This window comes from Zosterops lateralis (genome assembly GCF_965231275.1).
Source record: "Zosterops lateralis genome assembly, chromosome: 1".
NCBI classification, from domain to species: Eukaryota; Metazoa; Chordata; class Aves; order Passeriformes; family Zosteropidae; genus Zosterops; species Zosterops lateralis.
The window spans coordinates 131,734,419-131,806,066 of NC_139762.1; the positions used below are offsets into that span (position 1 = coordinate 131,734,419).

A 71,648-nucleotide genomic window follows, 5' to 3' on the forward strand; every position below is an offset into this window, starting at 1 on the left:
TTACAAACCATTGACACTGAATGACTGCTGGCAAGGAGTATATACCAATGAGCAAAACTTTTAAAAGTATCTGTGTAATTAATTCCCATGTATTTCAGCAACTAAGGCACTTCAATAAATAGTTGCATCACATCAGAATTCTGCTGATCACCACTTTACCATTTCACACACAATGAAGTTGTCCATCTCCAAAACAGATGGCTAACTTCATAACAATTTCAGGTTTTCATATAATATACATAGATACAAGTAGAAAATACTCATGTACTATGCCTCGAGAAAGCAATTCAGAGAAAAAGGCAGTTTTGTTTACATTAATTGCCCTCTAAAAGATTATGCGGTTCACAAGTTCATTCTTCCTACATCATAAAAAAAGTCAACTTCATGAATCATAGAAAGATTTCCAGAAAGGGAAGTACAGGGTTGGGCAGCTTTGTCCTGCATGGGTGATGTCTTAGCTCTGCATGTTGCACAAAAATTGCGCAAACTGTTCAAATTACAGATGAAGAGTCCCTGATTAAAATACTTCACAGCCAGAATAACAATTTAGGATGTTAGTAAAGAATTAAATATTACCTAAAGATACTTCTGCAAAGAATTTTCTCATGGTACGAGTGCATACTGCAAGACTGACTTGCAGTTATTCCATTCACTCATTTGTATTTTTTATTACTGGCACCTCGATGAGGCAGGAATGTATCCATTCTTGCCTGGACTATTTTGCCTCTTTGTTGAACACACTGACACATTCCTTGGGATTAAGAGTGCTCATCACTGTCCTGTTAGACCTCCCCTAAATGCCTCAAGCTGCTTTTCATAGGTGATCACTATTTCTGGTTTTTGACAACAGAAACTGTTCTCTTTTACATTAGAATTTTTGGATAATGGTAACAGAAACAACTTCAGAGAAGGCTTAACTAAGGAAACTTGCCATGTTTTATATCAGCATCACAAAATGCAGCACTTAATTTGTCACTCCTTATTCTATGGGTGGTACTTCAAAAGGAAGAAGAGTATTTCAAGCCATGTAATTACAGACAGTCTCTGATTTGTCCTTTGTACTGGAAATACTGTGCCTCCAAACCACTAAACATGTGATGTTATAAAACCCTGTTATCAGGAAATGCTGTCATCACACCATGCACCTGTACCATGTTTGCAGGCAGGATCAGGATATAATGCCCAGGGGCATTACAGAGGCAGGGGCAGCAGGGGCAGACACACAGACGCAAAACACCAGTCAGGTAACAGCTATAAACCAAGGACCCACTCTTCTGTTAACCTTATTATTTAACTGATGTCCTGACACCCCTTCCCAGGTCTCCTATGCTTCAGTGTATCTGTACATACTTTGAGATACTGCTCTTTGTCGACCTTGAAAAAATAATTGTTTTGGTCTATCAATCATTTCAGATTAACCTAAAGTAGTCATAAACTCTAATCTGGCTTTAAATTAAAGACAAATCAGCTACAGGGCAAACTAGACTATTTTGTAATGCCTTAATTATGACTTCTACCCTTACAAGCTTTATGACACTTTTTATATGTTCACTAAGGGGGGAAAATGTACCATCTGAAAAACTAATGGTATCTTGTTAGCAATTACTCTTAAACCTTTTCTGAAAACAGGTAATTTTTTTCTAAAAGATAATCTCATACTTTACTGGCAAAACAACCTACTGAACTCTTACCTTTCCAGCCTCCAAGTTTGAAATCTTATTGTAGAAGTGCTTTAAAATCAACAAATCATCTAAAACTGATTAACCAGAGAAGTTAGTTGTATTCACACTCTCAGCACAGCTTAGTAGTAAAGATACTTGCTTACAAAAATAGTCACAATAAAGTTTTCAACACGATGGTCAGGGAAGTTTATTTTGAAGATTCTCATGTCTTTATTTCCCCTGCAACATCTTCTGGCTCCTTGATCTCTTGTAGCGATTAAATAAAGCACAAAATTGTTGGGTTTTAATTCCTTTTAAGTTCAGAGGAGGATTCAAAACTGTATGATTCTGAAGCTAATTCCTACCAGAAAGCAAAAAACAATATGCTAAGTGTTCAGAATTGAAAAACTTGGCCATTATGTTTCTTTGTTCACAGGAATCTACATATACAGACCTTGCATTATCATTCAAAAAGCTTTTTTTCTTGGCACTTAAAACAGAACAAATAATATGCAGAAGAAATAAAGCTACACTAATCTTGTAAATATTACAGAACAAAAAAAAAAAAAAAAAAAATCCAAACAGTTGGCATGGAAGTTCTGCAATCATAATGATGACTTCATATAAAGTAATTAAGGTTTGACCACCAGTGAGGGGGATCATTCACTGAAAAGGCTGCCCAAACAGCTCCGTCCTTAAAGCTATTAAAGATGCAGTGGACAAATATTTAAATATGCTGGTAACAAGCCAATGCAAACAACATGTTCTAAATGCTGATGTAAGCATTTATTTTATTATGTAAGAAAATAACATAGTTGGTTGTCAGCGTGGTGGTTGCCAGTGACAGATGTCAGTTAAAACTAATCAGAGATTGACCTGGAATGCATCCAGACATCATTAGCCAATTAGTATTCATATTATGCAGCATATGAAGATAAAACCACTGAAATCAGAATTCTTGATCTAACTCCAGCATTCATTTTCCTCCTCAAGGTGAGTGAGAAAAAAAGCCTAACTGATGAACACAGCCTCTGCAATCTCTGTAAACTACCCATTCTTTGCTGTGCTGACAAACTACCAGTTCACTCTCCAGATAAAGCAGCATCAATTCTCATCAAGACCCAGAGTTGCTGAGCATAATAGTTGAGACCATTAACTACACAAGTTTTAAATATAAGACACAAATTTAAATGGCAATTTCCTTTTTATTTTAAAAAAGTTGCAAAGCCAGCTAATGAGAACAGGAAGCTCTTAAACAGGAATGCCTGCAAACACATGAAACCGAATAAAACCTGAAAAGTTTGCACAAAAAGAAACAAAAATATCAGTAATTTTTAAAATTTTACTAAGCTAACCTCAGTAAGAATTCTCATTTACTAATGCAGGTAGCACTGAAAATCTTGTATTTGAACCGTTTGTGTGGTCAGTCAACCAGCACTTACGTTTTCATTTGATGCAAAGACATAAGGCTGGAATTGATCTTAAAAAAAAAAATAAAAATAAAAATAAAAAACCCCACAAACAACCCAAAGCATTACAACTCCATCCCTTAATACCTTGATGTATGATACTCAATATCCTACATTTCAACCTTGGTATTTCAACCAAGAGCTAAACAACTGAACTGGGTATTATTTACAACCATTGATGGAAACACTTTTGCATCTTCCAGTAATTAAAAGTTAAAGTAACTGTCAATATTGTCAAACCTAGAACGTGTTATTAGAGCATCTTTTCCTCCTCTACAGCAAACTCAACTTAACTTTCCGAGGACCAATGGGCCTATCGTTGAGTTCATTAATAGCAGCCATGGCTTCCTCATAGTTTGTCACAGCCACGATGGCATCACCAGAAGGTAATCCTTGCTCATTGTACTGCACAGAAACTGACTCCGGAATCACTCTGTAGCCATAGAAAAAATCCAGAATCTCATTAGGAGTAGCTTTAAAAGGTAAATTTTTCAACAGAATAGGAACAGCACGTCCGGAACCACCACTGAAATTTGGATCTGGCATTAATCTTCCTTCAGGAAAATTTCCCATTTTATTATTCCCAAACTCCATTCTGCCAAAAGGTTCACTGTCACCACCAAAATCCATGAGGGGCGGTGGACCCCTAAAATCCTTAGGAGGGCACATGAAGTCCTCAGAGGGATGTCTAAATTCAGAATGATGCCTGAAGTTCCCAGGGGGACCAAATGAATGCATGGGTGGCCCTTGTGGTGGCCCAGAGGATGAACCAACTGGACGGGAGAGGTCACTTCTGTCATACAGATGTGAATGACCGTGCATTTGATTTGGTGCAGATAATGGTGCAGCTACACCAAACTTCTCCATCTGATCTTGAGATATAAGTCTTATTAAAACTTCTGTTCCCAAAAATGTTTGACGATTTAAATTTTCTGCTTTCATAGCTTGTTCTTCAGATTTAAACTTCACTAGTGCTTCTCCCAGTCCAACTCCTTTTTCATCATAGAGCAAGTAAATATCATCTTCGTCAATATCAAATCTCGAAAAGAACTTTTGCACTTCCATTTTTGACACATCAAATGGAAAATTCCTTATATAAACACAATTTTTAGGGCTGGAATGACCTTCCCGGTAACTTTTTTCTGGTATGGCCTGTCCAAGGTGATCTCTGTCCAGCGATCTTTTCCTCTCACAGGAGTCAATTATTTTCAACATTGACTTTCTTGAAATTGGAAAAATGTACACAGGACGACTGTGAAGAACCTTTCTATGACATTCCAAAGCGGCCTGATATTCCCTCTCATTCCTTAGCACCAAAAATGCATCTCTAGTCCTTTTCTGATGCATATCTGTCAGAATCTTGATCTGTTTGCTGTGTAAATCCAGATCAGGAAAAAAATCCCTCAAATCTCTCTTCTCCACATTAAAAGATAGATTTCTTAAGTGTATGTAATATTCCTGACTGGGAGATGAACGAGAATGCGTTCTTTGTCTCCTTGGTGATCTTGAACGAGAATGCTTCCTTAAATGCGTGTAGTCTGAACTTCTTGGAGAATGGTCTTCACAGAAAAAGTGATCCCTTTCATCTGGCACGTCTAAACTCCCACCGCATTCAAGCCACCGTTCCTCTGTAGTTGGACTAATTTCTATAAACCTCTGACCCAGGTACTGTCGATGGCGTTTAAGTCCTTTTAAGGCATCACCAGGTGTGGCACATTTCACCAAGCAATCGCCATTGTTTAAACCATTGTGGTGCTTTATCAGAATCACTTTATCCACACGTATCCCCGATAGGAACGCACGTACTTCAACTTCTGTGGCAGCGTAAGGTATACCACGCAGAAATAAGTAATGATCATCTGGGTGAAACGGGTGAGAATCCTTTCTTAACTGGTAGTTTGACTTAGGTATACCCATATCACCATATCGGGTGCCGTTGGTATGGAAACCAGCCTCCAGGCGATTTGGTGGCCCATAACTAGGTTTTCTTATTCCTTTTGGAGAAGCTGTAACTAAATGTGGTATATCTCCAACACTTGATGTACTAGAACCATTAGTACCTGTTCTTCTAGAGCCAGACATACTTTCTCGTCCCCCACGGTCAAATCGTTTTCGGCTCATTTCTATGGTACTCTGCATCTCTGCCTTGCTGCTGAGAAAGAGCTCTATGCGCGAGTCCTTGATAAACCCTCCCGAGCAGCTCATGGCACGCCGGGCATCTTCATCTGTTGCAAATATAATAAAAGCCTCCCCAATCTCTCCTCCAATAATATGCACACCTCCATCAGGAATATTCAATCCCAAGAAGAAACGACGAATATCTGGAGGACCCGCAACAACAGGAAGCCCCTGTAAACGGATGACTACAGCCATGCTGAGCTCAACCCACAGCAAAAATCACCTGCAGACAAAAAGGTACACATGATAGCACGTCTTTTAGTACTCAGCTAGTACAGTATCTTATCACTTAAGAAGCTAGAGCCTTTTTAATGGATGCCCTTGTCTCATCAAGAGAGAAGGTATCAAAAAACGGGCAAGTTCACGAGAACAAGATTAAAACACAATTCACTGAATGCTGATTAGTCAGAACAATTAGTTACTCCACCAGCACATGTGCACAAATCTATCAATATTCCCTACCCAAAGGGCAACAAAATCCACCTAAGTCACTCCTCACCATCCACAATACCTAAAGAACACCTCAAGTCTTTCAGGGCATAGTTACTATATGCCAGAGATCTCTGCCCACTCCTATGGAACAAAAAAATCCACTTTACTTTTGAACAGGACACTAGCTGATAAAAGGAGAAAAGAAAAAGAATAACTATGTCACTGGAAAATGAAGTAATTCACAGTGATGACTTTACTGCTTTGACAAGTTGCTCTACCCAGTGATCAGTTCTGTTCAATAATGTATGTTTTCTCAGCATTCAAAACTGTTGTTTCTTTGGCGTAGTCAGAGTATTAACTGCAGCGGCCACAAGCAAATCCTAGTTGTCAGCCACCAGTCTGTGAGGAAAAAACGCTGTGTATGATCTTGTCACAATACTCAGTGAGAAGTGTTAAGCTTTTGGCAGCTTACCTGTTTCTGCTTTGGAGACCTGATAAATTCTGTAAAATCAACTTAACTGTGGAAAGAAAACGAAACATAATTAATGGCTGATACCTGTACTTTGCTTTACACACTGTGCTACACTGCTGCAGCCCATCCATAGCAGTGGCTAATACTAAAGCCAAGCATGTTATGAACCCATGTGAAGAACTCCTTCCATGTTCCAAGATGCCAGGCACTGCATCTGTTTCCATTTTAGAAGCAAAAGAAATTCAAAATTTAAGTTGACTTCTGGAAACAATGAAAATACGATGAGATAACTTGGTCATCAATTGTCCCACACTGAACTGTTGCAATAAAACAGACTGACAGTGTATCAAGGAACAGTTCTCAACTGAGTTCTTGAAAGGTGTTTAGGTCCATCCATACACGACATATCCATTCTTCTGAAATCCACCTGGTTTCAAACTCCATCTGTACGCTACCAACCAGTGCAGCACTGCACTTAACATGCACAGTGAAAACCATCAAATGAAAGAGCAAAAATATCCAACAAGGAGAAACTTCAAGTACCTAAATTTACAAAGCCAACTTCAGTATTTTCCCTATATCCTTAGTCTACTGCCTTTCAAACATAAGAACAAGAAAAGCTTGAATACACTGACTTAACATGCCTTGATTTTCAACGTTTTCTAACATCACACAATAAATAGCACAACAGTCTCAGAACAAACACCAGCCTTTGAGCAAATTACTGCAAACACAACAACCCAACACTCTGTGCATTTGAGAATACTCCTCCTACAAACCTTGCTCTATAAAGCACTAGATCCCGATGACAAGTTATCAATAACCATAACTGTCACACCACCTGAACTTAGCAAAACAAGAGCAAAGCCCAAATTCTGTCACTAATGGACTCCACATCACTTCTCCACCAGTACCCTGCAAGCACAACAAACCAATAACAACTGCCCATTTAGAAACTTCACTAAAGACCATCTGTTCCCTGTACTTTAGTGGTGAGTTGACCCCAGCCAGCAGCTGAGCACCCACACAGCCGATTGTTCACTCCTCTTCCCCATCAGCAGGATGGCAAACAACAAAGTCAAGAATCTTGTGGGTCAAGACAGTTTCATCAGTGGAAAGCAAAACACAAAACAAAGGAAACCACTCACCACCTCCCACAGGCTGACTGATGTCCAGCCTTCCTCTAAACAACAACACCCCTTGTGAGCCAAGGAAAAAATCCCCCAAAGAAACCAAAACCATCAAAATACTTCATCCTCTACCTCAGTTTTTGTTGCCCAGCATGACGTTATGTGTCACAGAAAATCCCCTTGGTGAGTTTGGGTCACCTGTCCCAGCCATGTCCCTCCCAGCTTCTCACCTACTCTGAGCACACTCACTGGAGGAACAGAGTAGGGAAAACAGATAAAGCCTCGATAGTGTGCAAGTGCTGGTCAGCCACAGCCAAAACACCGATGTGTTGTCAACATCCTTTTAGCCACAAATCCAAACTGAACTGTATGGGCTGCTGTGAAGAACGTTAACTCCATCCCAGACAGACCCAGAACACTTTACAACAGGTTCTTCTCAACAGATGCAAGGGCAGGGCCAAAAAGCATGGAGAATTCAAGGGCAGAATTTTCACACAGCACCTTCGTGTCTTGAAAAAGCAAATCCGCTGCCCTGCTACTTCATGATGTATTTAATCTGTGGTACTTCTGGATCCACAACTCCACTTTCTTATCCCAACTTTTAAACATCATTCACAACAGCTCTCCTCCACAATTCTTCGGTGATAAACAGCAAGTTCTCCACGGCGCACCAGGGATACAATACACAACCTTCAGCAGTGAAAACCAGACACAGTGATTCCAGATCATAACGGGATCTCTAAGAAGTCCATGAACAAATGCAAGTTCAAATAACAGCTCTTACTGACTGTATAGTAAACAATCACACATGGGTAGGAAGCATAGACAAGCCATCCAACAACTTAAAAGTGCATCACCAAAAAGAGTTGACTTGTCATGAAAAGTAAGAGCAATTTATTAACTGAAAAAGGACTTCAGAGAGCAAAGATTTGGAGAATAAATAAACGACTTCATGCCACAACTCAAAAGCACAGAAGTATACACAGTTTTATAAAATGTTATATATGAGCAAAATTGGCTAAAAAACAGTACAATACCTATTCTTCCACAGCCTCGGGATATTCCAAACATTAAAGCCATTAAAATAATCCACAACTTGTAAACACAGTAGGAAATTAAGCCTGCACTAGACTAGCATTTTTATCATAACACTGAAAGATTACAGCTTGTACAGACTACAAGCTAGAAAGAGCACCCACAGAAACACCCCGACTACGAAACCGGACCAGCATAGAACACTCAGAGGAACAAGGCAAAGTTTCTTATTCCGTTCCTCAAAATAAGCCTGAACAGAGAGGAAGCAGGCTGCTGCCAATAGCCGTTTTCACAGTGCTGAAGGAAAGGGTGAGCGAGCGGTGCGGCCGGGCCCGCCACACGGTCCGAGCGGGTCGCCCCGCCGGTAACAGGCGCTGCTGGGGCGGAGGGGCCGCGGGCAGCGGGGCCGGGAACGGGCAGGGGAGCCCGCCCGCCCCACACCGGCCACAGCCGCCGCTGCTCCGCCCCCACGCAGCACCGCCTGCTTCCCGACACCGCGACGGGGCTGGCAAAGGCACCGGGAGCAGGGAAGAGGGGTTGGAAGCCCAGGGATCTGGAGGAGGCCGGGGCACACGGAACCGCTACGCAGCGGTTCCGCGAAGGTCGGGCAACCGAGAACCGGCAAACTCCGCGCCGCCCTCTCGGCCGCATGCCACACCCCGGGGGAGGCGTGCTCTGTCCCTCACGCCATCCATCTATCCATCTATCCATCCATCCATCCGCGCACCCACCGGACGCGCCGCTCGGACGAGCCCCGCACCTCCCGGCTCCGCCAAGATGGCGCCGCCTCCGCTGCCCCCCCGCCCCCAACGCCGAGGGGAAGCTGCGCCGCGCGAGCGCTTCCGGCCCGCGAGCGCGGCCTGCGCGCGCACCCACCGGGCGGGGCGGAGCGGGGCGGGAACGCCGCGGCGCCGGGACCCCGCCCCCTTCGCTGCCGCTGCGCCTGCGCGGGCCGCGCGCGCCCCCGTCGGCGCGCGGGTGGGACTCACGCCGCGGGCAGTGCGCAGGCGCTTTCTGCCCTGCACGCGGGTGCGCGCTTCCCGTCTAAGTCAATCTGAGGGAGCTGTGTAGTAATAGATCTGTATGGTTATAGATCTGCACGGTGACAGAGCTGTAAACAGAGATCGGTGACACAGGGAACGCGCCGCTGCCGCGCTGCGCGTTCGCCTCAGGCGCATTCCCCTCAGCGCCGGCGCGTGCCGAGCCTGAGGCGCCGCTCTCCGCTGCGCTGCCAGTTCCCAGAGACGATTTGTCACCAGCTCGGGGCCGGCTCCGGCCTGGGCTGGGACAGGAAAGGAGGAATGGAAGAGAAGAAGGAAACGTTCAAGATTAAGTGGAAGGCAGAGGCAGAGTACTTTGCTTGTGCAAGCGAGGCATTTTATCCTAATGTTTATCGTACCTGCCTTCCCTGTCTTTACGTGTTCTCCCCTGTCTTTCTGTGCATATCCAGTACTTGTCTGCTCCATTTTCCTTAGGGAAAAAAAAATAAAATAACAAAATAAAAAAAACCAACCCACAACCAACCAAACTATTTATGGTAGATTAACCTTGCCGACTTTAGGAGCTCTCTCAAAAAATACAATCTTGTTTAGAAAAACAAGACTGTTTATCCTGTGCAGGGTACAAGGTGTAGGTTTCCACAAATCTAGCACACCGGTAGAAAAATGTCAATTCTACATGAGCTAGAGCCTGGGGACAATTCGACTTGAAAACATCAACTCAACCTTTTATAGGTTGTTGAGCCAACAAAATTCATCCGGTGAGAAATAAAACATGCTAATGCCGAAAATCATAATAGTTAGGCAATTAGCACGCAGGAGAGGGACAATGAGAAATAACTAAAATGCAGGACACAGTGTCTTGCAAAGTTTTGGTGACACCTGAGGGAATGAGAGAAAAGGCAACAGGCAGAAACAGGCACAGAAAGTTCCACCTGAGCATGAAGAACTTTACTGTGCCCAGAGAGGTTATGAGTCTCCCTCACTGGAGATATTCATTCTGTCATTCTGTGGAATGTGAACAAGAGTGTGACAAAGGTGTAAAGGTAAAGGGGAGTAACTTTGGCTGAGCATCCATTGTTCTAGGCATTTTGTGTTTTCACCTTGTTACCACTTCCCTTTCTGGGGAGAAATTACAAACAGGTGTTACATTTTTATGATGCACTACTTCTAGAGACGAGGTACCGGAAAGTGCAAACCGGGCCCAGCGTCCGTCCGTTTCTCGCTCCTGATCTCGCACAAGACGAACAAAACTCTCTGTGGATCAAATGTATAAACTCGGGCTTGTGGCCCCTCCCCCGGCCCGCACAGCGAACGCTTCGCGTGCTGCGGCGGCGGGCCCCCGGCGCTCGCCGTACCGCGCGGCTCTGGCCAATGGGCGCGGGCGGGCGAGGCGCGCGGTGGCCATGGCGACGCGGGGCCGTGGGGCCGCCGCTGCCGCGCTGCTCGTGGCGCTGACGGCGGCGCTGCCCCCCGCCCGCGGCTTCTCCGTCCCGCTCCAGCGCCCCGCCGACTGCGGCGCCCACCGCTACTTCGACGGCTCCCGCCTGGCCTGCGCGCCCTGCGGGGCATACCAGCGGCACAGCGCCGGCGGTGAGCCACGGGGGAGGCGGGGCTCGGGCGGCTCCGCGCTGGGCCCGCCCCCGGCAGCGGGAGATGTACACTTGGGGCTTGGGCTGGGGAGGGGAAACAGCCTCGCTGGAGCACGTCTGGTAAAGGCCCGAAGGCGCCAGCATCCCGCAAAGACCTGAGAGGCCTCAGCACAGCTCTGATGTATCTGAGATGCAGCTCAGAGAAATTACTTTCAGCGCTTTTGTAATACCCTTTATTTCCTCAAGCATTATATTTTATTTACATTTTCATATGTAAAATTCCACAGGACCCTGAAATTGTGTTCTAGAACACTTCTGTAACTTCGAACACCTTGTAAAACTTAAGTGTCTGAGATACAAAGTGTCTGAGATCCCTCGGGCTGTGCCTCTGCCAGTCCAAGTCCCGCACGGGAACTTGGAGCGGATAAAACCCAGCGTGGCAGTCCTAAATGGAAAGTACAGATAGTTGGCTGCTTTCTTTAGGGCATAAGGACATGTTAGAGTCCATATTTTATAAATACACAGTCCAGCAAGAGCGGGAGTTCCCTGTTGCGTGTACAAATTAGAGACTGAGACCCAACAACATCTTTCTTCAGAGCTGGTACTTGAGTCAGAAGCAGTGATGTGGAGGGCTGTGTTCACAGCTGTGTGAAAACTGCTCACCTTTTCCACCACATGGTGCCCTAAAGACTAATCCCTTAGTTCACTTACTGGAAAAAATACACTACTTGTTTTCAGATCTCCTGATAAAGTGGGTGTCTAGATCCATAACTCCCTTTTAGGCTGAATCTTCCTCTAAATAAAGGGCATCAAGGAGAGGAAAATTCCGAGGGGAGGTCGAGGGTTTATTTTTTCCTGCAGATCTGACTGGAGCAGTGTAGGTAGGTGCCACTCAGTGCTCTTTGCATCTTGACTGAATTCCACTTGTGGTTGCCCATACACTCCCTGGCCAGCTCATCAGTCTGGATTCTGCTTTCAGGTGACATGCCTAAAAATCTAGGTATTGTCACTGTGAATGTCACAACTCAAACTTTTCATTGATCTAATCCAATTGAGCTTTTTCTTCGTTAGAATTAAGTAGAAATATTCGACCACTTTGACAGATGTTTCTGTACAACTGGTTGCGTTAGAATTTACTTTAAGGTTATTAAACTTTCCACAGAATTTGACATTATTTTTGCCTACACAGTTCAATAAGCTTAAACATTAAAAACAGTTGATTAGTACATGCAATCAGTTTTGGTTTGTGGTATTTGTTTAGAAGTACACAGAGAAGTTCTTGACACTGAGTCAGGAAAAATTTCTTGAAGGTTGTTGAGCACTAGCAGATGGGCATTATACTGTGCCATGAAAATAGTGTTAAATTTCATATCAAATGTTAAGTATCTTCTGTGCACTCACTGAAAACCAATCAATATAAACTTTGATCCCCATGTACAATTTGAAAAGCCTTTAGTTTAAAACAGCTTTTCATACTGCAGTTATATTTTGAAAAAAACTTTTCATAGGAGCACATTTTGGTGTCAGTTTTAGACTTCAAATTGAAAATATAAAACCTGTATATAGACATATAATGCTGGTGTTGTAGGGAGGAAAGGCTGTGGCAAGATTAGATGGAGAGATCATATCTGTTACAGACCAACTGGTAAATTTGGTTTCATTAAAAAACCCACAAAACACAAGCTTTGGGTCCCTGTTCCACCCTGGTAGATCAGTCAGGATTGTAACATTCTCCTAAAACATCTGTGTGCAAACTGTAAAACAGGCATTTTTTAAAAAACAAGATGATTTTCATTCACATCTCATTCAAGTGTTTTATGTGTCTATCTAATGATCCATCCTGATCTCTTGAGAACAATAGTAGTTGTTCTTAGTATTCTGTTTCAACCAGTCAGTTTTATAGAGATTAAAAGTGCATTTGTTTTGTTTGCTTCAGGTAGTTCCTGTGTATGTGAGCCAGGATACAGGATGGTTGCTAGTAATGGTGGGTTCTCTGTTACTTGTGAAAAATGCCCAGAAAATATGGTAAGTATTGAATGTTTCATGTTTGCCATAATGATAAAATACTAATCATAACCATTATGGGGTTTTTAATTTTAAATTTTATCCTGACTGTAAGTTAACCATTAAAAATATTTTTGCATAATACTCTTTGATTGGGAATTTTTCAGACCATGCTTATATGTAGTATTTTTTTTTTTTCAATTCAGAATTGTCTATTTCTATTATTTTGCAGGTTTTTTTCATTACAAATTTGACCCCATAGACAAAAAAAGATGTTTTTAAAGTGTTTAAGCTCCTTCCACTGCATTTCTTCTCTGCTTTGTCCTTGCCCAGAGAGCACAACTCTGTACAATGTTAAAGATGCTTTTCAGCTCATAGGTGTCTTAACTGTTATTTATGTAAATACTATTATTATAATATTTAGGCTGTATCTTCACGATCTGTGATATTTCATCTTCTTACTTCAAAATGAGCTGTTCCTACTATCTTACTTTAATCATAATTATAGCTTGATCAGTTCTTCTGACCTTCCTTGACAACTTAAGCTATAATTTTGTATCATAATCTCAGCATTGATCCAGAGACACCAGGCTTAACCAGATTTTTCCCACTATAGTAAGCAAAGAAATGTATTTTTCCAGCAAATCAACCTTTGAGGGTGAAGCCTTCCTGAATACTCCTTTCCCTTCAATAACTGTAAAGAACTCTCAGGAGAGCAGCTTACTTGCCTCAGTTAGGTGTTCAATGGCTAATGGGCTGTGTAGGTAATTTCCCTTTTCTTTCCATCTTCTTACTGCATTAGACAAAGACTTTGGCACATATCCTTTCATGTTGTGATCTTTTGCTGTTTCTTCCTCTTTCCTACAATGGTGGCATTTGCCCTTGATGTACTGCCAAGGCTTTTGCAAGGATAAAATGATGGTAGTGGAGAGGGGAGTAACATCAGTAGCACTTGAGGAAAAGCAGTTACCTACATTTTCCTCAGTGGTTTTTATCTGTAGTACAGTTACTTCATATTATAAAATAAGTGTGGATGTGAACTGTCTGGAATAGGTGCAAAATTCCAAACAATTATATAAACTGCTTCACTTAGAGCGCTTCCATTTCTGTTACTTCTGTATATTTATGTGCAATTGCAATATGCAATTTATATGCAAAATGTCTACATATGCAATATTATGTTTATTCAATCTTTTTGTAGGCATTATAATTTTAATTTTCCCTGAAGGATGTAAGCTAACGGTTTGGAAGTGCTTAACTTTTTTGTGTGTGTCTGCTGGAAATTACTTTTGCTAGATCATTTAGCCTTTTTTTATCTTTAAAAGCTTCATTAATGTTATCAATGTTTTATCTGAACACATTTTCTAGTTACTAATGGCTGGATAAGGCATCCTTCACAGATACTGGGTGATCTCTATATTTTTGAAAATTCTAATAGTTTTATGTTTTATTTTAGAGTGGAGTTACTCAAGATGGATGGAATTGTATTACTTGCCCCAATGGCCTGACTTCAAAAGGAAATTGTAAATGCCCTGATCATGAAATACTAGGTAAAAATATATGCCAATTATGAGATGATAGCACTTGTTTTAGATATTTGAGTTTACTAAGATATGCTCTTCTGTTAAATAAGAAATAATATTTTGCATTTGTTTTCATGTCTAATGTAAAAATTCAACATTGCTCTTGGTCTTAATCATCATTTCTGAAAGACAGGGGATAAATCTGTACTATTGCAATACAAAACTATTATGCAAACATTCCATAAATAAATACTGGTCTATCACTTCCTTCAAGCTCTTTGGCAATGGGATTAAAGTTCCATTGTCATTAAAGTTGGAATAAAAACAATGTCAATGTAGACTATAAAAACATTACAATGTTTTGAAGTATAAAGGGCAGTAAAGGAATTGTACCTGTATGAGTAGGTGGAAGAGAACAGGCTGAGCACACCAAGCAAAAGGCTGTGCATTCGTGTCAGTGGATTTCATGCCTCCCTGAGACACCTGTACCTGTGACTTTATGAGATGTGCTTCCCTATACCTGTGCTTCTCTATATCTGTGCATACTTGATGCCCTCTAGTAGTTGCAGATGTTTCTCAGGAGACACAAAAATAATCTTAAATTTAGTGTTTGTGTTAAATGGATTTTTGCTTCTTCTGCATAGCAGAAACATAAGACCAAAGTACAGTTTTCATCAGTTTTACAGTGGTGTAAAACATAAAAGCTCTTGTGACCTCTAGTTTTCCTTATTTTCAAAGACATGGAATGCCTATAATTGTCTGAATAAGTATTACAAATGTCCACTTTGGTTACATTTCCAACAAAGTATATTGGAGAATCACTATTTTCCAGAGCAATAATTTTAAATTTTCCTAGGAATCTGGAAAACACTGGATACCAGTTTTCTACCTTAAACTTTATGAGAGTTACAAAATACATTCCAGGCCATTATGATAAAATATTGAGAACAAAGCTGATTCTGTAATTTGACATGCAGGTACATCAGTACTGTATTTTTTTTGATTCTCTTTGGTTTGGGTTTTTTTTTCTAATAATTAGATTTGAGATCTCTTGCCAGATGATATAGTTGATGGAAGATGCAGTTTTGAAACTTGGAAGTTGTGACATTTCTGTGAATCATTTCAAATGAAATGTAATTTTTTCCCTCAGTAATTTGCAAACTTGTTGTTTTGAACTTTTGCTTTGCAATGAGGCCTTTTTTTGAAATCTTATTCAGAATAAATAAGAGGAACAGGCAAACCAGACATGAAATGCTGCATTTCTCATTTAAAACTAAACTGTATGTGCATATGCATACGTACATTAATGGGCATTTATAGTGGATATTTTTTGCATGTTATGCTCTTGATTTTTTCAAAGTAAACTCTTTGGACTTATTTTAGATCTGCACAGATGCTGAATTTTTTCACACTTGCCTTAACCTGTGTGACACTTTGCATCAGGGAGTTTTATCACAGTTGCTTTTCTTATCTGCTTAGTGGAAAGAAGCATCGATGGCGTTTTGCTTGCTGAAGCATTGTGCTTACGTTGTAATGGAAGTGAGCATTCCTTCTCTGCCTCAGATGCATCAGGAAGCAGGTGGGTGCTCTTTGCCTTTTGTGATGATAAATTTGAACGTGTCATGGTAGTTTAAATGGAATATTCCTGAGGAACAGACTGTATCTTTGGAATGCAGGCAGGGAATTGGAAATCCTGTGTCAAACCCACTGTGTTTTGTGCTCACTGAAGTCCTTATATGGCCAGCAGCTTGGGTTTTTTGTCTGGCAGACTTTGGATTGGAAGCAAATTAATTAATTAATTATTTGATTTGTTTTCTACTTCACTGATAGTAGAAGCAGATCAGTAATAACTTTTGAATTTCAGTTCAAACTAGTGAAGTTGCTGATGTTGTTCCTGGGCATGCTATGTAATCAGCTTTCACTGAGGACTAAATATCATACTTAGCTACATTTTAAGTGCATTCTTCATGTTCGTGATCCATAGGTGTGTAAGATGTGAAAAGACATTCATCCAAGTAAGCAAGTCTTGTGACTGCAACAGCCCAAACATTCTAGTAAGTAGAATGGTTATTGTATAGAAGTTCAGTAAAAGAAAAGTTATTTTGACAAGTGTATAAATATCAATATTTTTTCTGTTTCTTTCAGACTGGGGGGTTGTGTTTCTTGCCTCGTGAAGGCTTACCCCCAAAGGGAGTTGCAACTGTTCGTTTTGCTCAGCTAGTAAGTGTATTTATTCTAAAACACTTTAAGCTTTCTCATTACTTACTTTCAGTAAATATTTCAAATTCCACATCTTGAAAAACAAAGGTGGTACTTTTTTGTCTGATCACAGTGATTGTAAGATCATTTCCATCACGATAGAATGTAGGTATGGACACCATTGTTCCAATGAAGTAAGCTTTTAAAAATTCATGCCCTCTTGGAAACTGAAAAAGGGAAGTAATTTACATTACTTCAGTCATGTAAAAACAAGTCAAAACAAGTAGCATGTAGCCTTTTGTATTAATTGTGTGCATTTAAAGCATACTCTTGTATCACAAAAATATGCTGAAGAGTCCATGAGTGCCTCTGGACTTTTTTATCATATGAAATTTGTATTTGTGTAAAACATTTGAAAAAAGATATAAGGCTTGAGTTTACTGCTTGGTCTTAGAGCTTATAAACGAAGATAGCCACATATAAAGTTTCAGATTGTGTATGAAATTGCTGAAGTCCTTGAATTGGCTAATGAATGAAAATACGTTCTATTGAGAAGATTGAAGGGGTTTTCATTGTTTTAACTAATGAACTTTCATAATTGTGAAATCTGTTCAAAGTTAGGACCATTTTCCAAGTAGTTCTGAATTCAGGAAATGCTCTCTGGCTAAGAGATGTATTTTGCTCCTAAATTAATTGATGTTAAAAGCTACCGCTGGAAGGAAAGTAAAAAGCAGTTTTCAGTTTTTCTGATAGCAAACATTGATTTGCTCCCTTATTAATATTACTATCATTAGAAATTATTAACACTAATATTATTAGAAATGCCATCTTCTAAGTAATATTTTATTGAAAATATGTCTTTTCAATTGCTTACAGTATGTACGAATGCTATGTGTAGTTCAAATATGAATATTTATAAAAAGGAGGTTGTGAAGTAATTAATTTGACAAGTATGGTCCTGAGTTAGACTTTCCATCAAGCCAACATCTTATACTTGAAATTGTTAGTACTTCCCTTGTGTGGTAAAAAAAAATTCTGTGTCACAAAATCCATGTTCAAAGCTTAAATATTTCAGCTCTTGTCCTGTATACTTTGTCTAATTCAGTGAAGTGAAAGAAATCATTGCATTATGGTTGTGTTTTGAACTGATATTGTTAGACTGAGATATTTATAGAAAGCTCTTAGAAAAAAATCAGTGACATCTTCTAGTTGACATAGTTTTCCAGACTGTTACATTATGGATGAGTTGTTGTGAACAAAGACAGTGAAAAAGTTCCTTATTTTACAGGGTATAACACTGACATCAGCATGGTTTCTGAAAAACCTGCAGTCCTCAGCCTTTGCCTGTTGGGTGAGTTTCATTAATGTTTGCAGTTTGCTTTTTTATACAGAATATGGTACTCTATAAAAGCATGTCAGTTTTATTTTTTGAAGTTATCTTGCTTATTTTTAAAGAATTCTATTTTGAGATGAGAATAGAAAAGAAATAATTATATATACAGAATGCTTAGAAATACTGAGGGCTAGTCAATGTTAATGCAAGTCTACAGCATTGGAATTTTCACAAGATGAATGGTGTTAAAGAAAAATCCTTCAATATTTAGCAGTATGTTGTAGCCCTGGTTCGTGCCTGAGATGTTTGGTTTTCTGTAATTCCTTTCCCAGGGAATTTTCTGTAAACAAGAGACATGTTTACATTCTTTCCCTAGGAGGGATTTTTTCTTGATGTCCCTCTGGTCTGATCAATGTGATTGAAGAGGTTTGTCTTCTTGTCACCCATCAAATTGGTCTGTGCAGAATAGTATAAAAGGGAAGAGACTTCCTGAGAATAAAGGAGTCACTTTTCCAGCCTTCTGAAGTTGCAGTCTTTGTGTTGTTGTGGTGTACAATAGCAACAGTATGTGACTTACTGTCCATATATTTGGATATAAATGAGCATATCCAGTAAGGGATCACTCAGAAAATTAACTTCTTACATACCCAGTATTTACTGGTGCCTGCTCTTCACCTCTTAGTTGACTTTCAATTATTCCTAACCATGGAACCACCCTTTTTAGCTTTGCTTTGCTTTCCATATGGAAGTGTTATTTACCATTATGTTGCTCTGGGTGACAGTAACCATGGGTGAAAGAGTGGCTGCAGCAGCAGGATCACAGACACTTGTGAAGGGCATGTGCCTCTGCCTCCCTTTTACCAACTCTTGTTATCACACATTCTCATTTCCCTTCTGTATTGGTCTCCTGAAAATCAGATTTTAACTTCTCAGGTTCTGCTTTTTGCCCCTGTCTGTCACAACCCAAAGGGTTACCTGGTCTAGAAGTCCCTAAAGATCACAATGTGGATTTGCAAGATTCCATAATACACAAGCACATGGAGTCTTTATTTCCTACATTTTTTAATAGAGTTTACTACAAATTATTACTGGTAAAGTGAGTATAGTTATGATTAGTAAAGCAAGTGTATATGTGTATTCCAGTGGTAGCAGCAGTCAATAGTAGCAGCAGGCATACATTTCAATACTAACAGTTGCTACAAAATGATCATTAGGAAAGCAGCAAATGCACTTAGGATGAATTACCCATTTGTGTGTGTATTATTCCAAATAGCACCTTTACAGTACTCAAGAAACCACTCCCAGGAGTGGGGCCTCAAAACTGATGACAGATGAAGTTTCACTTCAAAGATGATCAATGTTGCAGATTCTGGAAGCAGTCAGGCACCCCTAGCCAGTCTGGTAACCTGCCTAGGAGAGCTCATAAAAAAGTTTGTGCAGAGGACCTTCCCTGTGTGTAGAGATTGAGAGAGAAAGATGGAGGGAGAGATTCGCTCTCCATTTTGGGTAAAAAGTAATTTTTATATAAGTTGATGTAGGGCAGCACCACCTGGTGCAGCCAACAGATGACATTGTTTTATATCTCCAGCTAATTTTTTGGTTTTTTCCAGACTTTTTCTATTCTTTCATGTACAACCATCAATAGTAGTTGCCTCTTCCTACTCTTTTGGAATGCTTTTCCTCTTTTACCCTCTAACCCTCTTCTAGACTCTTTTTCATCTTTCCAGATGATAAGTTGCTGTTACCATTCCTTGTGTTTGTGCCTATTGATGGTATCTCAGGAGGTCTCTGAAATTCAGGTACCCAGCTGCACTTCTCAAGGATGTTTCAGACGCCCAGGCATGTTTCCAGGCTGGCAGGTGTTCTCTCAGTCAGTATTTCAGCAGACTTACATTCAGGATTTTCCCACATCACCTTTGCTCCTATCACCATCTCATACACACAACTCTGATATGTATTCTCCCACTGGTCTCATTCTTTATCACTGATAGAAATTTATCCTGTTTGCCTGCCTCACCCTGCTCAACCATTCAGAGATGCTGCCTGAGTGTGATGAGCAGCTGCTGGTCTGACCCACACAAATGGGGGTGAGGAGGTGGCAAATTAATACCAGTGCAGTGACCCCTGCACACAGATGCCAGGTGTCATCTCTGCATGCCACTTGGCACTGGTGTGTTTACCAAAATTGAGCAAGGTACATAAAACTGAAGAGAAAATACTTACACTACATGCATCTGTAGTTGTCAGTCTGAGGTCTTTGAAGGAGTCATCTTTGCTATGCAGTCTAAGTGGTATTAAACATTTTGATTCTTATTTTGTTTTCTAAGTGCAGATTTTGACATTTCTGTCACTTTTTACCATCTAGTGGATGCAACTAAAATAAGCTGAAAAAGTGAGAGTATTGTTTTCATGCTGCCATCTGCAGATCTGTAAAAATATAGTACCTGAATACCTGAGAAAAATATTATGTGTTTACAAAATGAAATTACTTTCAAGTGAAAACAAAGGTTTCGGAGTGGCTTCTTAAAAATAACAATAATTTTATGACTGCCTAACAAAAGGGAGGGGTAATTAAATACTTTTTTTCTGTGTTGTGTTTCTCCACTGCAGTTGTACTCTAATCTAACAGCATGCCAAGCTCTTGGAAATATGTGTGTGATGAATATGAACTCATTGAGTTCATCAAGTACTGATGCCTGTGGTTTGTTTCAGTATATTTTTGTCAGTACAGCAAGGGTAGGCATCATTCATTCAATACCCTACTGGTAAGTTGCCTTTTCCATAACTTTTGGTCTTTAATAGCTTTGTATGGAAATTATTATTCTAAATGTTCTTTGATGAAAATATTATATTTCTTTATAGAAAACAATGTAATTCTTTTCAGGAGGCATAATCTTCCATGGCTGTATTATGGTGACCAACCAGGATTGGCATCCCAAGTGCTTGAGAAAAACCATTTTCCTACAACTTTCACTTTTAAGGGAACAGATAAGGTAGGTGTTGGACATAGTAGACATAGGAAAGCATACACTAGGAAGAGGACATAATCACATAAAAAGGTTTAGATTTATTATAGATGTGACTAAAGGTAAGTTTTAGGCAGTTAGTATAACAAAACTCAGTGTGAGATCTTATGGAAGAAGAAGGTGATATTCACATAAAATAATGTCTAGTCACTTCCTTTGCTTAGATTTTCATACTCACATTCTCATAAGGCCAAGCCTGTGTGGTCTGACCAGGGCATAAGGAGCAAAGGATGCCAGCTTTTATGTGTTCATTGTGTCCCCAAGCATCTGGATTGGCAGTGGTAAACTAGTAATTAGACAAACCTTTTAGAAACCTTAGGAGTTGTTTTGACACTGTCTTTTGCTTCAGTCTTGTTTACTTCCATCTTCATAAATCTGAGCTAAAGTTGGTCTTTGTTTTTTTACATGTTTAAAATATGTACATCCTTTTGTCAGATTTCATGGTGAACTAATGTGAAAAAGAGGAGTGAATGTGATGTGCTGTATCCTTACTGCCACCCTCCTGCCAAAGTGCAGGGTCTTTTGCTGACAAGATGTCTGTGCCAGGTTTTATCACAACCCATTTATCAGCTCTGTAGCTGGGAACAGTGTTCTTCATCACTGTTATGTGGTGTTTAATGCTTTCTCTTGCTTACACACACATTTCTCCCCCTACTCAATTTATTTGTGATATTTCTGTTACAAATCTCTACAAGCTGATTGTATCAGAGATGGATTCATTGTATTCCTCCAGCCTTTTTTTCTTTCTGCTGTGAATTAGGGGAAAAAAAAAAAGTGAAAAAATAATTTTAATGTTAAGCAAGCCAGATATCCATCTCTGGGAGGGATGGACTGCTTAAATAGCTTGTTAATTGACACATTTTTATGAAGAAATCAGATAGTAAATCTAAGAGTAAAGTGATTTATTTTTCCAAATTCACTGTAAAAATAGAATAGCTGGAATAAGTTATTCAAGTTCAGCTGTTCAGCTAGTCACAGAAAATAGTACTAGTGATAACCTGTTTGTCAGTTATACTGCCAAATTTATCTAGAGTTTTCTTATTGACTCAAAAATAAAATAATAGCCTTTTTCAGCCATATTCTACAAGGCTATGTTTTAAGTTAAACAATATTGCAATGTGGCAGTTGTTTTAATAACTAAAATACTTGTTATTCCTCCTAACACTGAAGGTTCTGGAAACCCTCTACATTCCAGCATAGTATACATTAGAAATCTGCATAGATCTCTGATAAGTTTAAGGCATGTCTACATGTTTAGAAGTTCCTTTGGAATTTTTTCCGTGTCACTAGTGAAGCTGCAGAAGAATGGTATGTTTTTTTTTAAAAAGTGAACTGTCAAACCCAAGATTAAAAACAAAATCAAAAGGGCAAAAAAATGAAGGATTGTGCTGAAAGTTTTAGGAATCATCAAACAATTAGACAGCAGTCTCTAAAATGTGAATGTCTACTTCAGGGCAGTTTCATTGGTCTTTATCTTTTTTTCATCAACAGGATGTAAAGCTGAAATTTATTGCAGCCTCATTTGATGCAGCAGGAAACTTTCTTAAGTGGCAAAGTTTGGAAGGAGGTATCTTACAGGTATGTTTAATTTTAGTTACCTTTTCTTGATAGCACAATGTTCTGAGTGCCTTTAGCCAAATTAAAGCAAAAGCCAAGAGTTTGGTTATTACACTAATGACAGTTCATAACTGTAGAGCTAGGTTAGGGAAAATAGCCCTTTATTCTTGCTCACAATGATCTCTACAAAATCAGAAGTATAAATTCATCAACACTGTCTTCATCCTTTGGACCAGTATAAATTTGGCATATTGGAGAGCTCTGAAAAATAGTGTTAGTCATTTAGAACCAACCATCTCTGTCTTCCATTCAGCACAGTTGCTCATGTGTGTAGTTTCTTATTAAACCTCTTTTTCTTGTTGATAAAAATGTATTCTTTAGCTCTTTGTCCACATGTGTTTATAGATGATGCTATGAGTGTGTCCCTATTAGATGCTGTCACTTATTTGCACACATCATGGGGGTGACAATCAAATCAGCGGTTATGTCACTGTCAAGGGAGGTAGGAAAGCTGATCCTACACCATTTTCTTAGCATTGTCTTGGGATTTTTTTGCATGGTTATTTCTTTTGGTTTTAAATATAAAATGTACACTATGACCAGCACATGCCTCTTTCATAACAGAAAGTTATAAATACGTGGTGAGAGACTTTACATAGAAAGGGGGAATACTGGCTGGAAGTACCCTTGGACATTAAACCCTCAGATTTCAGGGACACAAACATTTTACTTCAGCAGTACCACGCTGTGTAGTTAGGCTGTGAAAAATGCAAGTAAGCAGCAATTAGAAAGTGCAGTAGTCTATCAGAGAGAACAATTGTCAGCTGCAACATGTTAGAGAATAGAATTTGTTTAGCAGTCCAGTGGTGATTTAGGCACTCTCAGTATTTCCCTAGGCAGACAACAATAGGATCACTAGTAAGAACGATTGGGAATTCTTGGTTCCTTTTCTGTTGGAGCACGTCACTTCAAGCATTCCAGTGTCTACAGAAGATCAGCTGACATTCTGGATTTATTTTGTTATTGCCTCAGGATGAGCCATCTTGTGTCTGTGTCTCCAGTTTTAAGGAAAACTAATTTTTAAGAGAACAGGTTACTAAGACAGTTACTATGCATAGAAAATTATATATTCTGACATACAAGTTTAGGTTTATTTGGGCACATTTATCCTCTAGGACAAAGCTTTTAACAACTAAGAAGAACCAATGGGAAAGGAATAGCTTTTCCATTTAAAGCCTGCTTTAATGTAATAGATTGTGCTAAAGTGGTCTCAATGCATAATTGTAGCAATTCCCGGAATTTCAGTTTCACACTAATAGAATTGTGGCTTATGCAAATTTAGATTTGTTTCTCATTTTGGGAAAATGACTCTGCCCTCCACTAAATGCTGTGCTCATTTAGTTAGACTTTGGACCATTTTTTAATGGATTCAGCTGAATCTGCTGTCCTTTGCTGAAAATATAAGTGTTGTATTAAAAAAAAAGAAAAAAAAAACTGTTACTTGGTATAACTTTGATTCGCTGAGAATGCCAGCTTAAGAGAAACAGGGCTGTATGAATGTGGACTTCTTTTCTTATGGGATTCTTGAATTTAGCACAAGCCACTGATTGAGCTTTAACAGCACAGTGCATTAAACATTCAGTCCACAGAAAGATTATTCTTGCCTGTTTGGATGCTGCTGTCCACAAATTTCAGTGATGGAACTGAAAAAATATTATGCAACTATGAATAGGCTAATCAGCATTTTAAGAACATCAATATTTGTGAAATAAATAATCGTGTTTACTAGAAAATAAATCCTTATTAAAAAATAGAACAAAATATCTTTTGTGAGAACTGAACACATAAGTGCTTGTAAATATTTTTCACATGAGAAGACAATACATTTGAATTAACCTAATTATAACTGTTTTATTCAGCTTTGTCCTGACACCCAAACTAAATTGAATGCAGCTTATGTTTTTGGAACAACTTACCAACAAAGTGTAAGTATGATAAAAAATGATATTTTGAATTTTGAATCAAGCTGCCTTATATGTCATTAGTTATTCAGTGTGTGTTGAAGAACATTTGGAGTTTAGGCATAAGCTGCAACATGGAGTTCTTTCTTGGGAAATTGAGTGAAATAAGTGTGGGGTTTTTGAAATTATTTAACTACATTGTAGTGGTGTGTTTTTAATTTTATCAGTTAATGTATGGATTTATGGTTCGCTCTTACATTGTTCTGTGTATGTTAATGGTTCATTCCATGTACCCCCCTGAGTTTCTTCCTTTGTGGTTTCCCCCAGGTTACAGTTTTGTCAGTCATTTGTTATGTAACCCCCAGGTCCTGTCTGTCACTTCGAGGCCTCACCCTGGTCTAGAAAGTTCCCGTGAGGTCGTCAAGTGATTGGGCAGAATCCCACTCATACCTATATATTACTATTGTTTATTAACTCATCTAACATTGAAAACCATTTCCCATATTTTGTGTTGAAGTGTAAAAACACAGAACTTTGGCTGTTATTTAGGTGGTGTGAAAGTCTTAAAAGGTAATAGCTGTCAAAGCTTACTCTGGGAAATTTAAAATGTTTACCAAATAACATTGACAAATCTTCGTTAAATATTTTTACTCTTCCATATTGCTTAATATCGTTTAATCCATATTTCAGCATTTCAGACAGAATGAAAATATGTTCTATTTAGGATCATTGAACTAGTTGAGTTTGGGGCTTTTTTCTTTTTAAAATCTTGAGTATTTGATATTGAGTCTGTATTACCTGTTGTTAAGTATTAATTACAGTTAATCTTGTTTAAATGGATACATCAGTAACTTACTGAGTATTTTTTAATATAATTTTCATCCACTGTATGCATTACTTTTTTTTTTCCATATGGCTTTGGAGAAAACATGGTTGACAAATTATATGAGTATTTAAAGGTGTGTGGATCTTTGCATTTGCAAAAAGTTACCTGCTTTCACATCTAATTTCTTCACACAATCACTTTGTGTGAAGGTTGAGGTAGTCAGAGTCCTCAGGAGGCTGTCTTGTCCACAAGACAAGCAGGGCCATGTAGAGCAGGTTGCTTAGGACCGTGTCCACATGGGTTTTTATCCCCAGGGAGTGAGATGCCACAGCCTCCCTGGGCAACCTGTGTCAGTGAAAACCTGTCTTCTGATGCTCAGAGGGAACCTCCTGCTTCAGTTTATGCCTATTGCCTCTGGTCTTGTCACTGGGCACTGCTGAAAAGACTCTGGGTCTGTCTCTTACACCCTCCCTTGTACAGTATTTGTACACATTTGTAAGATCCCCCTGAGCCTTCCTATCTCCAGGCAAGAGTCTCAGCTCTTCCTTGTAGCAGACAGAGATGCTTCAGTCACTTCCTCACCATAGTGGCCTGTGCTGGACTGTATCAGGTAGTTTAATTTCTCTCTTGTACTGGTGTGCCCAGAGCCAGATGCAGTACTCCATGACTTCAGCATTTATGTTTCTTGACTTTAATGTTTACACTGTTTCAAATTTTGTGTCTGTGAGGTTTGCTAGGATATTTTTTCCAAATATGTTGAAAAATTTTAAGAGCTTAATTCTCCACATTAGTCATTCCAGTTAACTGCAATCATTTCCAAGAACTTTGCATAAAATCATTAGTACTTTGTAATTGCTTGCAGATAGCTGGAATACCTTGTCTATCAGTACTTCAGTAAAGCATTTGACACTGTTTCCCACAGTATTCTCAAGAAGCTCTCTGCTGATGGCTTGGACAGGTGCACTCTTTATGGGGTGAAAAAGTGGTTGGATGTCAGGCTCAGAGAGTGGTGAATGGAACTAAATCCAGCTGGTCACTGGTGGTGTTCCCCAGGGCTCAGTACTGGGACTGGTCCTTTTTAACATCTTTCACAATGATCTTGACAAAGCAATCAAGAGCACCCCTCAGCAAGTTTGCACATGACACCAGATTGGGTGGGAGTGTTGATCTGCCAGAGGGCAGGAAGGCTCTGCAGAGGGATCTGGACAGACCAGATGGACAGGCTGAGGCCAAGTGTGTGAGGTGACAAGGCCAAGTGCCAGGTCCTGCACGTGGGTCACAATCACCTCATGCAGCACTCAGACTTGGGGAAGAGTGGCTGGAAGGCTGCCCAGCAGAAGAAGACCTGTGGTTTCTGGTTGACAGGTGGTCAAACATGAGCCAGCTGTGCCCAGGTGGCCAAGAAGGCCAGTGACATCCTGGCCTGGATCAGCACTAGTGTGGCCAGCAGGACCAGGGCAGGGATTTTCCCCCTGGACTGGGCACCAGTGAGGCCACATCTCAAGTGCTGTGTCCAGTTCTGGGCCTCTCACTAAAAAGGACATGGAGGTGCTGGGGTATGGAGAGAGGGGCAACAGAGCTGTTGAAGGGTCTGGAGCACAATCCTGTGAGGAACAGCTGAGGGAGCTGAGGGTGTTTAGCCTGGAGAAAAGGAGGTTCATGCAATACCGTGATGACTCTGTGATTCACTCTTTTCTGAAGAAGTGTGACAGACTCCACAATGATTTTGTAGGGGAGGAATCCACAGCTTGACCAAATAACTAAATCTTTAAAGTGATCTTTTTATTTTCACTTTTTTTTTCTCATAGTGCAAAATTTCAGTTTCTAAGATTTTATTGGATTTTGCTAATCCAGTCTTTTATGACCTGTTCCTTGAATACAATGATGGCAATGGACAGCAATATCTTTGGGCCGTGCCAGTTTTAAATTTGAATCTTCAATATAACGAAAAGTTTGTTAATCAAGGTAAGATTGTGATAGTAACATCTCTATGGATTTATAAACAATCTGAAAACTTCAAATAGAAATAATCTATATTAATTACTGTTACTGAGTTGTGTTGAAAGATACCACAACACACCATAATTTTTTTCCATTCAAAAAAATTAGTATTTGTGGGCAAGTTCTGATATTTTAAGTGCAAGCTTTGGTTGCATACACCATTCCAGTCAGTAATATGCACAAATAAAATAATCTCCTTTCATTATATATTTGTATAAGTTGAAAATAAATAATTTTATATCTTCAATAGTTACTATGTGTTGTACAATTATATGTGTTGTTCCTAATACATTTCATCCTTTTTATGTGTTGAATAAGACATGTTTAAAACTGTCATGTTTTTTACTAGGCAGTAATATGAACAACTGGCTTTTGACTCGTCGATTTTTTTTGGTGGATGCACTTAGTGGAATAGAGAATGACTTGGGAAAACCTCCAAGGGTAATTCGGATTGCCAGCAAAATAACAATAAGGTGATTAACTCATATACTATATAGCACATAGAAAATAAAGCCAATGTTGTACAGTCTGCATTTTATTGTCTTAAAGTTGTTTTGTTGTGTATTTTCTAATACGTGTAATATGTAATATGCTTTATCCATTGCATATTTGGAAATGGTATAAATTTCCATAGTGAGTGAAAGAAAACAACATTGACTTGTGGGAATTAAAATGACCATGATTCCCTTCCAGGTACAAGGATCAGACCATGTTTGCATAATACAAGTTAACAGGTATTATTCAATCACCTCTTAACAGCAGGTGTTGTCTGAAAAACCTAAAAGCTCCTCTGTTAATTCTTTTTCAGCATGTGTTAGTGACTATATAAGGATCTTATTTCATACTCCATACTCTTTTTTGCAGTATTTTTACAGTCCATTGCCTATTCTGTTGTAGAGTCCAGGATAGGCTTGTAGTCATTTAACTAAAATTGTGAGACTGCCTGTCAGGGTCATAACTGATTGCTTATCTTAGCTGGAATGTATTTTGGAAGAAACTTTTTTTCTCCTTCTTTATGTGATGTCCTCCTGTAAGATACAGACAGGTAAAGACTGATTCAGATATTTTCTTACAAGTAAACAATTCTTCCCATAATTTGTTTTTATATATTTCTGTATATGCCTTTGTGCATTCCAGTTGCTTTTAAAATGTGAAGTGCCATGTCATTGGGTTAGAAATTCCCATTTTATTTATCAGGTGGTTCTGTTCATTTAGTATTTTCTTGTAAGTACAAGTTTCAATGATTGCTTTCCAAGCACTCATCCATTTTTGGTTTTTTTTAATTAAAAATCATACTCTATTTCTGCAGTATTCGTCTGGTATCCCATACACAGAGAGGAACTATCTACCCTCCTCTAATTACTGTTGCTTACACAGATGTGCTTATCCAAAACCCTGAAACCCAGAGTGTGATGGTGAGATCTTTGTGCTACGTTAATTATACTTTTAGTTCTATTGGAATTACGGGTTTTGGTAGTGGGTTATAAAAATCTAATAAGCAGTTTCTAGTTCTGGTCAGTTTTGAAGTTACAAGTTTTCACTAAAACCTTCTAAAGCGAATCAGTTAAAAGAATTGTCTTTTCAATTTATTTTCAGTCTCTTTTAACTTAAAACACTTCAAATTTAAAGTTGGTTTTAAAATGCTGAATTGGACTATAGTTCAAATAAAATTATAACACATAAAATAACAGATAAAGGACTCCATGCAGCACTGCAAACAATTTATGCAAGGAATTAGTATTTTTATTTAGAACAATGCATTAAGAGGAGGTTGTGATGATACAAAGATTTCAGGTCACTTACAGTTTAAGTTACAATATTGGTAATATATATAAAACATCCTTTAGTGTTTCATCTTTCTGTACTGAAAACCACCAAATTCTGCTATAGCAGATGCAGAAGGGCCATTTACTACTTTCCCTTTTGCCTGCCTTCATGGGCAGCAGCTCAGTTGCCCCATTATTCTGTCTTGTTTGTGTGTTAGATCACACTGCACTAAAAAGTAAAAATTACGATCTTAGGATGATAGAATAAAAAAAAATTAATATTAGCATTTTCTGCTTGTCAGCTTTCAACTGTTCAGACTTCTAGTACAAATAAACATCTGGCTAGAAGAAATATGTGATACTAGAAGAATTCTCTGAGTTCCGTATTAGTTGCATGAAAGTAAAAGAATTAGAACGATAGAAAAATCAAGACTTTTTTTTTTTCCTTCCTAAGTGATGTCTTTATTTAACTGCTGAGACAGCGCTGTATCTAGAAAGTAATTCATACAAATAGTGATGGTAGGAACAACTGTTTTCAGTTCCTCAATTTTCATATTATTTCATCCTTACCACTGTATGATATCTATTTGGGTATTGTCAGTTTTGGATGTCTTGTTGCATTTAACAAATTCTATGCAACTAAAAATATACATTGAATTTTATTTCCAGTTTCTGTAAACACTGAGCTTGTAGTAACTGAGGATATTTAGACTTAAGTCCAAGTGCAGTGATAGAAGGAGGTCTGACAGGAACAAATGTTTGGGGAAGACAACGTGTAGGGAAGGAGAGATTGTTTGGGGGGGAGATGATACTTCTTTTAAACTTAATTAAAAATACTCTTTATTATCATGCCTATGTTAAATTTAGCTGTGCAGTGAGAAAGACTTCAGGCTAGAATATTATAAACAAAGCCAAACATTTTCTCTGCCATGTACAAATCTTTCAGACCAAAGTCATAAGAGGTCTTAGGTTAAATTTAAGCTAGAGGCAACAATTTTGATGCTGCATGACTATTTTTATTTCATTCAAGCTGAAAAAAACCCTAGTATCTGAGCTGTGAAAGCTTACGATATGATTTTGCATGTTGGTGTAATTACATCAAGGTTACCTTTAGTCACTGATAAAAGGGAAAGTATCAAACATTCAGTGTCTCCTTTCTGTAGGAACAAAATCATGCACATTTGAAAGAATTAAATTAAGTATAGCTGGTAATTTGAAGATGGCAAGCACCCATCCTAGCATTACTGCTGGTAAAATCTGCAGGAAGAGTAGCACAGTACATGCTGGTACTGAGCCTGGCACCAGATCTCACCAGGTCAGATGCAGTAAAAAAAGATGTATGTAGTACTTGTATGGTAGCCATAGATGGGCATTCCCACCAACTAAAACTGAAAATTACCACTGTCTGTAATGGTTGTAGCACTTCAGAATTTCTATACATAATTACTTTTTGTATTTTAATATTCAGGTTTCTTTCGCAGTCAGCTATGAGATGAACCAGTCAGAGGCTCAGATTCAGACTGATGTAAGTTGTAATTCCCTTTAATTTCTTGATAGAATGATTTACTTCTATTTTTTGTGTTTTAAAAATATCTGCAAATGATTTTTTTGTTATTTTCAGATCGCATTGGGTGTGTTGGGTGGACTGGCAGTGTTATGGTCCCTTCTCAAGACCGCAGGCTGGAAGAGGCGGACAGGAAGCTCTATAATTGACTTGCAGGTATGAACAGCTGGCAAACTGAAATGAGATATTTAAGGGCACCTTTGCTGTCATTCCCTGTGATTGTAATGATTAATTTTCTTGAGGTATCTGAAATAATTTCTAGCCTAGCTGCATAGAGCTGTGCCCCAGAGTTAGGCTCACTTGGGAAAGTAGGTTTTTGGCATTCTTTTTGATCCTGATACTGTCATTCAGGAAATGCTGCTCTAAAAATAAAGGTATTTACAGGGCTGTTCTGATCAGTGAATGGACTTGGTTTTCAGATTAATTCTTCTTTGAACAAAGACCAGCATGTAGGAGTTTCAGCTAGTGAATGTACCATAAATATATAACCACAGGGGAAGCTTTTGTTCAGGGCTACTTTTCAGTACTAGAGTTTCCTATGTGAGCTACATAACATTTTATATGAATGTATTATGAACATATGCATTACTTAATTATCTTTATGGATGTCTACAGCATGTTTTTATAATTGCAGACATTTTTCAAGTTCTTACTGTTCTATGCTGGAGATCTTGCCAACGTTTTCTTTATCATCACAGTGGGCACAGGGATTTATTGGCTCGTATTCTTCAAAGTAAGTGATTTTCCAGATTTGGATGTATAAAAAGCTAGTAATATTAAATATATTTTTGCATAGACAATAATTTTCTTTTTTCTTCTTTTTTTCTTTTCTTTTTCTTGTCAGACTGTTGAGGCAAGTTTAAATATAATATTCTGATTTGTGTGCTTAAATTTTGTGTTTGGCTGTTTCTCTTCCTTAGGGTTTGTTTTACTTGCAGTCTGCTTATTAGTCACTTAAAATATTTTACACATTCATTGATGTTTTTCTGGAAAAGCTTACTCACACTTAAGCATTTATTATGTTGTCATGTATGCCAGCTGTACTGTTTCAATGTAACTTCTCAATTATAGGCTCAACAGTTTGTATCTGTCCTTTTACCTCTTCCATCTCAAGAAGAAGATTTTGTTACATACATAGCATGTGCATTTAGTTTAAAGGTAAATAATTTTTTCCTCATCATAAAATACGTGTCAGCATGCTTCTGTATATTTTTAGTAGGCTTGTTTTTAAATATCTTGTGCAGTTATTGGTTAGTAGTGTGTAGATGTTATGTCCTAATAGTTATGTTCTTCTAAGAATTAAGTAATTTTTCCATAGAAACTTATTTTGTGGAGTCTTTATAGGAAAATAAATGTCTCAAGAAGGTCATGAAAGAAAGACTGAAAAATCATTCTTTCAAGGATAAAGGTATAAAGAAACCCAAATAAAATAGCGTCCTATCAAGAAAGCAAGTACTTCAGTTTAAAGCAGAGTGTAAGTGCTGTGAGTTACTGATTAGAAAGAAGACAGATCCAAATCTGTCTACATTCTACATTCAAATATGTAGAATTCTGAGATCGCTGTTCTGTCTTCATGGCACATAGAAATATTATATAAATTCTGGGTATTATATTGAATTGGAACTCGTAGTGCAAGTTAGTATTTTATGGGGAAATGTTTTTTTTAATTTGTTACTTTCCTGTATTTTCTTCATAATTTTGGACATTGTCACATGACTTACCATTATTCCAAGCTTTTAAACGAACAAAAGATTATCAAAAGTTGGTAATAAAGTTGCAGTCTCATGTATAATCAGGCTGTTGCTCGTTATGTTTAATGAATAATCCATACAATGACTATTCCTCCATTTTTGTGTATATGCTGTTTCTGTCCTTACTTTTCTCTCTTAGGCTCTGCAGTTTTTACACTTGCTGGTTTCACAACTTGCTATTGATATTTTTTTCATTGACTGGGAAAGACCTAAGGGCAAAGTTCTTAAAGCAGTTGAAGGTAATTCAAACTATGCTTTTTTTGTATAAGCTTTGGTGAAATTCAGATATTACTGAAATCTGGTGATATTCAGATATTAAATTTTAGAGCTTTACTGTATGTACTCTTTTTAGGTGATGGTGTTATTAAAAGTGCTGCTGCATCTGTGAGCATATGGAGGACATATTTTATAGCAAATGAATGGAATGAAATTCAGACAGTGAGGAAAATAAATCCTCTCTTTCAAGTGCTTGCAGTTCTTTTTTTTCTGGAGGTAATATTACTATTATAATTATTACTGTTGTTATTGTTAGTATTTATAATTCACAACCAGAGTGTAACATAAGGGTCTGATGTTTAATCCTTTTCATTCTGTGTGGTAATAGCAAATCACCTTTAAATTCACTTGAAAACATGTAACTTAGTAAAATAATTATTTTAATGCATTTTTTAATTTATGTGTATGTATAGGTCATTGCAATATTTCATTAAGGAAGACCTTAAAAATAATCCAACCTTTAATTGTCTTAGAGATCTCTGTTAGTTTTGTTTGGGTTTTTTTTTTAAGGTAATGAGTTACCTTAAAGGGCTTGAGGGACTGATAAATCTGTGTACACACTCGATTCTTTATTTGCCTACTAGCACCCTCCTGCCACAGTCTACAGCTTTATTTTTTATTTCATATTTGTCTGAACTGAGTTTCCTTCCTGCTAATTTGCTGCAGTGCCCTTTCATAATGCAGGAAATAAAATGTGCCAGTTCTGTTTCGGATGGCAGTATGCCTTCATCAGTTACAGCCCCAGGATATGTAAGAAATTGTTCTTTAGCTTTTAAAAAATGTTTGGGCTTGTTTCTTTTGCAGTTTAGTAATTTTTTCTATCTTGTGAAGTATTCTTAAAGTGTGTGGCATATAGTTGTTTTTGTGAGGTTCTTATACATATTTTAACGCTTTCATTCAATTTTATAGTTCTTTTTAAATTTTTCCTTTAAATTAAATAATGAAAGTCCTGAAACTTTCTTCATTTACTATGTGAGCATTTTTGCTGTTGCTAAATACAGGCCAGGACCAATTTAGGTGCAATATTACAAAAGAGGGAGAAAAGAGAGCACCTATTCTTACTGCACACTGCAGCTACCTGAAATGAGGGTGTAGTGAGGTGGGTGTCTCTTCTCCCAAGTAAAAAGCACTGGGAGAAGAGGAAATGGTCAGCCCACCACAAGTCTGTTTTGGTGCAACTTCTGTTTTGAAAGATTTTAGCTAGTTTTTCACCTCTTAAGTGTTTCAACACAAGTGTTCCTCTCATCTTTTTTTTACTTTGGAACTTTTTTTAGACTTTTTATTTAAAATAGATTAAATAATAGAGAGGGTGGAGGAAATATATTTCTGTTCAATAAAAAGAAAAGAAATCAGCCTTTAAGAGTTGCAAAATACATGAAAATTTGCTTTAACAGTGGAATAGGACCAAAGAGCTGAAATTTGGCAGAAGTTATATCCCTATGCAGTACAGCAGTAGAATCTTTTGGAGTTTTTCAGTAAAGGCCAATATTGACTTTTAGCTGCATGTATTTTAATTTACCTATCAACCCATATATGTACAGGTTGTGTTTTAGTTATGCTCCTCAGTAAAAGCACTGGATCACACAACTGAGCTCTGTCATAGTGAGAAGGCTGCTATTCCCAGGTCTATTTTTCATTATTTTTTCTTAACTTCCTGTTAACTTCCTGTTTCATTTTAAATTCGTTACACGTGCTGATATAGAATTCAATGATGCTGATACAGAATTCAATATGATGGAAACAACAGGATGCTAATTAATACTATTCATTCTCACCTGTTGTTATATTGACCTTATCTCTTCAGGTGGTGGGATTTTCAAACCTGGCTTTAATGGATGCTTCTTCCAGTCTTACAAGAAGCAGTGAGAGCTATGTAGCTCCTTGGAGCCGCATTTTAAGATTTGGTGTGTCTGCTGCACTCTGGATAGCCATTGCCATCCTACAAGTATGTGAAACATGTCGCATCCTGAATTACCATTTTCAGGCTGGTTCTTGGAAGCTAGAATAAATCACTAGACTGTCCAAACTGCTTATCATAGCATGGGGTAGGTTCTTCATTGTTATGTTGTTTTAGCTAGTATACCTTTGGGACTCAAAATGAATCTTCTGAGATATGAGACATCTGACTTTAGAATCAGAATTTTAATCCTCTCAAAGATGTGAATTTATGCAAATGCTTTGTTTTATTTTAAACAACTTTGAAGCATCTGACAAGTTCAAAATAAAAAGCAGGTTCTTACTACAACTTTACTTCTTAAAGGAAGTAGTAGGTCAATCCCGTTTCATTAAGTCCAATGCAATGGTGGCCACTGCAGGAGTCTGTTATTTGTGGGTGTTAACTGGTGCAATTAATTGCTTAATAATGTCAAATCTGATGAACTAATAAAAGAAAATTTTATTTCAGGTTATATTTTTTGCTGTGATTTATGAAAGATTTGTTGAAGATAAGATAAGCCAATTTGTTGATTTGTGTTGCGTGAGCAATGTAAGTATTTCTTTGTCTCACTTGTAGTGTGGCACTTTAAAAAGAATAGTACATAAAATAGTTTTAAGAATATAAAATAATATTTATTAATTTAATTTAGATTACTATCCAACAGCCAAAGCTGATGTTTCCTTCAGCTCATTTTATTGGTGAACTCTGCAAGATTTCAGTTAAACTTTAATTGGAAAATGATTTCAGAAACATAGATATCAATATGTTCTTTTAGACATCTGATTTTTAAGTTTTTTAGTTGTTTTTCTTTTTTTTTTTCATTTTAAATTCATTACATGTGCTGATACAGAATTCAAAAATAACAAGTTATAACAGAAATTATTGGAACCATTTACTGCCATTCTGTTTACTGGTTTGTGTTTAGTCCTTGTGACTTGTGCTTATTCCTCAACTGCTGAACTTCATTTTGTCCCTCTTAACAATTATCACCTTTTGCATGCTTTTCTCTTACTCACTTCTGAAGTTTCTCATCTTTACATATGATTTTTGAAGCTTTGTACTGCAGGAATTGCCTTTTAATCAAAGAGGAGTGCAGTCAGAACAGATTGGATTACCTCATTTGTCCAGAACTTCTTAAAAATACCAATTTACCTCTTTTATCAATCTTTCCAGCCATGGTTATTCCTCTTCTGTGAAACATCCATGTAGTACCTGGGTTGTAGAAAAGAATTAGTTTTGGAGTTTATGTGATATATAAGTATTGTATCATACTGAATGAAGTTCTGTTAAATACAGTCTTTTAGGAGTTCAGCTGGAATCATGCATATGTATTATGTAGCAGAGAAATAACATTTGAATCAAAATAAAATCTAGTAGCTTTAACTTCTTGGCTCAATGGAATTAAGCAGCAGCAAATCCTTGCTGTTGATAAACTAAACTTGAAGCTGGTATGTGTTTCAATTTACATATAGATATAACTAATTAGTAAAAGAGTTGCTAAATATTTTTCTCCCATATTTTTTTCAGTAACTGCCTACTCTGTATTTGTGGCTGGCTGATCTGACTGATCTTCACTATGAATTCAGAAGATCAAAAATAAAATTATAGTTGTTGATTAGTGTTCTCTCTTTCTCCACCTCTTAGATTTCAGTGTTTCTCTTGTCACACAACTGCTTTGGTCATTATATCCACGGTCGCTCAGTGCATGGACATGCAGATACCAGTATGGAAGAAATGAATATGAACCTGAAGAGAGAAGCAGTAAGTAAAAGTATTCGAGTTTATACCTTCTCAATTATTTATGTTATATGAAGACCACACACCTTTGCATTATGGATCTGCAGTTGTGCACTGTAACATTGAACCAAGTTCCTTAAAACTGTTGGTATGTAAATATATGACTCAGTAGTTCTTGTAACTAGCTCTTCATCTTTCTTTTTCTTCACTATTTTGTCTTGTCACTTCTTCACATTTCAAGGATATAAACAGGATATAACTGTTTCTCTAAAAAGTGTCTTTCATGTATTTAAGAACCTTCTTTTCAATATTTAAGCTTTTCATAAGGTCACAGCCTTCAAAAAGGTGCATACCAAAAAGCTTTTGTAAAGAGACAGAGCTGAAAAGCTAATACAGAAACTTTTAATCTGCCAATCAAATCTTTTATTCCATCTCTTCTACTATGGTGATACAACCCATTCTTTATAGAGATGAATTTGCATAAGTATTTTTCCTAGTTTGTCATATGTTGTATCTTTGCTGGAAGATCAAGCAAATATAAAATGTCTAATACAAGATCAGAGAGTGCATTAAATTTCATGACATCTTATATCTTTTTAGGGACAACTAAGAAAGTACCTTAAATAAGGATATTGCTATCTCAGTCCTAAGTGGACAGAAAAAAAATAACCATGTGAAAATTAAATCTCAAAGACTGAAATACAAAGGAATCGTAATAATGTTTTTGACTTATGTGTTCCTACAATTTTTTTCCTAATTTCTTATTTTAATATAATTCTGGGAAAAACAGGGGGTTTTATTCATGAAGATGTCAATTTTTTATTTTCTTTGGGTTTCTGAGATTTATTAAATGCGACCTGAAAAGCACAAGAAAAAAGTCAGCAATCCAAAACAAAGAAACAAAGTGAGACAAATATAGAAGAAATTATAGACCTAAAAGAAAGATCTTCAGAATAAGTATCAGAATATGTATTATTAGAAGGTGATGAACCAAACAGAAGTGAAAGAAGAAATATGACTCTGTGACAGCAGGGGTCAAGATTTCATGTCCCAAGGAAATCTTACTGCACTAGAACAAGAGTTCAGTGGATTTAAATATTTAGAGATATTACGTATTATCTATACATGAAAGAGAGGAAATGAAAAGCTTTTGACTATTGTTGGGTCTATGAATGACATTAATAATGTTAATTTACAATTGCTTTAATCACATAGGAAAATCTGTGTAGTCAGAGAGGCTTGTTACCAAACACAGATGGCCAGACATTTCAGATTTCCATTTCAAGAAAAATGAGACTGCACTATGACTGGATTCATGAAACCTTAACAAAAGTAAGTGAGATATTTGTATTCTTTAAATGTTATTTAAAATATGATTTTTTTCTGTTAAAGTCTTGGTCTTGTTGCATTTCAGAAACGTGGTCCTGCCAGGCTTTTGGACTCATCTGCAAATACTTTCGAACAAAGCACAAGGGCCTACAACGCCATGAACAAATTTCTCAGTTCTTTTATTGATCATGTATGTATATTGACATTACTACATTAAGGACAATATATTTATTCTAAGTACAGACTAGAAATTGTAAACCTAGAGGACTGTAATTATTCTTTAAGCATATGTGCTTTAAGATTTGTTGTTAAAGGTTTTATAGAATCCAGAACAGTGCTTCATTCACCAAAAAAAAAAAAACAACTGGAGTGCTGTCCAGCAGTGCAGACTGCACTTAAAAATGACAAATCCTTTTTTGTTATGTACTTATTTTTGTCTTGGAATAGACCACTGGGTTTTGTTTCATTCATAAAGGTCTAAGTAGCTGTACTCCACTTTGTAGCAGATTTGAAATCATAAAACAAGGAGTGTTGTTTTTCTTTTTCTTACAGGTTCATAAAGAAATGGATTATATTGTTAAAGATAAGTTGCTGCTTGAACGAATTCTTGGCATGGAGTTCATGGAACCAATAGATAAAAGTATTTTTTATAATGGTAAAAAGATGTGTGGTATTTGTACTATTTTAAGAATCCTAGTTTCTGTGTAGATTTCTTTCCCAGGATTTACAATCTGAAATGGACTTTACAGTAGGAGGGATTATTGAATGACTGCTTGTGAGGGAGGTATTTAAGAGAAGTTCTTTAGGTTACAGAAATCCTGTTTATAATTTGTCATTTGACTGTGATGTTTTTGATTTAAGGCAGCTGAATGTGACAGATGTGCACATGTACAGATGTGCACATTTATGAAATTTATAATCATAAGCATTGATAGAAATACATTGTTTCACAGTCTAGACTGCTACGGTTCTCAGAAGTTTAGATATAAATCAGGATTTCATGACACTGAAATACACAATTTATAATGAAAATGCACAGTTTCCAATCAAACTTGTATTGGACATTTTTCAAAAAAGTAGGAAGATGGAAAAGAATATGTTTCTTGTAATTGTTTACATATTCTTTTCTCTTATAGAAATGGTGCTTATAGATAAAGAGGTGCTTAAAATAAAGAGGTAGATACATGGCCTAGAGTACTTTGGCTATGAAAAAGGTACTTTCACCTTAAAAGACCCATTTTGTGGGGAACCATTAAATAAAAAGAGTGCTAAGCTCTGAACCTCCTCCTAAATAAGGCATTAAGCATATGTTTTTAGTTTTTGAGTTGGGACCCAGAGTTAATAGTTACTAAAGCTTTTAGTGACAAGGAAGTTACATCTGCTTCTGGTTTAAAACAACTTTTTACAATAATCTGAGAATCAAGGAGTAAATAGAGTTGTGTGTTGATACATGGGTTTTACCTATTGTGTTCATCAGTATGATGCCATTTTGTAAGTGAAAAGTTTGTAGTGTTTTTCAATAGAATGACAGGACAATCTCTGTGTTGCCACAGAATGTCATAAATTGCTCTATATCTGATTTTCCTTTTTCTTATCCGCTTCCACAGCACAGACTGATGAAGTCCACAAGCTTGCAACTGACAGAAATACTAATTTTTTAAAAAATGTTCTCTTCCCATAGATGAAGGACACTCTTTCAGTGATGTTCTCTATTATGGCAATGAAACAACTCTGCTCATCTTTGATATCCTGTTTTTCTCAGTTGTGGACTTAGCTTCCCAAAGTTTTGTTTTAGCAGCTATTCTAACATATATGCAACAAGAGGTAAATTTTAATTTAAGAACAAAATAATATTTTTAAATGAGAGTCAGTATGACAGTTTAAGTAGTTAACTAGATAATAAATGCAGTCAGCAGTGTGCAGTGAGAAAATATACTGAGACCTTATAAAATAGTTTTTTTATTTATTTTGTCAAATAGACTTGTCAGAAATTAATTTTGTTCACATGGTGATCCTGAATGAAGAGGTTACAAATAATTTCCAATAGAAAACGTGAATATCTGTTAAAATTAATCTCACATACTTCTATCATAATTTAGGGTGGAAAGGAGTGAAAAATGTTTTAAAAATACTAAAGGAAATTAAGCACCTAATTCATATTGCTTATTATTTAAAGATAATCTGAAGTTACTATTTTACATTAGATACTGAAACATACTAGTGTAAGTATTTCTTCATTAATACATGTTTTCCAAAATGTTCTTAGTTATTTAGGTTTATTCGTAATACCCTTGGGCAGAAGAATTTGGCATCCAAAACCTTGGTGGATCAAAGATTTCTCATTTAATTGAGAAGATGAAAAACTGTTAAGGATTTAATCATGGAAAGTATGAACATGATAGAAGCGTCTCTGACCTGCAGATAATTGTAGTGCACTTTTCAACAAGAACAATGTAATGGGTTTGAAACCTGTCATTTTTTATATTGTGTGCTATTAAGCTTTATTTTTCTGTATTTATAGGGGTTTTTTTTTAATTTGTGAACACTAAGCCATAGGCCTTTAAAAAGAAAGTTACATGCAAATAAGACAGAAGTAAATTTACTGTTGTTGTTATTAGAATAAGATAAAAATTATTTTATGGCTTTTGATAAGATATGGACCACTGACTTTGAGGCAACAGTTTGAGCATCTGATTGACAGGAGAGGTTGCCAACCCTAAAATTCTTTAAAAATACCTGAAATATTTTTTTCTTTTTTTTTAAGTTATTTTGAGGTGTAATGTTTAGCAAACGTATGTCAAATTTTACACAGCACAGGATTTGTTCTGAATTAAGTTAGTATTTCAGGAGGAACTTTTAAAGATCACTTATTTGCAGTAACTTCCACTTGAAATTTTAATGTTTCTGTCTTGTGTTTTACAGTATTGTATAATGCTTTCTCATCTCTTGGAATTTATCATTGTTTTTCTTGGGTGTGGCCTACACAACATCCCAAAGATGTATTTGAGGTACAGTGGTGTTACAGTGATGTAGAGAAAGAGGCTGTGATAGAGCAGAGGAGATGGCCATCAGCATTTGGTATTTGTTCTTGATCTTCTGTCTTGTGATGTAGGATGTTTAGGGAAACAACAGTAATTATTCTGTTCATTTTTTTACACAAGTGAAATGGAAGCAATTTTCTAAAATCTTTTTGGAATTGTTTTCACATGTGCTTATGGTCTCTAATTTTCTGATTTTATTATCTTTAGATGTAACAGAGACCATAATCATTTTACCATCATCATATTTTTGGAATTTAGACAAGTTAATTATTACTCAAGTGCCAAGGGAGATTGTGAATGGCCTTCAAAACACCTTAATCTGAGGTGTCTACCTCCCATTTTTATCACTGAAAAGTCTCCCTCTACCTTTTTATACTTAATGTTTTTTTCATTAAATGGTTAAACATGAATAGTGTTTGCTGAGTTTATAGCTGTTACTTGTCTTTAGATGATTCAACAAGGGACTTACACAAGCAAAAATACCAGAAAAAGTATCAGTCAACATCATCTCATGTTTATTCTGAAACAGAGACTGAGGACATGATTAGTTGAATCTATCAGATTTCCAGTGCAGACATGCTTATCTGAGTTGAAGCAGCATTGCATTTCAGATGGTTTTTGGCTTCATAAAGAGGAACATGTTCTCACGTTGGTACCATGTCATATCACACTAAACTGAGAGTAACATGGACATAAATCTCACAGTCACTATTGCTCCATTGCATTTGCTTTTGGTGTTGCAAAGCCTCTGTGTCACTTGCTAGTCCAGTACAGTTGTATTGAGTGATAGAATGTGCCTGCCAGTAAGGCTGTGACCAGAGAGGTAACTGAAAAGTTGATTTGCAGTGGGATATCCAATTATTAATGTGCAGCTTAGCATGGGCATTTCCTTTTTATGCTTTACTTGCTTCTGTCTGCTTATGGACACAATTCAGTTTGTTGGTGCACAGTGTGCCTCAGAAAAGGTGTGCATACAAAATTTCTAGTGGAGCAAAGTGTTCAGGATAAATAAAATTAAGGTTGTTGCATTTGTGGTGAATGTAGTAATTAAAGTGTCCATTAGGTTCTGGATCTGTTTAAACAGCAAAAAATTGTATTTACACTTGGAAACATGACTGTGTGACCAACCTCATCAGTTGTGAGGTTTCTTGTCAGTGATCTACTGAGAGCCAAAACTGTAAATTAAACTAAGGAGCCATCTGACAAAAAGTCTGTAGTAGGACATCCACAAGGCAAAGTTAGTCTCACCTGGTGTTCATGTATTGCTTTGGATATCTTTGCATAGCTTAACTAAAGTTCTTACAAGTTCTACTGCAAAGTCCTGGTATGAGAGGAAATAAAATCTTTGTAATGTGAGCATATTTACTCCTGCTGACAGATGGGACCAAAGGAGTGTAGGGAGTTCCTGTGGTCCATTAATGAGTGAGGGTGACCCTGGTGGGGTTTAGAACAGTACAACTGTGAACAGAACTGGGCATCACTGTCAGTGGTCACATGCACAGGCTGGCTCTCTGAATTGTGGTTATGTGTTCATGATCCTGAAGTTTTTCCAGGGAACAGAACCACATCTCAACCATGCCTCCTTCAGAGTCGTCAGATTTATGACCAACTAGTCAGGATAATTAAACTAACTGGGTGAACCAAAGAATGTCTGAAAGCAGAACAAAGATGTGGCTGTGCCATCTGTAGATGTGTGGTTTTAATTAGTTCCGTTTTTATCAGTTCAGTACCAGCAGAAATGGAGACATTTTAGCATGTGGGCTCTCACTCTGTACCTCATTCTCAGTGCTTATGCTAACCAGATACACCTCTCCATACAAAACTCCTGCTTTGAGTTTGCTTTAGATATGCCTTTAATTATCTGCTGCACAGTAGGGCACGTGAAAGCTTTAGTAACCTTGCATTGTGCAAGAGCTACTGTTGAAAGCAACACTTCTTAACAGATAAATGATAAATTAATCTAAAAACATCCTGTCGAAACAGTTCAGTCACTTGGCCCTCTCCTTCTCCTCAGTGTACACACTACTCTGTTTTGTTATATTTTTCCAGATCATTTGTCTAAAATGTTAATATATCCAACATAGACACTCTTACATGATTTAGGAAATAACTACAGGAGTCAAAAGCTGCAGAAATTCATAGAAGTTTTTCTTTACTCTTGCTGTCCAATGAACACTTGGAACGGGTTGACTGAGCTTTGTTCCCCTATTCCTTGATATTTGTTCAGGAAATACCAAGCTTGATATTAGTTCAAGAAATATCCCTTGTGATTGTATTTCCAGCTTCATGTTTTTTATTTTTTTTAAATTAATATTCATCTACAATGTGTTGTTCATGTGATGAATGGCTTTCAGGTTTCTAAATGTTGTGTTTGCCCACATGGCATTTCAGTGTCTCCTGTCTGTTTCTCTGAGCAATAAAAAATGTCAAAGATTTGAGATGGATTTTTTCCCACTTGTTAATTGAGTTGACCCAAACCTACAACGTTTCTTCTTCCATGCACATGAGAGTAGGGCCAGAGGCTGCTGCTGGCTCTGTCCAGAGAGAGCAGTCTGGACTATAGTCCAGAGAAGCTCTGTCAGAACAAGTGTGAGAAAGGGGTTTTGCAGTCTGTGCAACAATGGAGGGTATGGTTTTGGATAGCCAAGACTAATGAAATGAGATGGTTGTTTTTTGCCTAGTTAGACACCAAACAAATTATTTCTACATATAATTAACATTTGTATGTACAGACAAGGTACAGTAACTTAAAAAATACGTTAAAATTTACAGGTTTAACATACTGTGAGGACTTGCCATTTTACTACAACATTCATTTGAGTGGTAGAGGGGGTTGTGTGACTGAGGTAAACCCTACCGGAGGTGAGAAGTGGAGCTGGCAGGGTGCTCAGCTTCCACCCTCCCTTCAGCTGCTGCAGCACAGTGATGCCAGCCAAGCCCAGCTCGAGGGGTTTTGGTTTGTTTTCAGGCTCAGCAGGACTGTTTGAGCAGTGGGTAAAGGGGTCAGTGACATTGTGACACACTCCTAAGGAAATCACAAGTACATGGATGGTGGAAGAGGTAACTACCAAACCTCTCAAAACTGGTCTTCCTCAACACTACCTATTTCCCCCCCTTTTTTTTCCTCTACCCAGTATCACATCCATTTCTCCTGTACCTTTTCACTAATTAAAAGCACCGTTCAACTCTCCTGTGCCCCAAGCCACTGCCTTCAGGCAGTGCCTGACACAACCTCCTGCATCACCCCATCACTGTCAGCTGAGATGCAGATCCTGCCCCTCCCTTCCTGCAGGTCTGGCACCCAGGCTCTGCCGAGGCAGCTGCTGCCTTTCTCCACTTCCTGGGCAAATGAGGAGAGCTGTGACCTCAGCGGGAGGATGCTGCCAAGCCAAGCAGCACTCTTGTTTGCCAAGGTGTGCCTCAGGGTTGCAGCACAGGTTCTTTGGTGAGAAAAATGAAAATCTAAACATAGGCTTTAAAAGTCAGTTTTTAAAAGCGTGAAGTGCCCACTTCTGTGTATGGCTAAAAGAAAGAATGAAGCCAAGATGCCTCAAAAAACCCTGCTCTTTGAGCACTGGCTTCCTCCAGCTTTGCCTCTTCTGTTGCCTACATATCATCTCCATCCTAGAACACCACCTTCCTTCCTTCCTTCCCAGCCTCTTGCTATGGCACAGCAGACAGATGACCCCTGTGAGAAAGTAAGCTGTGATGGTCCAGAGGCCTGACCAGCTGTATCCTTCTCTCTTCCAGAGTGCTTTACCAACCTACTGATGCTACTTGAGACTTGTCACCCCTTTAGTTTTCCCCTGTGACTTCAGTCACAGCAGGAGTAGCTCCAAGCCTCGGAGCTGGGGAGAGGTGAGGCAGCCCTTGGGGTTAATGAGGAAATATTTGATGTTCAAAGCTCATCTATGGAATAGCTCTGCAGAGGTCAGGAGCAGCACTGCATTAGCTGACACAGAGAATTTCCCTTTGAATGTTCAGAATTGTTCTTTTGTTAATCTGTGAAAGCTGAGCCCACACCTGTCAATCTCCTCACAACCTGTGGTGGTCATGGAATCAAACCAGAGGCTGACTCTAAGCAGAGAGAAGGAAATTGCCATAGCACTGAAGTAGTTATTCCTAGAAAACCTGCAGCAATTAAGAGGCAGATCTAGATGGTTTATTTCAGTAGTTGGGTTTTTTACATAGGTGCCTTTTATTACGGAATTACCAAATTTCCATTTTACAGCTCTGTGTCAGGGTAGCAGAAGGGCTCATGCAGTATGGAGGAAATGGGAATGGATAAAATTATCTGTAACCCCATGGTCACCATAATTTTCTCATCCTGGTTTACAGCTGCAGGAAAATAATCCCCTTCAAATCATACAAGAAATAAGTCTCCAGTTCTTCCTTCAAATGCTGAATGGAGATATTTGCTTTTGGCTTTGCCTGATTTCTGGGACAAGAAGAGTTGCACCAAGTGACCTCTCAGAGTACCTCCCAGAGCCTGATTCCCCTTCCTATCCATGCCCTGCCACTGGCAGCCAACCTGGGATGAATAAATTTGGCACTTTCACGTGCTCCAGTTCCCCCTGAATCCTCTACACACTCCATGGAGCTATTGGGGCAGTATCCCCCCTCCGCAGCCTCTTGGAGGATGAATCTGGGCATTGGCTTTGGGGCACATCCCCAGGCTGTGCCCCACCTGTACCAACCCTTCTCACCTCTTCCTTTTCAGGCTCACCTGGGTCTGCACAGAGCCAAGCTCCAGAAACATTGTCAAGGGGATTGCAAGAGTTAAGCTGAAATCTTTATGCTGAGTAACAGCTGTGCTGAAAGCTCGGTATTTATTGCACTATCATGGAAGGTCAGAGCAGAAATGACACCAGGAGAGGGACCCCTCAGGTGTTGATTTCTCCTAAAAACATACAGTCAGAAACTAGTTTGTGCTTTTTCAACAGTTTGAGACAGGGAAGGAAAAGGCTGCATTTCCCATTTGTGATAATTTCCTTTTTTCATGTGTGCGAGTATTAACAGCTGAGCCTCACTGTTGAAAATACCAAAATTACTTGTACCTTGTACTGCAAGTTCTTCTCTCTACAAACACTGGAAAATATTACTGCATGGTCAGGCACATAACAGGAGATGCAGATTGCTTTCTGTGGAGATTACAATGCAGCAAGTGTGACATGGGGCACCCAAAAGCTCAGGGCAGAATGTGATGAGACTCTGGGTTCTCCCCCCATCATCCTAAATCCATAGGGGCAAGGAGATACACCTTTTCATAAGGATGGAGGCAAAGCCTAACAAATTCATCTGTGTAAACACGGTTACAGTTCTTAAAAAAAAAAAAAAAAAAAAAAAAGAGAGAGAGAGAATATGGCCGCCTGGCTTGCACAGGCAGCTGCAGCTCACTGGTGGCTAACTTACTGCATATTATTTCTCTTAGGTGACACCCTGTCTTTGCATTTGCAGAAACCCCAGCTCTGTGCCATTTGGAAGGCAACACAACTGAATTCCATTGAGGGCTGCAGATGCTGTGATGAGTCTCAGGGATTTGTGAGCATGGTGATGGGAAAGTGCAGGGTCTGAGACCTGTGGATCAGGACCATCTGGTCTGTCAAAAGGAAGAGCGGATCCTGCAGTGATGCTGTCTGGTGTGCAGCTGCAGATGTGCAGCTGTGACAACCTTTGTTATACAGGTTGTAAGGAAAGGTTGGCTGCTATCAGTGAGGAAGTTTTGCTTCCTCACCCCAAACACTCTGAGCAAACCACAATTTCCTCAATCTCTTTAACTGTTTAGAGCTAGCATGGCTCTCCAGTGGTTTATTGCTGGCAGGCTGAATAAATGCAGAGAAATGCTTTGATGACACACTTCTTTGAAATAATAATATCCATTGCCCTCGCTCAGCAGACATGAAGCCAGAAGAGAGTATGAGGTAATGGAGTCTCCCTTGGTGGTCACTCAGGGCTCTTGCTCCTCTGGCACAGTCACACTTATTCCTCATCCCTTGTCATCAAGGGAAAGGCTGCCTTCTCAGCAACCATTGCCAGGAAAGGGCTGGGATTCTTTACCATGTAAGTAGCAGACATTTAAATGTATCTAGATGGGAGAACAGAAAGGAGCTTATCTTCTCTGGGAATGACTTCTGTCTCCTGCTTTACCTGGGAGAGCTTGAAACGGATGCAGTAGGTAACAGCAGAAGTTAGAGAATTCGGAAAGATTCACCTCACAGCAGTGATTGCCATGCCATCCATAGTTATAAAAGCTGTACTGGAAACCACAGTGTATAATTAGAGGAGGTGGATGTTTTCACATTCTCTGCCTGTGTTGTATGCAGGAGAGTAAAATCCTGGCTGCTCTTCACACCCCCTGTCAGTCTCTCAGCTCAAGGACAGTGTAATAGACATCTGCAAGCAGCAGGACCCAGCTCTGCGGATGCTTGTGCCTGGAAATAAACACCTCTAGAACCCAGCTCACAGCTGGGAACAAGCCTCAGCCCCTGACACTATCTGTGCAGAGGCACGGAAATGGATCTAGCTGGGCAAGTGGCTCAGAGGGTTGTTGGTGAGCAAGGAACCCTGGCAGGGTTTACTGTCCTGCAAGGCCAGGAATATGGTGGTGGCACCAGGTAAGGGCAAGAAAAAGTGGAGGAGCCAGGCCTGGGAAGAGGTGTCAAGGCACCAGGCCTCAGTTTTGCCCAGAGACACTGGAGCAAAGTGCAGCGCCAGCCCAGGATCATGAGTTCTTTCAGCTGTGTTTTGACATTACACATGAAATATAAGGCAGCCCATTCTTGTGTGTGCTCCTTCTCTGCAGCCCCTTTGCCACAAGGAGAGTGTGCAATAAATGTGAATGCTGAATACACAGTACTGCCCCATCCCTGGCTGCCAGCAATCCAACAGGGGCAAGGTGGGACTACACTGAGGGTCCTGAGCCAATGACCCAGTGATGACACCTTCTCACATGGTTTTGTATTTAGACCTAAGCCAAGAATTACCAGATCTCCTTGTCCCAGCAAATACATGAGAAAGGCATTTCTTGAGAAAAGTGTCTACGGTCCAGGAAGTTGCCATCTTCCAGCTTTTCCATATTGACAAAGGTGCAGGAGGCTATATGCACCAAATTAAACTCTGTGAGAGGATTGAAGCCCTCAGCAAGGTGGGGAGTAGAGAACAACATCTTGTAGTGCTCCCAGCAGTGGGTCTGGATAAACCCAGAGTACATTTTCTTCCTGCAAACCACCTCTGCAAACAAACCTGATGGTTCCTAGCAGGGTGGCCACGCTGGCAGGTAAAAGGCACCTGGACCCTCGGTGTTTGTAACCATTAGCCCAAGAGTCAGTAGGGACCAGTGACCTTCCTGGCCCCGAGTCATTGCTTAAGAGTTTTAAGGAGGGCTGTAGGCAATGATAAAATGCTCCAAAGCTCATATCTCTGTCCAGAATCTGGGGATGCTGCAGGTCTGTGTCTCCTTTGTTGCCAAGGAGTGATTTAGCTAAAGTAAAGGGGAAATCACCCTATTTGCTTTGGCTGGAAATGTTTTTCTCAAAGAAACCAAACAAGCACATGCTGAAACTCCACTGGTGGCCTGATCCCCCTTGCTGTGTCATAGCACAGGCTCTTGCACAGTTTGCTCCCCAGGTAATTATTTTTAGGGTTAATTTCTGAGCAGGGGAAGGTATTCATGCTCCCAACGAACTACACTATTAAACACAATTTTCATCTGGGTCTACACATGCATAAAAAGGTTGTACTCAAACCAGACCTGGAATAGAAATACTTCAACCAACCTCCCTCTTGTTTGCTCAGTCCCAGAGCAGTATTGATTTAAGAATATTGTCTTGATAGTAACTTATTGCAAAAAGTTTAAATTCCTTTCACAACCTGGAGAGAAAGGGGGCCTCTCAGTGAAGGTTCTTCCGAGCAGTGGCAAGGGCTGGCACTCCCCAGGCAGCCATCTGTGCTCATTAATTCTGCTGGAAGGCTGCACTGGCCCATCATAGGAAAAAAAAGGAGATCTCTGGAAAAGCACAAATTAAAGTAGCTGGTAATTCTCCTTTTGCCTGTACCTGAGCATGCATGTTTAAATGAGATACAGCTTCAAAGTGCTGATTTTGGAGGGCTCTGCCAGGGCTGGCTCCTGGGTCAGGGGGCTGCACTCCAAAAACACGGAAGACAGCTGAAAGGGGCGATGTATGCAGGGGCATCTTTGGGAGCGTGTAAAGCTGTGGGACAAAGGCACACTTGCGTAAGCCGTGGCGGCTGAAGGAGGAAGGGTGTTCTCTGGCATCGTTCCTCTCCCCAGCGGCCGCTCCCAGCGCAGCCGCAGCAGCGCTCGCACAGCCCTGCGCCTCCATCCGCCGCCCAAAGGGCCCTTTTGACAGGGAAGCGTCGCGTTAGGACCGGAGCTATTGCACAGCAGCCGCTTTGCTGTCAGGCCGAGCTCTGCTCAGCAGGAAACTCCTCGCAGCTGCAGAACGAGGAGCCGCAGAGGCTCCGGGCACCTGGCCCGGCGCCCCAGGAATAAGGAGCAGTTGTCTGGTCTTGGGCATTTTGCTGGGGGGTGCTTGGCTGTCGCCCCAAACTCCTCTTTCCTCCTAAGCTCACAAGTCCACTCGTTCATCCTCGCTAAGGACTCTTCCTTGCCTTATGCACCTGCCTATTCTGAACACTCCTTCTCTGACTACACCACACTGCAAGACTCAAGTGTCTCCCTGTCCTTGTGTCCCACAGCAGGCAGTCCCACTGTCTTGCAGTCTCCTGGGGGGTGCTGCTGGGCAGCTCTGGCTACCACCATCCTGTCCAGTTACACTCAACTGCTGACAGAAGTCAGGCCAGGCAAAGCCAAGCTTTTTCTTGGACACAAAGGAACTACAAGACCACACTTGGCCCAGGTTCTCCATCCAAGACCGATACAGGACATTGTTTTGTTTCTGGGGATAGAGAGGAGTGAGCCAAAGAGGGTAAAAACATCTGGGAACATAGGAGAAATGCCTTTTGATTAAATTAGCTGTTGTTTTCAAAAAAGACATGGGTTGAATGCTGAAAGTTTTGCTGTCGCAATTTAATTTATATGATGCAACTGCAGCACAGAGAGTTGGGGATGCCCATAGAGAATGGTGGTTGAAACACTCCAGAATACTCCCAAATACTTTGCAAAATGTCGTATCATCTCTTTGCCATCAAATATCTGCCAAGCACTTGGAAATCCCTGGCTCAGGCCCGCTCTGTGCAGCCTGCTCTTGTACAAGGACAAGTTCTAGCCTAAACACTGCCTTTCCAACAGCAATCCCAGCGCTGCCAGCAGGGTTTCAATGCTGAGGCTTCGTGAACAAAACTGTGACCTCCCTGGACCACTCCAACCACCGACTCTCCTGCTGGCTGCCAAGGGATCAAAGCCAAAGGGACAGCCTTCAACTTCTGCTTGTGACAATCACCCCACTGAACTCCAATCAAGTTATTTAAGTGCCCAACAGAAGCACAAAATATATATTAAAGGGACTTCAAAACAACATAGGAATAGGATCTCAGTGAGGGAGAGGCATAAATGTGAAAGTATAGTCTTAAAGCCAATCTTCCTGTAATTATCTCAAGTTAATGGTCATTTTATAATGTTGTGCCTCAATAAACTGAGTAAACATTCTTTTATGTATATGTTTTATATATATTGTTATGTGTAACAACATGCAAATCCCTTCAGGGTTATCAGCTTGTTGTCATCCCCATCCATATCTTACGACTTTTATTCAGTGTGAATTGAGGCAAAATAGCTAGACCTTACCAAAGCCCCAGTTCCTTTAGATCAATTATGATCAGAAATACACTTCCATGAAACCATGGGACCATATAGCCACCTGCATACACTTACATTCCCTGGTCAGAAACTCAGTCAATTCAGGGGTTAAAACCACATTTTTTTCTCACCCCCAGCATAGCCAAATGTAAATAGGCCACTTTGTTTTGCTGCTCTGCACTGTGTATCAGCCACAGAGGGTCCAGAAGTTAGTGCTTAGCTAGCAATTTTGCTTGTAATGAGGGAGGCAGAGCAGCGTGTTGATTTACAGCCACATCACCTCTGCTGACAGAAGTAAAAATGAGCTTTTGTCAACATCAATAAACAAATTAGAAACTGCTCTGGAGAGACAGAGCTCTGGTAGCCCCATTGCATCAACAGCAAAAGGAGGGGAGGGTCAGGCCCTTCCAGCCACCGACTGCAGGGGATGGGAGGGACCTGGCTGCCTGTAAGGCTTGCTCCCCTCTGCTGCTGGCCTGGTGTGAAGGCACAGAACGAACAGACACAGAACAAACAGGGCTACTCTCTCTGGATATGGTGGCTCAGAGTTGCTGGCCTGGCCTGGCTCCCCCTGGTCACTGCAGCTCTACCAGGCAATAATGGGTGTCACACAGCTGCCAGGAATTTTCGTCAAAACAACAGGTTTTTATCAGAAGATGCCAGTTCATCAAATTCAGCAGGCTTTGAACCAGCAGAGCAGATTCTAATGAACTTCTTAAAAAAAAAAAAAAATAACAGATTCTTTGCAGGACCTGCCTCATTCCTTCTTAGTTTCTTGAGCTGCACAGTTGCCAAGGACTCACACATCCACAGCTCCACAGGGCTGCTAATATTTCAGACTTTATTTTCCAGGAATGAGAAGCCTGGAAAAGCATAGCACAAATAGCACTTATAGGTCCCTGCAGAACAGGACAGAGCCTGGCATCCTGGAGGATATCCTGTCACCCCAAGGACATAAAGGTTCCAATGCCCAGGGCACAAGTGGCCTGGACACACTGATGAAGACTTAGATAACACAGAAAGAAATTCCTGGACTAAAGGAAGTTTATAGGAACACCAAATCCTAAACCAATTAAAACTCCAGGATCTCCATTCAGGTTTCATATTATCATATGTAGTATTGTATCTTGAGCAGAAACAAGCAGAAACCATCACCATGCTCAGCATGGTGCTTTTTTTGGTCAAAAAAAAGTCAGAACCACAGGCAGCTCAGATGACAATGCTGCCTTCTGTAACTAGGTGGCTACCCCTTCAGAAAGATAACAGATACAAAAAAATAAAATGTTAAGAAGAGCTTAGGATTCAATAAATGGAGAGACAATCACTTTGATTTGGGAACTGGCTTGTCCTTTTCCCATCCAGATGGCAGATGTTTACTGAACTCAGAGACAAAAGCCTGCTCAGTCCTTCATCACTTTCTCTTTGGTTGTCTGCTTTTGCTGTGTTTGCTGCTGGCAGAGCAAGTCCTGCACTCGGTCACTCCCAACCAGTTGGAGTGCACAGAACATGCCTTTACTGACTGACCTCCATCTCCAGCAGTACTTCACTCTGGGAATCATCAGATTTCCACTACAGGAAAATTTGGGCACTCCTTCCAGTGCTTTGATTTTGATTAAAAACATAGCTTTAATTCTACTCATAATTTTGAAGAACTTGGATAATTTTAACAGAGCTTAAAAAAATCACGATTTTTTATCTTCTAATTACTGTATCAAAGCTTGAAAAATTATAGATTTGCTATGGTCCATGCTTCAGATGAGAAACTCAATGCCAGTTTGTCACTGGGGACTAAAGATAAAGCAAAGATGAAAGAGTAAATGCAGTCCTGCGTGTTCAACACAGAAGCCAACCATACTGTTTCAAGGCACATTTCAGACACAGCCACAACTGATTTGGAAAGGAAAACTCAGCTACAGTTTGAGAGAATTCAGTGCTAGGTGGAGCAATGATCACTCACTCTCTTAATGGAACTTTACCAGAAAAACAATAACATCCTTAATATTTCTAGCACAAACCAGGCATGGATCCAAAAATATTTTAACTCTGAGCAACTGGGGAAGTGAGCTCTTTCCACCGTGCATTCTACTGCAGTGAGTCACCGAGGAACTCAGCCCCCAGTGTAAGGCATCCTTGCACAGTGATCCATCAGGAGCAATGCTCAGCCAAGCATATGGCATCACAATCACAGGCAGCAAGCAAACTGAAGATTTATTTCACCATGGATATGAAATGCATATTTCATTATGTCTACTATGCAGATGAGCTGGGCATATAACTTCAGAGAGCTCGATTACAACACTAAAGCATGGTGAATGCTGGTTTTCCTTAATGTTCTACCAGTATGGTATCAAATATTCAAAACAAAGCTCTATTCATGTCAGTTTGTGGTGGTTTGTCCCAAATGACCAGGGGATGCGTACTGTAAGGCACACACATGCATAATCCTGTCTTGGAAAAAAATTACAGAAAAATATTTATAGGACAAAGGTTGGCCCTACCCCATCTTGTGCTGTGAGTGTCCCATTGACCATTGCAGGAGAATAAAGCATATTTATTCTCATTACTGTTTTAAAGAAGAGATGCTGATCGTTTAACAAATCCTTTGGTAACACATACCTTTAAGCTCAAGAGGCACAGCTAGATGACGGAAAAGAGCCAAGAGGACAAGCAGACCTGCTTTCCTTGTTCCCCTTTGCTTCTCCCCAGGTCAATGGTTCCCCTCACCCCAGCCCAGCCACCCCCTGCCTCTCCTATGGGCAGATTCAATTTGCTGAACCAGCAGTACACAATGCATGGGGGAAAAAAAAATTAAAAATAGCCATCTATTTCCAGCTTTGGAAGTTGTGTTGCCCTGGCAGAGGGTCTGTGAAGCATGACAGGTAGCACAGGGAAGGGGGCTGGGCTACAGGTGAGGAATGCGGGTGTCATTCACCTGTCATGCAGGTGAGGAATGCGGTGAGGATGCACTGTCACTGCGGTGTCGCTGAGCCGCTACCCCGCTCAGGCCCCTGAGCACTGGGCAGACCCAGATGTGCCGAGTCCTCACCTGCAGGGCGGCATGACCCAGCTCCCAGTCTGCTTTGTAATGACTCAGGAGCCTGACAAAATGCCTGAATCATTGCCAGTTATCCATGTGTCATTTTTGATGTGTTGGAAAGCAGCTCAGGGAGACAAGTTGTTCTGACAGTAAGACATACCTTGTTGCTGCCCAGCTAGGGGAGAAGGCATTTGCTTTTCAGAGGGTATTACATAAAGTTCTTGACAATTCCTGCTTATCAGCCACCATGCTGAGACCTACGCAAACCACACAGAAGTCAGTGTTAAGACCTACCAGCTGCAGGTTGGGACCTCTGTTTTCTGTCAAAATAAATGCCAATATAATGCAGGTGTTTACATGCAATATATCCTATATAAAAGGAATCCATCGGTGTACCTGTTAACCTGGTGGTATATGTTTTTGCAAGGAATTAACGTGCCAAACTGAATTTCAAGGACTGCATGCAGACTGGGTGCAGGAAATGCCATGTCTCTCACTGGTTTTGGGGAAAAGAAGACAATGGAAAATGTCCCTCATCTCACACTTTCTCAATGAAATTTTTAAATGAATGTGCAAGATCTTTCACACCACGGTTAATTACAAAGATGGAAATGTGTTTCTCACTGTACCAGAGCAAAAGAAGCAAGGTAAGAAACCAGAATTACAATACAATAGTGCCAGTTTCTGAACTCAGCTGTAACTATGGCAATCCTCATTCACAGTATTTAACTGAGACTATATAAAAATGGTGCACTTAGCAAGCTTGAATAAATCACTACCTCACCAGCTTACAAATGTTTCAAAGACATGAAATTTTACAAAAATGAAACCTCATAAGAAATTTGTATTTGCAGAAATCATTTGACATTACTTCTGCATTGCCTATTCATGTTGACTACAGGGACTTGGCTTTTCAGAGTAGCCAAGGATTAAGGGAGATAAATTTCAAGAGGACAGGCAAAAAAAAAGTAAATTAAGTATTAATGTAAATTCTAATACAGTGTCCTGTTACTGTGCAATTACTATTAAAAGCTGGTAATGTCAGCAACATTATTTTACTTTTCCAGGGTTGTACAAAGTCTAAAGGGGACACTGGGCCAAATTCTTCTCTCACTTATATATATGCTTTTCCCTCCCACCTTCATTGGCGTCAGCAGCCTCAGCTTGCTGCATTGTCACAGTTCCCAGTGCTCCCCATACATAAGCTCAAATAAAGGAGTAGTGTGGTATTAAGAGAAAACAAAGCAGAAGAAATGGATTGATATAGCACATTTCCTCTCTGTATCCAGCTCCCCTGATGTTCTGGGCTCTCAGGGAGTGCTTCACTCACCAGCTGCTCCCTGGTATATGGTACAAGCCTGTTGTTCATCTCTACCTCATACAGCATTTTTTTTCCTACTCTTCTGGTACAGAAGGTGAAAGCAAAAGGATGAAAAATAATAATTTTCAAACATCAAAGCCAAACCTTTCTTAATAGAGGTGCTTGGTTTGAGACAGCCAGTGAACAAGTTTTTGCTTGCTATTTTATGTCCAAGAGAAAGAAGCCAGAGAATGCTCTGGTTGCTGTAGTTATTTCAATGTTCACTATACTAATGCATCATGTAGAGCAACTGCACCATACATATGTTTGGCAAACACTTAAGCTAATCCTTAGTCACACAAGTTTGGTTAGTGGTGCTTGGAGGCAACAAAGAAGGCATTTCTAGTTCATAGGGATGGGCACATTTCTGGCAGGACTCATCACTGACTCCCAACCAGGTCAGGGACATCTGACTTCCCAATATCACACTACATCTGGTGATTTGGCCTTGGTAGCAAGACCAAACAGGCTTGGCCACAGTAACAAAACAAAAGGTAACAGTGGCAAGGCACTTGGCAGAATTATGATTGCTGCAGGCGAGATAAAATCATGAAAACATGATGGTCTGCACTGTAAGTGCTGTAAAGATTGCCTTAAGGAAAGACTGTGGAAAATGGTTCAGTGTGGGAAGAGACTCAGGCTATAGCCCCTTTTCCCTTAAGTTTTCTTTGAAACTTTTTTTTTTAAGAAAGACCTAGCAGCAAAACATTTTTAAACTTTTCTTTACTGACATGACTGGAATGTTTGGGTGTGAGCCTTGCTGCAGTATGTGTTACAGGCTGAACACTGCAGCAAGTCCCATGCCTTTGAGCACAAGCTGGGCACGGGGAGGGCACTTCTTGTGCACATGGGAGCCCTGATATTTTGCTGTCTGGAAACAGTTCAGAGTTGTCAACGACGCAGATTTGCTAATCAAAACTCCACACGGCTGAAGGACACACACACATTGACCTTTACTACAGCCCTGGGAATGCTGCAGCAGCCTTTAATGACTTTCTAGAGTTGCTCCCACTGTTCGAGTTCTTTGCAAGTACTGGCGGGGATACTGTGCCTCAGAACAAAGCACCTTTTAAATATATACTTTTCAGAGAGAAGGGAGGAATTATCTCTGATTCAACAAGGCTTTCAGATACCCTTTCCAGATTACTACAGTGGTTTCATTCAGTTATGCAGATTTCAAATTAAAAGTTAATGAAAACTAACACACTTCTTATTTCTCCTGAGGCGCATTTGCTCTCCTATTCAGGTGGCTGAGAAAAGTAAGTCAGAAGAAAATGCCTCCTTGTCTGACAAAGGGTGCAGGGATTCTGGGAACTGCCTGGCAGAAAATTCCTGCATCAACACCGTTGCTATAATTTGGAATCAGCTGTGCTCATTTTCCAAGTGTGCTTTATAGCCACCTCCCACATGGCAACGCATGAGCAAATGAAGTATCATTAGCTCTGATGGGCACCCTTTGTCTTCCCAGGAAATGACAAAATGCTATCCTCAAAAAGCTGACCATAGGAGAGAAATTACAGACTCATGTTTGGCACAGAGCGTGGCGCTCGCAGCTGTACTGACTGCCTGCCAGGAGCTGTCTGCCTACAGAACATGCTGTCTTCCAGCTGCTCGACCCAAGATAGTCCGAGAGGATAAGAGCAGTGTTAGAGAAGTGAACAGACTTTCTGTTTGCAGATTTCTCTTGCTTGGTTTTCTGAGGAAAGTGAGCTTGTTGCCAGTCTTCACATGATGGCAGATTCAAGAAGTGTTTCCTGGATTAACCTAAGGTTCTGCTTTTTGACTCAGGGCAAGGTATCCATTATTAACATGCAAGAACAAAACCCCACCCTGTGACTCATATAATATACCCACTGATACATGCAAATACAAACCAGAATTACTTGAATACAGGAAAATAATTGGGATTTTCTTTTTGCTAGCATCTTTAAACCCTTAGGCTTCATAGATCCTGTCCTTCCTTACTTCAGCTCTTCTTTTAGCTGTTTCTGTTTAATCCTAGCAATCACCTTGAGTCATGACAGTGGGTATAATGCAATAGACTCACATGCACAATTCTTGTATTGAAAAAGTGCTCGTTTTTCTGAACACAGCAAAAAGCAGGCAAACAGCAAGAGCCCACCTGTGCTTACGTTCAAGCCCTTTCCAGGAAGTCCTTTGCCCCCAGTGTTCTCCTTCATTTCAGTGTCATGTCCCTGAACTCAGTTTACTGTGCTCTTTGCAATTCTAGCTTTTTTTTAAATAGGTTTTTTCCCCCTCTCCTACATGCACACGTATGACTTCACAATTTCTGGCTTAAGCACTTTCTGTCTGTATCATTTACAAGTACACTGCATTGCAAGCCTGTATGAGGACATGCTATTACTTAATTTTGTGATATTGGTGCAATATTTGGGGAGGTGGATTGTACTGGTTTGAGTTTCAGTAATCAGAGTCATTTAACTGCTTCCTCATGCCAAACCAATTTAATATATTTTTTCCCTTCACATAGGTTTTTCTTACTATTTTCAACAAGAGTTGATGTCATCACAAGTTGATTACATTTTGCTGCATGAAAAGGGAAGTAATTTAGAATTGCATACATGAATTTTGCAAATGGCCAAAAGGATGCTGGGATAGCTCTACAGGCTGATGGAGAGAACAAAAATCACTCCCAGGGTGTGGTTTTGTATTTCCTCCTGCTCCCCTGGCCCTCTGCAATGCCCTTCCCTGCTGGCAGAGACTGGTGCTTGCCCTGCTCTGCGTGCTGAGCAGTTGGTGGAGTCGTGCCCTGAGCTGCTCTGTGAAATGATGCAAGTTTAAAAGTGCTTTTGGGAGAGTTAAGAGCACTTTCACTTTAAAGTATGGCTGCATACACTTTTTTATGGGTGGTAACTTGGAGGGCCTCAAAGGGGACATGAAATAGGAAGCAAGGAAGATCTTTCTACAAAGGAGGGTTGGATATAAGTTGGATGGCTTAAACCAGACAGTAGACAGAGTGAACAAAAACATAGCAATCTACCTTAGAGACCCCAGGGTTATCTGTTCTGGTACCTTTAACCTGCATGGCATTAATATGACTGAGCCCGTTTACACAAGGGCACAGTGACACATCACAACCCAGTTGTTCACTGGGTAGATCAAAGCACTCTGTGCACTTTCACCCTGGATCTTAGGTCTTCCATTGGGGTCAAATGGTAATGGAGATTATTTGTTGTGGGCACCAAAAATGAATGAGTGTGAAGACTGTGCCTATGCTGACAATATTTGTGGATGTGTTTGCTGGTATTGAAAGTAAATATTTTATTCATTATCTCATGGAAATGCATGATTATATCAGCAACATATTTAAAAGAAACAAAAATATTTTGTGCTGCAGCAGTTTGCTAAGGAAACTGACACAGTGAGTGAGGTGAATCAGTCCTTGATAACCCAAACTGAAATTTAAAACGCAAATGCCTTTCTGAGCTCATCTATTCTGAGCTGGATAGAGCCCAGCATGTTTCAGTTCTTAAATAACTCATTCCCATGACCTTTGCAATTCACTACCTTACACAACAGTGCAAAAAAGAGCCTCACACACATGACTCAGGCTGCCTTAGGGTTCCTGAAATTTAAGAAGGCAGCCTACATAACACGATCACAAGCAAAAGGAAAATAAAAGACAGCTTATATAACATCCAGACAAATTGAACAAACCTCTGCAGTTACACAAGGCTGCAGGCTGCAGAGATGCATCCAAAGTTTGAAGAAGTTTCAAAGAAACAGCCTGACGTGGCTGCTGTTTAGCCCCAGTGTTTAAAGTCAACACTAACAGAATAAATAATCCTTATTCTTAAAATACTACTCTAAAACATTTAGCTTGCAATCTGGACTTGCGCCAGGGCATGTGAAGCACATTGAGTAAAATGATCATGGGGAAAGAGTAAGGTGCCTGGACTGCTAACTTGCAAGACCAAAAGGTTTGCAGGAAACGTGTGTCCTGAGCTCCTGAGAAGCAGCTGGGTAGCAATCATCTTGTGCTTACTGAATATCCTCCCACTGCTCCTAGATCTTTATGGAGGTTACTCAGAGGCACAGCCCATCTGTGGGGGAACATGTGATCTTGCACCACCTCCCTAGCCTCTACCACAGGGACACCACTGAGCTGTGCAACAGAATATGCAGGTTATTCAGACTTGCAAGCCAAATCCAGCTCTGGGCTGGAATCCAGATTCAAGGAAAGCATCCCAGTGCCAATGCAGGGCAAAATTAGAATGGGGATCTCTAAATGACCTTATAAAAAAATCCCCAGGAAGAGAAAGGCACCCCTAAAAGCAGGCCTGCTGGAAATGATCACAGTCAGGCTTTCTCTTTTGATTAAAAGCCTGGCACAGGAGCACAGCTTTGCTCTGCTGAGATGGCCAGGATCTCTCAGAGGGAGTTGGCTGCCTCCATTTCCTGAATACCATAAACAAAGCTCCAGATCCACTTGTAATACACAGTGTTGTTCCTTCTGCTTGTTGCTATCTTACCATATAACAGAGTAATGGCTAAAGCTTTTAACTGTAAAAGGCTGGTATAATTGTCACCTTCATTCCACATGCCTCTTTTTCCAGGTGAGTCCTGTTACTGTCTGGCTGCAGGTCAGCTGAGGTGAGGGCAATGCCCTACCATGAAGTGAACACTGGTCACTGACACAGGAATCCACCATTCCTTGGCTCAGAGGCAGAAAATGAGACTCTAACCTTCTGCTTGGGACATCTGCCTGAAAGAACAGAATACTGGATCTAGTCAGGGAAAAAGTTAGAACAAATACATGTTTGGTTTGTAGTTTAAAAATATAAACTAAACAAACAGTATAAAGCAAATGGTAAATATGTAGATGGGGTCACTTGAGATAATAAGGCTATTTATCAACCAAGGAAAACAATAACCTAACTCATCTTTTTTCTACAGAAAAAAAACCCAACAAGTGGTAATTTTGTTGTATTGTTAAATACAATCTCCAAAGGATACAAGGTCATACTCTCCCAGCATTTAGGTAAGGCTAAACTGAGAAAGGCAAAGAGGAATGAGAAGGAGGTCACTTTGGCGTTCTTTCTAAATTTCTTTGTTACAAGTGGAAATGTGACCTGATCTAGCCCTGGGCCCCAAGACACCTAAGAGATTGGTTCAGAGCCTACTCTTGGTTCTAAATTGAAATTTCTAATTTTATCTTCCATAACTAATTTTCACTTCAAAGTACCCCTTCATGCTAAGACAATAACACCTCATACTAACACAGTAACATACTTCTCATAGTTGGCACTGGTTGCTCTTCCTCATTGCTGGAGAAAATATTAGTCTTTAACATTCACATTTGCATAGAAAGATCTCAATTCAAGCCAGCTGTTTGTATAGATCATCCATTGGCTTCCATCTCCTGACTCCAGTGACCTCAAGTAAAGACAAAAGGCTGTATTCAATTACAAGTGTCTGAACAATCTTTTATTTCAGGGTATCATACCTGATAAAATGAACCCAGGATATCTTTGTTCCAGCAGCATTAGGTAAACAATATTTTATCTGTTGAAAAGTGTAAGCTACGCTCTGCATGGAAAAATGCAGGCAGATTCCCCTCCCAAGTTTATTCTCCACTCTTTCCCCTGAAGTCTGTTGAATCTTTTGCATGGCAGCCATTATAACTGCAAATGTAGTTACTTTTTTAAATGACTGTAACAAAGAAATATGAAAAATGCACATGATGAACTATAGCTGGAAAAGAGATCAGACCCTTCAGAACCAAGTAATTGCTGGATCCAACTTCCTGATATCCTGAAACTACTTCCTCATAGCCAGACACTGATAATGTCTTAAGTATCATACTTGAAGCTGGCAAAAAATTCCTTTTCTACAGAATTTCCTTTATTTCATCAAGCTGTCAGAATTCTGTATTCTCCAAACTGGACATCAGACCCTGAAAAACCAGCCCAGGTGAAGAGTGCAAACTAGTGCACAACTACCACCAAATAAAAAAATGGATTTAATTCTCTGCTAATGAGATGGGAATCAACATATAGGATGGTACAAAGAAGTCTTGAGGGGCAAGAGGCAACAGATACAAGCTTAACATGGAAGATTCTGATTAACTAAAAATTAAAAATCTTCAGAATGAAAGTGGTGAAGTACTGGACCTGGGGCCCAGGCAGACTGGTGAACCTCAGTCCCCAAAGATGTCCAAAACAGGACTGACCTGAACAACCTGACCTGGCTTTAAAGATGGCCTTGCTTTCAGCAGGTCCTGTCTGACCTCAGTTACTCTCTGAGTCTAGGAAACTGGATCTGAAGTGTTGAATGAATCAAGCCAATTGCTTCATTTCAGAAGGGAATTAAAAGTGAAGATACAAAGGGCCTCCAGGGTAAACAAAATAAATTAAACTATCCCTGAATCCCACAATGACAGCAAAATACCCACTGAAACCAATTGTCTGTGATTTGCCATTGGAGTTGCCTTTAGAAAGTGCAGGGGAGAGATGAATCATGTGGCTCAATGCTGCTGGCTTACTCTAAAGTTGATACTCTTAGATGTTCTTTAAAATTCACCTTTTGCAGGGCTCACTGTGAAACTTCAGAAATGTTCACTGAATTCAGGAACCCAGCTGTGTTGAGGCAGGACAGATGCACCACCCACAACAAACACTCCCTGAGAGGGCAGCAGAATATTTGAATGCACAACTGAACTCTCCCTTTGAAGCAGACTGAAGAGCACAGGCCACCGCTGTTTGCAGGTACTCCATCTGCTCTGAACTCTAGTGACACATTTATTTTTGCCACATTATGCTCCTGATTTCTGCAAAAAATAAATTGCTGCTCTGTGGAACAGCATACTTAGATTGCTGTCATTGCTTCTGCAATGCTCTCAGGAAAGGAAAGAACACAGTTTAGTCCTGTCCAATCCTTCCTGTTTATTCCATACCTGGCTTGTTTGTCTCCCTTATTTTCTCCCTTGTTAGACTTTTCTTCCTGCTCTCAAAACTTACCTGGCTCTTCTGCACTTTTTTTCCTGCTCCAGGTTGGTATGGCAGCCTGCCAAGTGTTTGATCCATGCACTCAGTTTTAAGACAGGTTTTATGAGCAACTGCTCTTTTCAACAAGCACAGGAGCAACAGGGCATTCCTGTAACATTGTGTGCAAGGATATCATAAGAATATTAAGGAGCCAAGGGATATAAAAACAAGTGAAATATTATCCCGTGCTCCTGAACTAGCTTTCAGTAAAAATGAGTCAATAAAAATGAATCAATAAAATATTTATACATCAGGCACAAGAACCTATTTAAACTAGAAGGTTTTTGCAAACACTTGATTTCAAATGAAAATGGATTTTGATGATCTGTAATAGAGTTTCTCTGGAAATGTATTTCTCTGGAAATGAATTTTTTTTGGAAATGTGTGTTAGGGTAAGAACTGCAGCACTTTAGCTACAATGATAATGCATAGCTGCCTGTTGGCTCTGCAGTGCAGAATTAGCCACTGCTGACAACAGGCACATTAAGACAAGAACTGATGTCTCTTGTTACACTCTGTTGATAATCCTTTCCATCCAGGGAAACAGGGAGACTTTGCATACCTTGAAGTAGTTACAAGTAATTGCTTTGCCATCAGTCTCTGGTGTAAAATGTTAAATGCGGAACAACATGTTTTTATTCATTAGAATATTTCTTATTCTTTAGAATCAGCAAAAATGGACTGTTGCTCAAAGTGCACAAAAAGGTCTTGGCAGCAGCAAGATGAAAAGAAGGAAAATCTAACTTTCCAGTTAAATTGCAACATCGACTTCTGGCAGCACATCAGCAAACTCACATAAGCTCAAGGAACAAAATGTCAGCCAAATTTTAGCATTTTGTCTCTAATTTGTGGGATTTATATGGGGCTTCTAAGACTATAATCTTTTCTCACGCAGTATTGTAAAATACAAATTTTGTTTAATGTTCAGATATATCAACAGGATACTGTGAGCCAGAGAGCTACAACTTCCAAGACCAGCTCTAAAAATAGCTCCTCTCCTGGCCTTAAATCAGGAAGAAAGGGATAATTAAATCAATAAACAGGGAACTGCACCACTAACCTTTCAATTTCACAGCAAATTACAGAGAATTGAGCTAATGGGCACAAGATGTTCTGAAGACCAAAAGTGCAAAATGCTAACTATTTTGTGGAATTTTTTTTTCCAGGTAGGCAACTTGAGACAGCAACATTCTCTGTGAAAGTCATACTTGAAGCTACTCTACAAACTCCTCACTTAGAGGAATATGACTTCATCCCAATCAATTTCTGTGTATCTACTCCTAGAACGATGACTCAAATTCACCCAGGCAGAGGTCTGTCTTCCTACAGCCTTCTTCCTTCTGACAAGGTAAGAAGGTGGTTTGATAGTGCACCTTTACATGGTCTATAAGAAAATTTCTAAACTTGGGGACTTTGCAGTCACTCTTGCCACAAGTAGAAAATTATGTAAATGGTTGTTATTTCAGCACATGCCGGCAATCTATTTTTAACCACACGCTACTGTTAAAAAGGAATGCAAATAATTTGTTTTCCATGCTGTTTCATGAAGTTTTTAATTTATAATGGTGTCTATCAGATGCCTTTTTTTTTTTCATTTCTAAAATAAGCCTCAAAGAGAAGATGATGGCGTTCCATTCTAGATAAACAAATAAATGTCTCAAAAATCACCCAGAACACCAATTAATGAAAATTTTAATACTCTGTGTTTTCAACTGCTACCATGAAATACCTGCATTTCTAAGGATAGCATCATTTTATCTTTCTAGCTGATTTTTACACAGAGGGTCATGGGGCAATACTTTCCACACTCCTACATTTCAAGTAGAGCTCTCGAGTCTTCTGGGCACTAAGTGCAGATTTTCCTTTGTTTCTTCTCCTGTTTTTGGTAGGCAGCTATACACATCCTACCAATTGAGTAAAGATGTAAGTATAGTCAAAAATCTGTGATCTGTTACAGCTGCTGAGGGAATGCTAATTGCAACCCCCCAAGGCTTGCTAACATTTGCTGCCAATAAAACACAGCAAAGTGGGCATCCCAGACACCCCGAAAAATAGCAAGGAGTGAGAGCACAGGCGTCTGTAAACAGAGAGATGATCGAGGAAATCAAAAAACTGTCAAATTTATAGGATTCTGGAGGGATTCTGGAGAAGACAAAACACCACGGGGAAAATTAATTTTTAAAAAAACCCAAAAATCAAAAAAAAACCCCAAAAAACTCCAGAAAAACATAACCCCCCCATGTTTCAGTACAAGCTTCAGTGGCCTGTTGTAGAGTTAAGATGCTTTGTGACTGCAAGTCAACTCAAAGACTTTAAGAAGGAAAAAAAAAAAAAAAAAAAAAAAAAAGCGCCACTCTTTAACAGATTAAATGCCAATACACCCTACAAAATTTAAACATCCTCCCATATTCGGTCTCCATGAGAGTCAGAAGTTGTGTGACTTGAATCCTGGCCAAAGGAGTGTGGGGAGCTCTCTCAGGGCAGAGAGGTCCCTGCCTTAGGGGACAGACAGACTTTAGCCGTCTCTTGCGGAGAGAGAGACGTGAGAATGGAGAACGTGTGTGACGTTCTCCGCACCTGTTAAAAGACACGTCACGGACATGTCAGGGGAGCGGCCCCGGCCCCATTTTCCCCTGGCAAAGGCGCTCTGGGGCAGCTCTCCCGCCCCGTTTCCCCCTGGCAAAGGCTCTGGGGCGGCTCTCCCGACCCGTTTTCCCCCGGCAAAGGCTCTGGGGCGGCTCTGGGGCGGCTCTCCCGCCCCGTTTTCCCCCAGCAAAGGCTCTAGGGCGGCTCTCCCGCCCCGTTTCCCCCTGGCAAAGGCTCTGGGGCGGCTTCCCCGCCCCTCACAGACCCCCCGGGGGGAGGGGCCGCCACCGCCTTCGCGCCTTCCCGCCCCTGCGCGTGCGCGTGCGCGCGCCCGCACAGCCCCCTCCTTTCCCCGTCTCCCCCGCGCGCTCCCCACAGCCTCCGCGTCACGTGCCCGCCTTGCCCTCCTCGGCAGCCAATGGGCGGCGCGCCGCGCGCCGCAGGGCCCTTTATAAAGTCGCGGCGGCCGCGGACGGGCGTGAGGCGGCTGTCGGGGGTTTGGGAGTGGCGGGTGTGTCCGGGGCGGCGTGGTCCTGTCCTTCCCCCCGCTCCCCTTCCTGTGCCGCCCGGGAAAGGCCCAGGTCTGTGCCCGGGACGGGCGGAGGGAGGAGGAGGAGGAGGTGGTCGTGCTGGAGGCGGGCGGCTGGCTGGGGAGGGGCGGCCATGTCGGGGCCGCGCAGCGCCTGAGCGGGCAGCGCTCTCCGCCACAGCCAGAGCGGGCCCTGCCCCTCGCCCCGCCGGGAGGGACTGCGGGGCTGGCGGGGCTCGGGCGGTCCCCGCGGAGCTGGCTCAGTCCCATCGCTGGCCGAGCGGCAGCGGCGGCGCCGTGAGCCCGCAGAAGGGCTGTGTGTGCGTGTCTCCTCCTGTCTGCCGTCCCACCTCCGTGCCGGAGCTCTACGTCTTCTCTAACAAACTCTCTCTGCCTTGCTTCTCCCCCCGCCCCCCGGGCTTCTGCTTTGTGGATGTTGGCGGCTTCATGTTGTGACAGGAGAATGTGTGTATGTCCTGGGCCCAGGCGGATCGGTATGTATCTCCCTTGGGGGGCTCGGGGGGGCGGATGGGACCCGGGGCAGGGGCTGCTCGGCTGGGCTGTGGGCTGAGGCCGGAGGGAAGGATTAGCCGTGCTGCTTGTGTTGAATGCTTCTTGTTCCTCCTCCCCGCCTCCCCATCCTCTCCAGCTGGCTCATTCGGCTCTGTCAGGTACAGGAAAGGCACCCGAGTGAGTGTCTTTGCCTGAAGCCAGGGCTGTCTTTGGCACAGTGTTTTGGAGAAACCTGTGTAGTGTCAATTAGCCCTAATAGTGTAGCTATAACGAACGTTTATTAAAGAAAGATGGAACATTTTTCTATTTTATTTTTTTTAATGTAGTACTACAAAACCTGTAAATTGACCATCTGTCTCATTTTGGTCATATTACATTTACGGTTTGAAAAATAGCACTTGTACCCTGCTCCGGCTTGGAGAGATATTTACACTGGATTGATTCTAATATCTTGACAAATCTTGATTGAACTGTAAGATTTCTACTTTTTTTTTTTTTTTTTTTCCTCTGCCATCTTTTGATCAACCATAATGATCTTGGGATATTAATTATTTAAAGGGCAGGTGGAGTGTCTGGTTATATTCGAGGCAGCTGTGTTGGGGGTAAGTGGGAGAGACTTTAATTTCAGTTTAGATTTGGACACTTGGAATTAGGCATTTAATCAACTTGGAATTATTGCAGCTGGTACATGAAACAGGCTGATCTCTTAAGCTGGCATAGATCTGCTGTAAACGATATGACCTGTGGAAAATGTGAGGCAAATTTCTTACTACTTTGTCTTGGATTTCATGTAATATTTGATAAACTAGTGATTAAAAATCACAAGTATATCCTCTGGTGGCACTGCAGGACTGTTACAGCAGCAATACATTTGTATTTTTGCTTCATCATAGACCAGCCAAACTGTCAGAACAGTTGAGGCACCGCTGTGGGTCAGCACTGAACACAAATCTGAGCAGTCAGGACAGCTTGATCCAGGTGGAGTCTGATGGGAGACCACTACAGGTGCTGCTGTGGGCCAGGCACCTCCATAGGCCTTAGAACCAAGCAAAATTGTTGCTTTTAAATGTCACCTGAAGAAATATACATAACTGTTACCAAAATAGCTCCCATATAATTAGAAGGCAGTGAATAGAATTTAAAATCTATATTTGGAGCTGCAGTCTACTGCTGTCATGCTGTGTGTATGTGAAGCCTGGACCAGAGAGGCAAATGGCTAACATAAATTCAGTATGCAGCTGGAAGCTTCAGCCACTCCACTGCTCCTCTTTGTCTGGACTACAGCCTGAGCTCTTCCTGGTACCTGCACAACAGAAAACTTCAGTCTTCAGCTGCCAGTGGGAGACTCAGGAGAGTTTTTGTCCATGTACAACAGTCACTCATTAGTGCTAGGGAGTCAGCAAAGTTACAACAACATGGATTCTATTCTGCTTTCAGCACTTACATGTCATGTAACTGAGAAATGGACTTTACTCTGGTTTACTTAAAAAGAACCAACAAGCTTGGAGGGAAGAATGTGATTTGCTTCCCTTTCTTGAAACAGGGAGAATGGGGTAAAGCTTCATAAGTTTCCAGACACTTCTCAGCTGGCCCAGATGATCAGAATCGTGGCTTAAGCTATGGAAAGCTAATGGAATGGGGTGATGCAAAATGCAGTTTCTCCTGTATATTGCATGATCCTCTAGACTGAGTATCTGGGCTGCTGAGGTTGAGTCTCATCTGAAATACTGCTATGCCTGCTTGGCCAAAAAAAGAATCCGTTTAATGACTGAAGCACCTTGCATAACTCAGCAATATCCATTTCTTCAGTAAAACAATTTGACATCTAGCAGTGCTGATAGATTAGTACTTATGACTGCAGTAAGCCTTCTAATGTTCTTTTCTGAGAAAAATCTTTGGTGACGAAACTTGATCATAAGAGAGAAAATTGAATTTGCCTTTAAATGTGTGTACTTAACACAAGGCACAGTTCTACTCCATTTCCACTCTGAAATTGTCTCTCAAGTATTACATTGTAGAAGACTTCCTGGTAATGAGGCACAGTGAATCAGGCTTTTGAGAGGCACTCTCACTAATGTTGTGATTTGGTATGTAAATGGAGACAAGAAGGAGTATGCTAGTATATTCTTTTTTCAGGGAAGTGAAAAATATGGAAAACTTTAGATGTGGCAAGTAGCAGTAGAATATGTTGTCGGATACTAGTGGTTTATCTTAACACTGAACTAGCTTTAGAGTGTTGTGCAAGCCTCTATTCTAGTCATGGAAGTAAATGATTGGCATATAGGCTTTTGATTGAGTAGCTTTTTAAAGTGTTTTATAATCTTAAAATGTACTGGGATGGAATAGCTGTTGGAAAGCAGTATGTCCTTTCTACCTCTTGTACTTATATCTTAAGCTAGAAAATTGCTGTGCAGACTGCTGTGGCTATTTTGTATGTGTCACACAAGCTTGAAGTTTTACATGTGAAAGGGGGAAGAAAGAAACAAAACCCACTACTGACTTCTGATTGCATAAGGAATATCAGTTCTCTATCACCTACTTCTTGCTTCTGCTGTCTAAACCATCTTTGTTGTATATCATCTCAGAGTTGTCTCTTGTTCCTGTTGGATGCTTTCTTTTCTTCAGCCTTAGAGCTTTCTTCCTTGTGTGCCACATCTGTCTCTGTCAGCTGTGAAATCACCAGGAAAGCAAATACCTGTAAAAGTCTAGTGGCAGTTCTGTAGAGTGCCCCGTGCTCACTGTTGTGCTGTTGTTTGAAGCTTCATTGACTGTCTGGGTGATGCTTTCCCTTCCTGCCTGCTGAGTGGGTATAAGAGCTAAAATACCTATGCTGACGCACAGTGTAGCTTTCTTGTTACAGCCCAGTGTAGTGTCTATAAAACAAGCACCTCATAATGCCTTTCTTTGTCAAGTCCTTGGAAGTGATGAACTCTGTATAATAAGCAACTTGGTTAGGAGCTGTAAACATCTTAATACAGAATTCTGGGGAAAAAAAATCTGTTAGCTGTCCCGCTAAGCATGGTTGTTCTCTTGTCTTTCAGCAATTCCAGTCCGAAGCTCCAGGCTGCCATTGTTGTCTGATGCCATGCCAGCACCAGCTCATCTGTTCCCATTGATTCGTAGCTGTGAGATTAGCAGGATAGGCAGTACGGCCTGTTACTGCCACCATAAACATCTGTGTTGTTTGTCATCTCATTTTGCTCACAGTCACTTCAGATATGCACCGCAGAAGAAATTTGCGGCACTTTACAGGCCAAAGGAGCACTTTAATCATTTTATTCACACGAGGGATTATGCTTCTACGCCACAGAGGTTTTACCTCACCCCTTCACAGGTCAACAGCATTCTGAAGGCAAATGAATACAGTTTCAAAGTCCCAGAATTTGATGGTAAAAATGTAAGTTCTGTTCTTGGCTTCGATAGCAACCAGTTGCCTGCTAATGCTCCAATTGAGGACCGGAGGAGTGCTGCCACTTGTTTACAGACAAGAGGGATGCTTCTGGGTGTGTTTGATGGCCACGCAGGCTGTGCTTGTGCTCAAGCTGTCAGTGAGAGACTGTTTTATTACATTGCTGTCTCTTTGTTACCTCATGAGACTTTACTTGAAATAGAAAATGCTGTGGAGAGTGGCAGAGCTCTGTTGCCCATTTTACAGTGGCACAAGCATCCCAATGATTATTTTAGCAAAGAGGCTTCCAAGCTTTACTTCAATAGTCTAAGAACTTACTGGCAGGAGTTGATTGATCTCAACAGTGGAGAGACTACTGATGTGAGAGAAGCTTTAATTAATGCCTTTAAGAGGCTTGATAATGATATTTCTTTGGAAGCTCAAGTAGGAGATCCAAATTCTTTTCTCAACTACCTGGTACTGCGAGTAGCGTTTTCTGGTGCAACTGCCTGCGTAGCCCATGTGGATGGTATCGACTTGCACATTGCAAACACAGGTGACAGTAGGGCAATGCTTGGTGTCCAGGAAGAAGACGGATCTTGGTCTGCAGTTAGTTTGTCATATGACCACAATGCACAAAATGAACGTGAAGTGGAACGTGTGAAAATGGAGCATCCAAAGTCTGAAGAGAAAAGTCTTGTGAAACAAGATCGTCTCTTGGGTCTCCTGATGCCTTTCAGAGCTTTTGGTGATGTGAAATTTAAATGGAGTATTGAACTGCAGAAGAGAGTAGTAGAATCAGGCCCAGATCAGCTGAATGACAATGAATACACAAAGTTTATTCCTCCAAACTATTACACTCCCCCATACCTCACAGCTGAACCAGAAGTGATACATCACAGGTTACGGCCACAGGATAAGTTCCTGGTTTTGGCCACGGATGGGCTGTGGGAGACAATGCACCGGCAAGACGTGGCTAGAATTGTGGGGGAGTACCTCACTGGTGTTCACCACCAGCAGCCAATAGCTGTTGGTGGCTATAAGGTAACTTTGGGACAGATGCATGGTCTCTTAACAGAAAGGAGAGCAAGAATCTCTTCAGTATTTGAAGATCAGAATGCAGCAACTCACCTGATACGTCACGCAGTGGGTAATAATGAGTTTGGAACTGTGGATCATGAGCGACTGTCCAAGATGCTTAGTCTTCCAGAAGAGCTGGCTCGAATGTATAGGGATGACATTACAATTATTGTGGTGCAGTTCAATTCACGTGTTATAGGTGCATATCAAAATGAGGAATTGTGAATTTAGTGCAGTGAACTAGTTACTAAAGTTGTAACAAGGGCCAGTATGAGCAGCAAATTAAATCCACCCAAAAATAAAATTAGAAAAAGCCTTTGGCAAACAATTGTTCATTTGTTAGATTCAGCATATCTATTGTTCCTGCCTTTCCCCAGAGCTCTAAAAACATGGGAAGTGCTATTGACCCAATACAAAACTTTAAGAGGATGTCTTAGCTTGGGAATAGAGTTTTTTTATAACAACTTTGCACTATTGATTTCATTAATGCTGCTAAAACAATGTCTTGAATTGGGCAGATTTGGATGAGAGAGGAAGTAGGATAAAGAATTAACTATCAAAGATCTGGCTGTTCAAGAAACAGCTCACTTATAAAATATCTGCAAATATATACACTTAAGGAAAAGATAAGTAAAAAGTATTGTTGGATTTTTTACAGGGCTAATTCTTGCAATGGTTATCTGTGAATATATTGTCTGTTGTTTCTTCTAAGCAGGTCACTTTAACCAAGTAAGTCTTCAGTGTAACAAAGTTGTCTCACTTTCATATGGACAATGTCATTCACATAAGGATATTTGTCTAAGTGTTGACTTTCAATGCAGGTCTAAGCCATAATCAATACCTGAGATTGTTACAGCTTAATCATATCTTATGCATGGTAATTTCTAAATTTCTTGTGCATTAATACTTGCCTGTGGGTTTCTGCACAACTTGTAGGGCAATAATGCATTACAAAATGCAGCAAGATACCAGATAACTTTGTGGAGGACTTCAGTTTTCAGTATAAAGAAACTTTTTGAAAAGTCAATATTGTTAGTTAAGGCTGTATTTGCTTTCCTAAAGGTTATGTCCTTCATGGACTCCTCCTATCCCTGGCATTGCTTATCTAGTAAATAATTTTTCACCTGAAAAGATCAGGAAATCATTGCTGACCTCTTTGTAGCTTTGTAACTTGCGCTTATTTTCACTTCAGATATTTCAAAATGTCACATTATATGTCCTTCACTTGAACTAATATGTCTAAGTTGGGTTAAAACCTACAAATTACAAAAGAATTGAAGTATGGCTTGTAAATAGCATTTTAATTGGGAAACTCACTGGCATGCATGTGTATGTTCAGTGGCTATTTCTAGCAACTTCTTTTAGTTGTGTGCTTCTGGGCAGTTGGTGTATGCATGTTTTTACAGTCCAGAATGCTGTCACTGGGCAGTCTCTGAAATGGGTCTCTCTGGCTTGGAATGGTTGACTTTGAACTTAAAATATTGGCTATACTTGTGTGCCAAAATTGTTGGGCTTGTAATGGTAAAAGTAGAGGCTGGCAGCTAATTGGTCATCATTGCATCTATTTGAGGTA

The 71,648-nt window shown here is 40.1% G+C and overlaps 3 protein-coding genes across 6 annotated transcripts in view; 2 read left to right on the forward strand and 1 right to left on the reverse strand.

The window, feature by feature from the left end:
- Positions 1-2,846: 2,846 nt before the first annotated feature.
- On the reverse strand, positions 2,847-9,194 carry RBM12B (RNA binding motif protein 12B). Of its 2 annotated transcripts, none has more exons than XM_083857973.1 (3): positions 9,109-9,194; positions 6,213-6,258; positions 2,847-5,531 (listed from the first exon to the last, which is right to left on the reverse strand). In XM_083857973.1, exon 3 carries the CDS (start codon positions 5,501-5,503, stop codon positions 3,404-3,406), a length of 2,100 nt encoding a protein of 699 aa, XP_083714099.1. In that variant the 5' UTR covers positions 5,504-5,531; positions 6,213-6,258; positions 9,109-9,194; the 3' UTR covers positions 2,847-3,403. The 2 variants fall into 2 exon arrangements, with proteins under 2 accessions (XP_083714099.1, XP_083714100.1); XM_083857974.1 differs by having other exon boundaries at positions 9,138-9,162.
- Positions 9,195-12,914: 3,720 nt separating this feature from the next.
- TMEM67 (transmembrane protein 67) lies at positions 12,915-43,259 on the forward strand. Its single transcript, XM_083872017.1, has 27 exons — positions 12,915-12,992; positions 14,428-14,521; positions 15,974-16,073; positions 16,479-16,548; positions 16,640-16,714; positions 17,982-18,044; positions 20,637-20,791; positions 20,911-21,019; positions 22,544-22,630; positions 24,529-24,594; positions 27,205-27,361; positions 27,747-27,870; positions 28,707-28,812; positions 30,632-30,688; positions 30,785-30,883; positions 31,362-31,460; positions 31,799-31,885; positions 32,618-32,717; positions 32,831-32,970; positions 34,559-34,699; positions 35,159-35,239; positions 36,335-36,451; positions 37,643-37,759; positions 37,842-37,946; positions 38,309-38,411; positions 39,438-39,580; positions 40,023-43,259. The coding sequence occupies exons 1-27, from the start codon at positions 12,936-12,938 to the stop codon at positions 40,101-40,103; spliced, it is 2,733 nt and encodes a 910-aa protein (XP_083728143.1). The 5' UTR covers positions 12,915-12,935; the 3' UTR covers positions 40,104-43,259.
- A 21,741-nt stretch (positions 43,260-65,000) lies between these two features.
- Positions 65,001-71,648, forward strand: part of PDP1 (pyruvate dehydrogenase phosphatase catalytic subunit 1) — a 9,156-nt gene continuing 2,508 nt past the window's right edge. Inside the window, exons 1-3 of one of the 3 annotated variants that reach the window (XM_083867111.1) lie at positions 65,001-65,146; positions 65,554-65,588; positions 68,649-71,648. The exon at positions 68,649-71,648 is cut by the window's right edge and continues 2,508 nt beyond it. In XM_083867111.1, coding sequence (XP_083723237.1) covers positions 65,558-65,588; positions 68,649-70,300 — 1,683 coding nt within the window. In that variant the 5' untranslated portion in view covers positions 65,001-65,146; positions 65,554-65,557 and the 3' untranslated portion in view covers positions 70,301-71,648. Of the gene's footprint in view, positions 65,147-65,298; positions 65,589-68,648 lie in introns of those variants that run through there. The other 2 variants (XM_083867112.1, XM_083867110.1) reach the window with 2 other exon arrangements.

Excerpts from the sequence above, each read along its gene's own strand:
- RBM12B (XM_083857973.1), bottom strand. The coding sequence starts at position 5,503 with ATGGCTGTAGTCATCCGTTTACAGGGGCTTCCTGTTGTTGCGGGTCCT.
- TMEM67 (XM_083872017.1), top strand. The coding sequence starts at position 12,936 with ATGGTTGCTAGTAATGGTGGGTTCTCTGTTACTTGTGAAAAATGCCCA. Across the intron at positions 16,715-17,981 it reads CTGTTCGTTTTGCTCAGCTA|GGTATAACACTGACATCAGC; the intron begins GTAAGTGTATTT and ends CTTATTTTACAG. Across the intron at positions 37,947-38,308 it reads TCAGTTCTTTTATTGATCAT|GTTCATAAAGAAATGGATTA; the intron begins GTATGTATATTG and ends TTTTTCTTACAG.